We start from the raw sequence: 72,089 nt of genomic DNA, 5'->3' as shown, positions 1-72,089 counted from the left end.
CCGTGGTTTAAAAAAAAAGACTTATTGGGTCCCTTAAGACATTGAGGCACTAAGCTATAGCTCATACCTAAATCACGCGATGATTAAAAATACACATACGGACATACACACAAATAAATAGGCTTTATATATATATATATATATATATATATATATATATATATATATATATATATATATATATATATATATATATATATATATATATTTATATTTATATTTATATTTATATTTATATTTATATATATATATATATATATATATATATATATATATATATATATATATATATATATATATATATATATATATACATCTATACTGAGTGTGTGCTTGCAGATGTAGGCTACATGTGTGCATGTGTTACTTGCAATAAAAAAAGAAATACCTATGCATTCAAAATAATCCATAAATTGAGTCGGCAAAATTCGAAATAGATTGTACATTTTTAATAGCGTATTACCCAATGTAGCCACACCAGAATTTCTTCCAGGCATCTTTTTGGGGGGGTGGGGCGAAGTCCCGAACCCCCCCCCCCCTCGAAGAAAATCTACCGCCCCCCGAACGAAATGAAATTTATATAGAACATTTTATACTTTTAACAGTGTGTCCCCCCCGAAAAAATTCTTCCCCTCCCCCCCCCCCCCGAAAATTTCAAGTGCCCCCCTTCCCCACCCACCCACAGGAGAAAAAAGTCTGGAAGAAACACTGAGCCACACTACCTGGTGCTGAAATGGTTCAATCTTATTTAAACAATTGATTTAAAATTCAATTTTAGTAATGACTTGAGTTGTTTTTGCTTAAAGAATAAACCGGGAGTGATCTCCCCTAAACTTTCTCGAATATTCTTATATAAAACAACAGGGGATGGGAACTCGGGATATAGTTATGATTTTTAATCCATTTTAAATACATAAACTTTTTAAAATAAAATAGAATCTCATAGAAAAAAGTATTGCACACCAAGTGAACGCCTAATAAAGATGTTCATAATGGTGCGCAATATTATTAGTACTTTATAAATTTAGATGCGTTTTTGAGAAATCGGAAATAGCGTAAATTAGTACTTCTGTACTGTTTTTGTCCAGGGGGTTTATGTCGGGGGGTTTATGTCCAGGGGGTTTTTGACCGGGAGCCCTTCCCGTCAACGGAAATTAACTCAAAATTTAACAGAAGGTAGAGAATTAGATCTTTTACTTACATGTGAAATTTCATTTATCTATCTGAAATAGTACTCAAGTTATAGGCTTTTGAAAATTTCAAAGTAGAAAAAGTACCACTTCCGGTTATCGGAAATCGCTCAAAAGTTGATACGGATCTACGATTTTGATGAAATACTTACATATGAAATTTCATCAACCTAGCTGTAACGGTACTCAAGTAATCGTGTTTACACACACACAGACACACACACACAGACACACAGACATACGGACAAGGTTGCAAAATTATGTTTTTCCGTATCAGTGAGGTGTAAAACGTCGAGATTTGTAAAAATCTCGATTTTTTTTGCACGATTACAATACTTTCTCTATACTACGTATATACGAGAAAGTAAAAAGTAAACATTTTGTTGACAAATACAAACGTATTTTTACTTTCTCGTATATACGATAAATAACGTAGGGGGAGGGGGGTCCGTAATTTTGTGAAGATGTATGATGAGGGGGAGGGGAGGGGTCAGTTGGTGCGACGTCACACATTTGAAATTATAAAAAAGCAATGTTAGAAAACGAAATTTAGACGTTTTTTTGAGTTTTAGAATACTGTTTTAGTAAATTGTAATAGGATAGGAATTGTTTAAAATACTCTATTTTGACAGAGATTAGACAAGATTTAAGAAAAATATCGATGTTTTAAAAAAATTCAACTGCAATTTTGAAGGGGGTTGTAGGCTGAAGTGTGACGTCATTTTAGGGGGGGTCTGGCTTTTTGTGACGACGTGTTACGGAAGGGAGGGGGGGGGTAAAGATCGTCCAAAAAAAGCGTGACGTCATTTATGGATGACCCCATTATCTGAAAAGTGGAACTAGTATCTGGTGCATTGGCATTGTTAAATGTTCACAATTCTTGTCTCCAGATCCTAAAAGTGACATTTGTCACTTTTCACCCCTCCTCCCCTACATTGAATGTAAAAATATGGCGCCTTATTAAGCACTCGACGCTACCCGCAACCCCCCCCCCCCCTCCCTACCTCACTAAAAATATAGGCCTACACATAGATGCTACATGATGTGCTGAGACCCTATATTATTTCCCGCCAATGAATTTAATCTATAAGTAAATTTTAAAATTTAATTTAAAACACAGTACACGCTAAGAAAATTTAAAACATTTGTAACCAATGTTGTGGGTTTATTCGCGTTTCTTATAGTGTTCCTTTTACAATCTGTTTGTTTGTTTGTGGGTTTGTGGCAAATCTTGTGACTCAATTTGAGCATCTTCTAATGCAGCAATTTTGTCCAAACTCTCCAGATACGTTTCACTTCGATCACAATTAATTTAATTAGTTGTTTAATTAGTCATTAAAATTAATTAAAATGTTACGGCACTAAGGGGGGACAACAAAAAAATCACTCCATAGTTTACTAGCATTCATTAACAGAAGAGGAGATAGCAACCTCGAAGCAATCACCCTAGCAGTCTAGTGAGCTGTAGTTCACGAGAATGTTGACAATCTTATAGCCGGTCGATCTAGTGAAGGCCATTAGTATTAGGGTCAGGTAATCAAGCTTTTAAACTATTTGAAACTAAGCTAAATTAATAGCATGCTGTCGTCTCTAAAATTTGTTCATGGAGCAGATAATTGTCTTTCAGATATTACGTGCAACTAATGGTGTTTTAATGCAAACATTTGTCGACTTCATACATGAGGAAACAACTAAAAGATAGAAAATAATGCAACTATAAAAAAAAAACCTTTAAAGCGAAAAGCATTTAAATGAACTTAAAATAAGAGAATAAAACTAATTTACCTTGTTTTATACAAGGTTTGGCCGCTCATGAGATCTTTTACATAATTTAGCGACAAAAGCTATTATTAAACAAAGCAAATTAGTTTTATATTCTTATTTTCAGTGCGTTTAAAAGCTCGTTGCTTTAAAGATTTTTAGCGCAATTTCCATTCTGGAGAATTGCGTTTATTAACCCGTCATTTCTGGATGGATGGATGGATGGATGAATGTATGGATGTGTGTCCGCAGCTTTAAGTCGTATCTCCTCCTCAACGAAGCAATATCGATGACTAGTTACAAATACAATTAAGTTAAGCAAGTTACGAGGATGAACATAGGCCATAAAAATTCCGGGTTTCTTTCATGGATTTCCCTGAAAAGCCAAAAAACCTCGAAAAAAATGCAGTTTTTGGCCCATATCTCGGCAACCAGACCACTTAGCGACTTGAAACATGTACCAATCGATTCCTGCCATAATTTAGAACAATATTGCCGAAGAAAGTTTTCAAAAATATCCTTTCGTTTGGTCACAAAAAAAATTTTGAATTAATTAAAATTTGGACCGAATTAGTAGGCATTTTATGCAACCACACCACACGCATCATCACGTTCAATAGCTGCGCCATCACGTTCAATGGCTATGACATCACGTTCGGTAGCTAGGCGCGCAATGGTTTTTAGTCATGTTACTCTATTGTAAATAAAACATGTAAAATACTGAAAAAAATAATAATAAAAAACGTTTTAATAACTAACCAATGGTTTTACTAACCCTGCTCTTGATTTACGCTACGACAAAGCTATTTTTAGATAACATAAGGAAATTGCGCTAAAATTGTCACTAGACTTTTTTTAATTACTTGTTTATATTTATATTTATTTGTGTTTTATATCTATTAATTTAACTCTTTAATTGTATTTATTATCAGAACTAGTATTGTCAAATCCGTGGCACTGTGATATACGTTGTGTTCTCCTGCATTATTATATTAGACTGGAAAAAACGACAATTTCCTGTTCATGTTTTGATGCGCTGCATTTATGTGTTATGTAAGTCGTGTGGTGTCGTTGTTCAGATGTATGCCTTTCTGAAGAGTTGGTTGAAGAATACAATCTCGGTATAGCATTATTGATGCGAGTAGTTAAAATAAGATAATATTTCTATAAAAAATATGAATACAAATAAAATTTCACATATTGTTTCTTTGATTAATTTATTAGTACATTATTTTCAGTTGTGTGATTATCCAAATCAAGCTCATTCAATTTTGTTTGTCTTGACGCAGGCTGCTTCGCATTTTTGTTTGCTGGAAAACCTATTCTCATTTTTGCCACAGCCGCCGTAGGTAAATTTCTTGCACTCTCTGGATTCCTTGTCATAATAATAAGCCACAAATCTGGCTAAACAGATTCCTCCGTCCGGTGGAAGCGAGCAGATAGGGTCTAGAAATTTTTGAAGTGTGATTAATATGTTAAAATAATACTCACGTGCATTTTGTATCATACATACAACCGAACTACAACAACAAAAACAAGAGAAACAATAATAGCTACAGCTTCAGAACATGCAAGTCTATTCCGGCGCCAACGCTCATACACACACACACTAACACCAGCTCCTACACCCGCTCATTTCCACTCACACCCACACACGTAACCCCACACTCACCCACACTCCAACATTACCACACACACACCAACACCAGCTCCTACACCCGCTCATTTCCACTCACACTCACACACGTAACCCCACACCGATCCACACCCTTAACATTACCACACATACACATTACCACACATACACACATACACACGCATACATAAACAAATACATGTACTCCTATACTTACATGCACACGTACACGTGTATACATACGTACACATGACATAGAAACAGACACATACCGATGGGGTCACAGAAAAACTCGCACTCCTTCCTGTTTCTGAAATTATTTTCATTCCCTCCACAGCCGCCGTAATAAAATTTTTCGCAGCGGCCCGATTCCATATCATAGTAGTATCTGGGTAGTCTTGCCCTACACGGCCCTACAATCTTTAGTAGATGACAAATGTAACCTGTGGGAGATCACATAAAACAGAATTATTGGCGGTGTTCTAGGGGGTACGGGGTGTAGATGGCTGGAATAACCCCTTCTCCCAATATATAGAACAGTGTGGTGGGCGGCTTGAACCCTTGAACCCCACCCACCTTGAGTTGGAGGTAATCACGCCTAACATTACAAATAAGTACGAAGAAGAGGAGGAAATGCTCTAAGTCGCATCAAACGAACGCGGGATTCAAATAAAATCACTCGACTTACTTTTCTCTGGAATAGAATTTTTGACCAGCATTGCCATAAGGCAGAGAACAAAAAGTTTAGGAGACATTTGATCTGGCAACTGCTGGAATATTTCTGGCTAGAGTCTGGGGTCTGATGTGTTGATGATGTATTGATGAATTCCTCAACTGGACTTGGTCTTGTGACGTGTTGAAATGCAAGTGTTTATATAGTGGGCGAGTGGTGGGCGATCAGCGGTGTGACTTTGTCATTATCAGATTAAGTAAGTCATTATCAGAGGCGTGACTAATTTAGTCATTATCAGAGGTGTGACTAGCTAGGTTAGCCGATGGGCTAAACTCTATAAATGGACTCTCCTTGTGCTAAAGTTTCTGAATGGACTCTACGAGTTTTGTTACCCGTTTTAACGATAACTAGTTTCTGTCCATAACGATAACTAGTTTCTGTCTATAACGATAACTAGTTTCTGTCTATAACGATAACTAGTTTCTGTCTATAACGATAACTAGTTTCTGTCTATAACGATAACTAGTTTCTGTCTATAACGATAACTAGTTTCTGTCTATAACGATAACTAGTTTCTGTCTATAACGATAACTAGTTTCTGTCTATAACGATAACTAGTTTCTGTCTAAAACGATAACTAGTTTCTGTCTATAACGATAACTAGTTTCTGTCTATAACGATAACTAGTTTCTGTCTATAACAGTAACTAGTTTCTGTCTATAGTTTGATGCTTTCTTTAACCGATAAATACATAATCTAATACGAACACATATCAATACTGTTTAACGTCTCAAATACTCAGTTTTCACTTAATTTGCCTGTTATAGCCAATTTTTTTTTTATTTAATGGTTTGGTCCTCAGTTATGAAGATCTTTACAGTTGGAACAAGACATTCTTGTCGTTATATGAACAGTTTGAGAATGTATGTGTTATAATCTATTTCAGACTAATAGACTGCTATGTCTGAAAGAAAACGTTATTTGAACAGTTTGAGAATGTATGTGTTATAATCTCTATCGGACGGATAGACTGCTATGTCTGAAATAAAACGTTATTTGAACAGTTTGAGAATGTACGTGTTATTATATTTATCAGGCCAATAGACGTCTATGTCAGGAAACAAACTTTGTTTTCATTGGGGTTAAAAGAATTTAAAAAAAAAAACTGGCTTTATTGAGCGTGATTAAATGATGATGTTTTTGTGACATTTAGTTAAACATTGGCTAAGTGACATTTAGATTAAAAAAATTGTTGGATGACATTTTGGTTAACAATGACTAGTGGACAGTGAATTAGACAATGGCTATGTGACTGTTCTGTTAACAACAGCTAGATGATATTTATTTAGACAAAGTCTAGGTGACATTAAGGTAAGCAATGACTAGGTAATATTTTGTTAAAAAAAATTGTCAGTTGACATTTTTGTTAACAATGACTAGTTGACACCTAGATAAACATTGGTTAAAGGACATTTCCGTTAACAGTGGCTGGATGACATTTAGGTTAGGTAGACTTTTTTGGTTTTCGTTTAGGCAGACATACATATTGACTGGTGATACATCTAATTAGCCCTAACATCTGTGACATCTATATACTACTAAAAGTCAAGTTTGTTTACATGTTTGAATATTTATTTTTTTGTTTTTTTGTTTGTTTGTTTGTTTGCCTGATCAAGTATCCTGATATGTTCTCCTCTATCTGGAGAGCTGTAAAATAGTATGTAGGTAGAGAATAATTTTTTAATGCAGACAGACTGTTAATCACAAATTTATTTAAAGACGTTAATTAATTTATTGATTTATTCATTGTTAAATTAACCGTAGTTTTTAAAAAATGTTAATACTTTGAATAAACTTTGTGGGGATAGTGACGTCCCTTGATAGTGACGTCAGAGTTTTTGTTGACTCTTTAGTACAATAAAATGGCGGCGTCTATCGAAGAAAATTGTGTTCCCATTCCAAAGTTTAACGCGTTCTAAATCTAATTTTCTGTCGGTCATAACTTTAACAATACGTCCGTTTGCTGTATTTATTACGTTCCAACACTTATATCAATTTTCAACTGTCTTTTTTCATTTAGTTTTACAATAAATTTCTCTAGATCTAAAGATCAGCTGTCGAAGGAAATTTATGAATCTAGCCTAGATCTAGATCACTAAACTCAATGTAAATTCTAAATCTAGACTTAATGTAAATTCTACATCTAGAATCTATTTCAGGCCTTAATACATCTAGAATCTATTTCAGGCCTAAATTATTTTATATAAATCTTTGTTTGGCTAATTTAAGATAAAATTTAATTTGAAAGTTACTACTTCTAGACTAGACGCTCGAAATCAAGTTGCATCAAAGTATAGTATAAAAATTCATTTGTGACGTCACGAGTAAATAGCTAAGTTTGTAGCGTAGTTCGCTCTCATGCGAGTGGTACAGGTTCTAGACCAATATGTCAATGATATTTTTTTTTTCAATTTTTTTTTTTAGATGTTAATGATAAAGTTGCCTATCTGAACTTGGCAGGATACAGGGCAGGTGAAGTAGAGTTCATCTGTTTCTTTGTCCTAACCATATGAAAGGATAGTGTGGTCAGAGACATGCTCGGCTGGAATCGTTTTTTAAACGATAAAAACATGTTGTCTGAGACTTGGCGGGACACTGGGCAGGTGAAGTAGAGTTGAGTAGGTCACATGTGACGTCAGTATATGAAGGGATAGTCCGAAATCGGTGTTTTCGGTGTTTTTAAAAGATAAGAAACATATTTTTGAATGTGGGCTCTGTTTTTGTGTGACGATAAGTGACACTGCAGTAGCGTAGCGAGGAGGTGGGGGGGGGGGGGGGGGGGGGGGGGGGGGGTGGGGGCGGGGGGGGGGGGGGGGGGGGGGGGGGGAGGCGGGGGGGGGGGGGGGGGAAGGGGAGGCGGGGGGGGGGAGGGGAGGGGCGGGGGGGACGTATGTTGGGGCGCCAAAATGGTTTGGAAAAAATAAATTGAAAGGTTGAGGGGGGTTCAAATCGAAAGTTTGAGTGGGGGGGGGGGGGGGGGGAGGGGATGCACATCAAAAGTTTGAGGGGGGGGGGTTGAAAATCGAAATCTTGGGGGGGGGGGGGGTTAAAATCGAAAAGTTTGTCCCCGGGCGCCGGGAAGGCTCGCTATGCCTCTGAGTGACAGACGTGATGTTTTTTGATGGATGACCCCCGAAACCCACAGTTATCCAAGGGATGACGGGTATTCTAGTACAATTTAATATCCGACTCGTCGACTTTTAAAATGAAGTTAATTTGTGTTTTACATGCCATACATGTAGGCATGGTGGAGTTGTGTTTTTGCCTTATGCCCCGACATATAGGCATGGTGGAGTTGTGTTGCTGCCTTATGCCCCACATGTAGGCATGTTAAAGTTGTGTTTTTGCCTTATGCCCCGACACATAGGCATGGTGGAGTTGTGTTGCTGCCTCATGCCCCACATGTAGGCATGTTAAAGTTGTGTTTTTGCCTTATGCCCCGACACTTTGGCATTTTGGAGTTGTGTTGCTGCCTTATGCCCCACATGTAGGCATGGTGGAGTTGTGTTGCGTCTTATGCCCCACATGTAGGCATGTTAAAGTTGTGTTTTTGCCTTATGCCCCGACACTTTGGCATTTTGGAGTTTGTGTTGCTGCCTTATGCTCCACATGTAGGCATGGTGGAGTTGTGTTGCGTCTTATGCCCCACATGTAGGCATGGTGAAGTTGTGTTGCTGCCTTATGCCCCACATGAAGGTATGGTGGAGTTGTGGATTAAGTAAGTAATTGTGTCTAATAAATTGTATCTAAAATGTGTTATCTCAGATAATATTCCTGAGATATTGCGTCTGATGTTATTTATCTGAGATAATTTTCATGAGATATTTTGCTTAACATAACTTTCTGAGACGTTTTGCTGGATAAATTGTATCTCAGATACTCTGTTTGAGATCTTTTCCTAAAGAAAATTTTGTTTTCAACTTGTTTATTTATTTATATATTTATTTGATGCTTTCGCAATTGACCAGACTAACCTTTTAAAACAAGCTTAACAAAAAAATTGTATTGGGACCCGAGACAAGTTTGCTGACTTGAATTTTGTTTGTCATGAGGGGAGGGGTGTCACCTGGCGGGGGCACAGGCAATTTTCTGTCACTTGTGAGTTACTGGCTTGAGAAATTTGGTTCAGGGAGAAGTACTGGGGGTGGGGGGAAACAGCACTGGAGTAGTTAATCCAACTAGTACTGGGGGTGGGGAATACGGGCCTGTGGTAGTTAGTCGAAATAGTACGGGGGGTGGGGTATGCGGGCCTGATTTAGCTAATCCAACTAGTAATGGGGGTGATGTATGCGGGCCTGATTTAGTTAATCCAACTAGTACTGGGGGTGGGGTATGCGGGCCTGATTAAGTTAATCAAACTAGTACTGGGGGTGGGGGATAAGGGTCTGATTTAGTTAATCCAAATAGTACTGGGGGTGGGGGATAAGGGCCTGATTTAGTTAATCCAAATAGTACTGGGGGTGGAGGATAAGGGTCTGATTTAGTTAATCCAACTAGTACTGGGGGTGGGGGATAAGGGTCAGATTTAGTTAATCAAACTAGTACTGGGGGTGGGGGATAAGGGCCTGATTTAGTTAATCCAAATAGTACGGGGGGTGGGGTATGCGGGCCTGATTTAGCTAATCCAACTAGTAATGGGGGTGATGTATGCGGGCCTGATTTAGTTAATCCAACTAGTACTGGGGGTGGGGTATGCGGGCCTGATTTAGTTAATAAAACTAGTACTGGGGCGGGGGATAAGGGCCTGATTTAGTTAATCCAAATAGTACTGGGGGTGGGGGATAAGGGCCTGATTTAGTTAATCCAAATAGTACTGGGGGTGGGGGATAAGGGCCTGATTTAGTTAATCCAAATAGTACTGGGGGTGGAGGATAAGGGTCTGATTTAGTTAATCCAACTAGTACTGGGGGTGGGGGGATAAGGGTCTGATTTAGTTAATCAAACTAGTACTGGGGGTGGGGGATAAGGGCCTGATTTAGTTAATCCAAATAGTACTGGGTGTGGGGGATAAGGGCCTGATTTAGTTAATCCAACCAGTACTGGGAGTGGGGGATAAGGGTCTGATTTAGTTAATCCAACTAGTACTGGGGGTGGGGGATAAGGGTCTGATTTAGTTAATCAAACTAGTACTGGGGGTGGGGAATAAGGGCCTGATTTAGTTAATCCAAATAGTACTGGGGGTGGGGTATGCGGGCCTGATTTAGTTAATAAAACTAGTACTGGGGCGGGGGATAAGGGCCTGATTTAGTTAATCCAAATAGTACTGGGGGTGGGGGATAAGGGCCTGATTTAGTTAATCCAAATAGTACTGGGGGTGGGGGATAAGGGCCTGATTTAGTTAATCCAAATAGTACTGGGGGTGGAGGATAAGGGTCTGATTTAGTTAATCCAAATAGTACTGGGGGTGGAGGATAAGGGTCTGATTTAGTTAATCCAACTAGTACTGGGGGGTGGGGGATAAGGGTCTGATTTAGTTAATCCAACCAGTACTTGGAGTGGGGGATAAGGGTCTGATTTAGTTAATCCAACTAGTACTGGGGGTGGGGGGATAAGGGTCTGATTTAGTTAATCCAACCAGTACTTGGAGTGGGGGATAAGGGTCTGATTTAGTTAATCCAAATAGTACTGGGGGTGGGTAATAAGGACCTGATTTAGTTAATCCAACTAGTACTGGGGGTGGGGGATAAGGGCCTGATTTAGTTAATCCAACTAGTACTGGGGGTGGGTGATACGGGCCTGGGGTAGTTAATCTAACTAGTACTGGGGTGGGGGATACGGGCCTGGGTTAGTTAATCCAACTAGTACTGGGGGTGGGGATACGGGCTTGATGTAGTTAATCAAAGTATCTAATGGGAAAGTATAAACTCATGATGCAGATCAGTGGCGTAGCGAGGGTCGAGTGTCACCAGGTGCGGCACTTAATGGTGTCACGCCCCAGAGGCGTAGCGACCCTTCCAGGGAACAAACTTTCAATTTTCAATTTGCACCCCCCTCTCAGACTTTTGATTTGCAAACCCCCCCCCCCCACCCCCCACCCCCCCCCCCCCCCCCTCAAACTTTCGATTTACTCCTCTTAAAACACTATTTAACAATTGAATTAATCACTTAATTAAGTGGGAATTATCATTTTTCTCTATATATATATTTTTTGTTACTTGGTGTCACCCCCTTAAATTGTGTCACCTGGTGCGGTCCGCCCCCTGCCCCCCCCTCGCTACGCCTCTGATGCAGATACACACACACATATTCCACCTAGCAAACTCATATACGGACACATGCACAAAAAGAAAAAAAAACAACACGTAGAAATAAAATCCCAAAGTACACACACACATGCAGATTCAACAAAATAAAAACCGTTTGCAGTCAACTTTATACTAGCAAATATTAAACTAGGACATGATTTAAATTTGAATACGTAAAAGCAATTTTCATGGTGGGGGCGCCATGTAGGTACCGATATTATATGTCGGTGCCAAAATTTGCAGCTTAAAACAAATTATTTGTCGACAAAAAATTAAACTAAATATAAATGTTTAAAAAAAAATGTTCGATGACAAAATGGCCGACATGGTTTAAAAAAAGACTTATTGGGTCCCTCAAGACATTGAGGCACTAAGCTATAGCTCATGCCTAAATCACGCGATGATTAAAAATACACATACGGACATACACACAAATAAATAGGCTTTATATATATATAGATATATATATATATATATATATATATATATATATATATATATATATATATATATATTATATATATATATATATATTTATATTTATATTTATATTTATATTTATATTTATATTTATATTTATATTTATATGTATATATATATATATATATATATATATATATATATATATATATATATATATATATATATATATATACATCTATACTGAGTGTGTGCTTGCAGATGTAGGCTACATGTGTGCATGTGTTACTTGCAATAAAAAAAGAAATACCTATGCATTCAAAATAATCCATAAATTGAGTCGGCAAAATTCGAAATAGATTGTACATTTTTAATAGCGTATTACCCAATGTAGCCACACCAGAATTTCTTTTCCAGGCATCTTTTTGGGGGGGTGGGGCGAAGTCCCGACCCCCCCCCCCCCCCACCCCCCCCCCCCCCCCCCCCCCCCCCCGTCGAAGAAAATCTACCGCCCCCCCGAACGAAATGAAATTTATATAGAACATTTTATACTTTTAACGGTGTGTCCCCCCCCCGAAAAAATTCTTCCCCCCCCCCCGAAAATTTCAAGTGCCCCCCTTCCCCACCCACCCACAGGAGAAAAAAGTCTGGAAGAAACACTGAGCCACACTACCTGGTGCTGAAATGGTTCAATCTTATTTAAACAATTGATTTAAAATTCAATTTTAGTAATGACTTGAGTTGTTTTTGCTTAAAGAATAAACCGGGAGTGATCTCCCCTAAACTTTCTCGAATATTCTTATATAAAACAACAGGGGATGGGAACTCGGGATATAGTTATGATTTTTAATCCATTTTAAATACATAAACTTTTTAAAATAAAATAGAATCTCATAGAAAAAAGTATTGCACACCAAGTGAACGCCAAATAAAGATGTTCATAATGGTGCGCAATATTATTAGTACTTTATAAATTTAGATGCGTTTTTGAGAAATCGGAAATAGCGTAAATTAGTACTTCCCGTCAACGGAAATTACTCAAAATTAAACAGAAGGTAGAGAATTAGATCTTTTACTTACATGTGAAATTTCATTTATCTATCTGAAATAGTACTCAAGTTATAGGCTTTTGAAAAATTCAAAGTAGAAAAAGTACCACTTCCGGTTATCGGAAATCGCTCAAAAGTTGACACGGATCTACGATTTTGATGAAATACTTACATATGAAATTTCATCAACCTAGCTGTAACGGTACTCAAGTAATCGTGTTTACACACACACAGACACACACACACACAGACACACAGACATACGGACAAGATTGCAAAATTATGTTTTTCCGTATCAGTGAGGTGTAAAACGTCGAGATTTGTAAAAATCTCGATTTTTTTTTTGCACGATTACAATACTTTCTCTATACTACGTATATACGAGAAAGTAAAATGTAAACATTTTGTTGACAAATACAAACGTATTTTTACTTTCTCGTATATACGATAAATAACGTAGGGGGAGGGGGGTCCGTAATTGTGTGAAGATGTATGATGAGGTGGAGGGGAGGGGTCAGTTGGTGCGACGTCACACATTTGAAATTATAAAAAAGCAATGTTAGAAAACGAAATTTAGACGTTTTTTTGCGTTTTAGAATACTGTTTTAGTAAATTGTAATAGGATAGGAATTGTTTAAAATACTCTATTTTGACAGAGATTAGACAAGATTTAAGAAAAATATCGATGTTTTAAAAAAATTCAACTGCAATTTTGAAGGGGGTTGTAGGCTGAAGTGTGACGTCATTTTAGGGGGGGGGGTCTGGCTTTTTGTGACGACGTGTTACGGAAGGGAGGGGGGGGGGGTAAAGATCGTCCAAAAAAAGCGTGACGTCATTTATGGATGACCCCATTATCTGAAAAGTGGAACTAGTATCTGGTGCATTGGCATTGTTAAATGTTCACAATTCTTGTCTCCAGATCCTAAAAGTGACATTTGTCACTTTTCACCCCTCCTCCCCTACATTGAATGTACAAATATGGCGCCTTATTAAGCACTCGACGCTACCCGCAACCCCCCCCCCCTCCCTACCTCACTAAAAATATAGGCCTACACATAGATGCTACATGATGTGCTGAGACCCTATATTATTTCCTGCCAATGAATTTAATCTATAAGTAAATTTTAAAATTTAATTTAAAACACAGTACACGCTAAGAAAATTTAAAACATTTGTAACCAATGTTGTGGGTTTATTCGTGTTTCTTATAGTGTTCCTTTTACAATCTGTTTGTTTGTTTGTGGGTTTGTGGCAAATCTTGTGACTCAATTTGAGCATCTTCTAATGCAGCAATTTTGTCCAAACTCTCCAGATACGTTTCACTTCGATCACAATTAATTTAATTAGTTGTTTAATTAGTCATTAAAATTAATTAAAATGTTACGGCACTAAGGGGGGACAACAAAAAAATCACTCCATAGTTTACTAGCATTCATTAACAGAAGAGGAGATAGCAACCTCGAAGCAATCACCCTAGCAGTCTAGTGAGCTGTAGTTCACGAGAATGTTGACAATCTTATAGCCGGTCGATCTAGTGAAGGCTATTAGTATTAGGGTCAGGTAATCAAGCTTTTAAACTATTTGAAACTAAGCTAAATTAATAGCATGCTGTCGTCTCTAAAATTTGTTCATGGAGCAGATAATTGTCTTTCGGATATTACGTGCAACTAATGGTGTTTTAATGCAAACATTTGTCGACTTCATACATGAGGAAACAACTAAAAGATAGAAAATAATGCAACTATAAAAAAAAAAAACCTTTAAAGCGAAAAGCATTTAAATGAACTTAAAATAAGAGAATAAAACTAATTTACCTTGTTTTATACAAGGTTTGGCCGCTCATGAGATCTTTTACATAATTTAGCGACAAAAGCTATTATTAAACAAAGCAAATTAGTTTTATATTCTTATTTTCAGTGCGTTTAAAAGCTCGTTGCTTTAAAGATTTTTAGCGCAATTTCCATTCTGGAGAATTGCGTTTATTAACCCGTCATTTCTGGATGGATGGATGGATGGATGAATGTATGGATGTGTGTCCGCAGCTTTAAGTCGTATCTCCTCCTCAACGAAGCAATATCGATGACTAGTTACAAAAACAATTATGTTAAGCAAATTACGAGGATGAACATAGGCCATAAAAATTCCGGGTTTCTTTCATAAATTTCCCGGAAAAGCCAAAAAACCTCGAAACAAATGCAGTTTTTGGCCCATATCTCGGCAACCAGACCACTTAGCGACTTGAAACATGTACCAATCGATTCCTGCCATAATTTAGAACAATATTGCTGAAGAAAGTTTTCAAAAATATCCTTTCGTTTGGTCACAAAAAATTTTTTGAATTAATTAAAATTTGGACCGAATTAGTAGGCATTTTATGCAACCACACCACACGCGTCATCAAGTTCAATAGCTGCGCCATCACGTTCAATGGCTATGACATCACGTTCGGTAGCTAGGCGCGCAATGGTTTTTAGTCATGTTACTCTATTGTAAATAAAACATGTAAAATACTGAAAAAAAAAAATAAAAAACGTTTTAATAACTAACCAATGGTTTTACTAACCCTGCTCTTGATTTACGCTACGACAAAGCTATTTTTAGATAACATAAGGAAATTGCGCTAAAATTGTCACTAGACTTTTTTTAATTACTTGTTTATATTTATATTTATTTGTGTTTTATATCTATTAATTTAACTCTTTAATTGTATTTATTATCAGAACTAGTATTGTCAAATCCGTGGCACTGTGATATACGTTGTGTTCTCCTGCATTATTATATTAGACTGGAAAAAAACGACAATTTCCTGTTCATGTTTTGATGCGCTGCATTTATGTGTTATGTAAGTCGTGTGGTGTCGTTGTTCAGATGTATGCCTGTCTGAAGAGTTGGTTGAAGAATACAATCTCGGTATAGCATTATTGATGCAAGTAGTTAAAATAAGATAATATTTCTATAAAAAATATGAATACAAATAAAATTTCACATATTGTTTCTTTGATTAATGTATTAGTACATTATTTTCAGTTGTGTGATTATCCAAATCAAGCTCATTCAATTTTGTTTGTCTTGACGCAGGCTGCTTCGCATTTTTGTTTGCTGGAAAACCTTTTCTCATTTCCGCCACAGCCGCCGTAGGTAAATTTCTTGCACTCTCTGGATTCCTCGTCATAATAATAAGCCACAAATCTGGCTAAACAGATTCCTCCGTCCGGTGGAAGCGAGCAGATAGGGTCTAGAAATTTTTGAAGTGTGATTAATATGTTAAAATAATACTCACGTGCATTTTGTATCATACATACAACCGAACTACAACAACAAAAACAAGAGAAACAATAATAGCTACAGCTTCAGAACATGCAAGTCTATTCCGGCGCCAACGCTCATACACACACACACTAACACCAGCTCCTACACCCGCTCATTTCCACTCACACCCACACACGTAACCCCACACTCACCCACACTCCAACATTACCACACACACACCAACACCAGCTCCTACACCCGCTCATTTCCACTCACACCCACACACGTAACCCCACACCCATCCACACCCTTAACATTACCACACATACACATTACCACACATACACACATACACACGCATACATATACACATACATGTACACCTACACGTACATGCACACGTACACGTGTATACGCATAAACGCACGCAGACATGACGTAGAAACAGACACATACCGATGGGGTCACAGACAAACTCGCACTCCTTCCTGTTTCTGAAATTATTTCCATTCCCTCCACAGCCGCCGTAATAAAATTTTTCGCAGCGGCCCGATTCCATATCATAGTAGTATCTGGGTAGTCTTGCCCTACACGGCCCTACAATCTTTAGTAGATGACAAATGTAACCTGTGGGAGATCACATAAAACAGAATTATTGGCGGTGTTCTAGGGGGTACGGGGTGTAGATGGCTGGAATTACCCCTTCTCCCAATATATAGAACAGTGTGGTGGGCGGCTTGAACCCTTGAACCACACCCACCTTGAGTTGGAGGTAATCACGCCTAACATTACAAATAAGTACGAAGAAGAGGAGGAAATGCTCTAAGTCGCATCCAACGAACGCGGGATTCAAATAAAATCGCTCGACTTACTTTTCTCTGGAATAGAATTTTTGACCAGCATTGCCATAAGGCAGAGAACAAAAAGTTTAGGAGACATTTGATCTGGCAACTGCTGGAATATTTCTGGCTAGAGTCTGGGGTCTGATGTGTTGATGATGTATTGATGAATTCCTCAACTGGACTTGGTCTTGTGACGTGTTGAAATGCAAGTGTTTATATAGTGGGCGAGTGGTGGGCGATCAGCGGTGTGACTTTGTCATTATCAGATTAAGTAAGTCATTATCAGAGGCGTGACTAAGTTAGTCATTATCAGAGGTGTGACTAGCTAGGTTAGCTTTCGGCTGAACTGTCTAAATGGACTCTACGAGTTTTGTTACCCGTTTTAACGATAACTAGTTTCTGTCTATAACGATAACTAGTTTCTGTCTTTAACGATAAATAGTTTCTGTCTATAACGATAACTAGTTTCTGTCTATAACGATTATTTGTTTCTGTCTATAACGATAACTAGTTTCTGTCTATAACGATAACTAGTTTCTGTCTATAACGGTAACTAGTTCCTGTCTATAACGATAACTAGTTTCTGTCTATAACAGTAACTAGTTTCTGTCTATAGTTTGATGCTTTCTTTAACCGATCAATACATAATCTAATACGAACACATATCAATACTGTTTAACGTCTCAAATACTCAGTTTTCACTTAATATGCCTGTTATAGCCAATTTTTTAGTTTTTTTTTTTATTTAATGGTTTGGTCCTCAGTTATGAAGATCTTTACAGTCGGAACAAGACATTCGTGTCGTTATTTGCACAGTTTGAGAATGTATGTGTTATAATCTTTAGCAGACCAATAGACTGCTATGTCTGAATGAAAACGTTATTTGAACAGTTTGAGAATGTACGTGTTATTATATTTAGCAGGCCAATAGACTGCTATGTCTAAATGAAAATGTTATTTGAACAGCTTGAGAATGTACGTGTTATTATATTTATCAGACCAATAGACTGCTATGTCTAAATGAAAATGTTATTTGAACAGCTTGAGAATGTACGTGTTATTATATTTATCAGGCCAATAGACTTCTATGTCAGGAAACAAAATTTGTTTTCATTGAGGTTAAAAGAATTAAAAAAAATAAACTGGCTTTATTGAGCGTGATTAAATGATGATGTTTCTGTGACATTTAGTTACACATTGGCTAAGTGACATTTAGTTTAAAAAATTGTTGGATGACATTTTGGTTAACAATGACTAGTGGACAGTGAAGTAGACAATGGCTATGTGACTGTTTTGTTAACAACAGCTAGATCACATTTATTCAGACAAAGGCTGGGTGACATTAAGGTAAGCAATGACTAGGCAATATTTTGTTAAAAAATTGTTAGTTGACATTTTTGTTATGACTAGTTGACACGTAGATAAACATTGGTTATAGGACATTTCCGTTAACAGTGGCTGAATGACATTTAGGTTAGGTAGACATTTTTGGTTTTCATTTAGGCAGACACACACCTTAACTGGTGATACATCTAATTAGCCCCAACATCTGAGACATACAATTTAATATCCGACTCGTCGACTTTTAAATGAAGTTAATTTGTTTTTTACATGCCCCACATGTATGCATGGTAGAGTTGTGTTGCTGCCTTATGCCCCGACACATAGGCATGCTGGAGTTGTGTTGCTGCCTTATGCCCCACATGTAGGCATGGAAGAGTTGTGTTGCTGCCTTATGCCCCACATGTAGGCATGGTGGAGTTGTCTTGCTGCCTTATGCCCCGACACATAGGCATGCTGGAGTTGTGTTGCTGCCTTATGCCCCACATGTAGGCATGGTGGAGTTGTTTTGCTGCCTTAAGCCCCACATGTAGGTATGGTAGAGTTGTGGATTAATATAGTAAGTAATTGTATCTAATAAATTGTATCTGAAATATTTCATCTCAGATAATATTCCTGAGATATTGCGTCTGATGTTATTTATCTGAGATAATTTTCATGAGATATTTTGCTTCACATAACTTTCTGAGACGTTTTGCTGGATAAATTGCATCTCAGATACTCTATTTGGGATCTTTTCCTAAAGAAAATTTTGTTTTCAACTTGTTTATTTATTTATATATTTAATTGATGCTTTCGCAATTGACCAGACTAACCTTTTAAAACAAGCTTAACAAAAAAATTGTATTGGCACCCGAGACAAGTTTGCTGACTTGAATTTTGTTTGTCATGAGGGGAGGGGTGTCACCTGGCGGGGCAGAGGCAATTTTCGGTCACTTGTGAGTTACTGGCTTGAGAAATTTGGTTCAGGGAGAAGTACTGGGGGTGGGAGAAACAGCACTGGAGTAGTTAATCCAAATAGTACTGGGGGTGGGGTATGCGGGCCTGATTTAGTTAATCCATCTAGTACTGGGGGTGGGGTATGCGGGCCTGATTTAGTTAATCCATCTAGTACTGGGGGTGGGGTATGCGGGCCTGATTTAGTTAATCCATCTAGTACTGGGGGTGGGGTATGCGGGCCTGATTTTGTTAATCCAACTAGTACTGGGGGTGGGTGATACGGGCCTGATTTAGTTAATCCAACTAGTACTGGGGGTGGGGGATAAGGGCCTGATTTTGTTAATCCAACCAGTACTGGGGGTGGGGGATACGGGCCTGGGGTAGTTAATCCAACCAGTACTGGGGGTGGGGTGTTTATGGGCTTGGATTAGTTAATTCAACTAGTACTTGGGGTTGGGGATACGGGCTTGATGTAGTTAATCAAAGTATTTAATTGGAAAGTATAAACTCATGATGCAGATCAGTGGCGTAGCGAGGTCGAGTGTCACCAGGTGCGGCACTTAATGGTGTCACGCCCCAGAGGCGTAGCGAACCTTCCCGGGAACAAACTTTCAATTTTCAATTTGCAACCCCCCTCCCTCAGACTTTCGACTTGCAGCCCAGCCCCCCCCCCCCCACCCCTCAAACTTTCGATTAAACACTTGAATTAATCACTTAATTAAGTGGAATTATCATTTTTCTCTATATATTTTACTATTTTTTTGACTTGGTGTCACCCCCTTAAATGGTGTCACCAGGTGCGGTCCGCCCCCCGTCCCCCCCTAGCTACGCCTCTGATGCAGATACACACACATTCCACCTAGCATACTCATATACGCACACATGCACAAAAAGAAAAAAACAACACGTAGAAATAAAATCCCAAAGTACACACACACACACACATGCAGATTCAACAAAAAAAACGTTTGCAGTCGTTGCTTAAAAGATTTTCATAATTATTTTATTTGTATTTTATATCTATTAATTTAACTCTCTAATTTTGTTTATTATCAGACCTAGTATTGTCAAATCCATGGCACTGTGATATACGTTGTGTTGTCCTGCATTATTATATTAGACTGAAAAAAACGACAATTTCCTGTTCATGTTTTGATGCGCTGCATTAATGTGTTGTGTAAGTCGCGTGGTATCGTTGTTCAGATGTATGCCTCTCTGAAGAGTTGTTTGAAGAATAAAATCTCGGTATAGCAATATGCAAGGGACTAGTCTAGTTTATGGAAGGCTACCTGGTGGTTTTGATGCCTATTTTTAAAATTAATTGATGCATTTTTAAAGTAGTTAAAATAAGATAATATTTCTATAAAAATATGAATACAATAAAATTTCACATATTGTTTCTTTGATTAATTTATTAGTACATTAGTTTCAGTTGTGTGATTTTCCAAATCAAGCTCAATCAAATTTTGTTTGTCCTGACGCAGAATTCTTCGCATTCTTGTTTGCTGTCAAACCTATTCTCATTTCCGTCACAGCCGCCGTAGATAAATTGCTTGCACTTTCTGGATTCCTCGTCATAGTAATAAGCCTCAAAACTGGCTTCACATTCTCCTTCGTCCGGTGGAAGCGAGCAGATAGGGTCTAGAAATTTTTGAAGTGTGATCAATATGTTAAAATAATACTCACGTGCATTTTGTATCATACATACAACCGAACTACAACAACAAAAACAAGAGAAACAATAACAACTACAGCTTCAGAACATGCAAGTCTATTCCCACGCCAACGCTCACACACACACACCAACACCAGCTCCTACAACCGCTCATTTCCACTCACACTCACACACGTAACCCCACATCCACTCACACCCTCAACATTACCACACACACACACCAACATAAGCTCCTACACCCGTTCATTTCCACTCTCATCCACACACGTAACCCCACACCCACCCACACCCCCAACATTACCACACATACACATTACCACACATACACACATACACACGCATACATATACACATACATGTACTCCTACACGTACATGCACACGTACACGTGTATACGCATGAACACACGCACACATGACATAGACAGAGACCTACCGATGGATTCACAGACAAACTCGCACTGCTTCCTGTTTCTGAAATTATTTCCATTCCCTCCACAGCCGCCGTAATGAAATTTTTCGCAGCGGCCCGATTCCATATTATAGTAGTATCTGGGTAGTTTTGCCCTACACGGCCCTACAATCTTTTGTAGATGACAAGTGTAACCTGTGGGAGATCACATTAAACAGAATTGTTGGCGGTGTATAACTTGCTAGAACGCCCCCTCAAGTAATATAAAACAATGGTGTTGTAGGGGGACGGGGTGTAAATGGCTAGAATTCCCCCTTCTCTCAATATATAGAATAGTGTTGTGGGCGGTGTATAATTAGCTAGAGCCTCCCCTCCCCCTAACTAATACAGAAAAGTATTGTGGTTGCTGTGGAACCAGCTGTAATCACGCCTAACATTACAAATGAGTACGAAGAAGAGGAAGAAATGCTCTAAGTCGCATCCAACGAACGCGGGATTCAAATAAAATCGCTCGACTTACTGTTCTCTGGAATAGAATTTTTGACCAGCATTGCCATAAGGCAGAGAATAAAAAGTTTAGGAGACATTTGATCTGGCAACTGCTGGAATATTTCTGGCTAGAGTCTGGGGTCTGATGTGTTGATGATGTATTGATGAATTCCTCAACTGGACTTGGTCTTGTGACGTGTTGAAATGCAAGTGTTTATATAGTGGGCGAGTGGTGGGCGATCAGTGGTGTGACTTTGTCATTATCAGATTAAGTAAGTCATTATCAGAGGCGTGACTAAGTTAGTCATTATCAGAGGTGTGACTAGCTAGGTTAGCTTTCGGCTAAACTGTCTAAATGGACTCTCCTTGTGCTAAACTGTCTGAATGGACTCTACGAGTTTTGTTACCCGTTTTAACGATAACTAGTTTCTGTCTATAACGATAACTAGTTTCTGTCTATAACGATAACTAGTTTCTGTCTATAACGATAACTAGTTTCTGTCTATAACGATAACTAGTTTCTGTCTATAACGATAACTAGTTTCTGTGTATAACGATAACTAGTTTCTGTCTATAACGATAACTAGTTTCTGTCTATAACGATAACTAGTTTCTGTCTATAACGATAACTAGTTTCTGTCTATAACGATAAATAGTTTCTGTCTATAACGATAACTAGTTTCTGTCTATAACGATAACTAGTTTCTGTCTATAACAGTAACTAGTTTCTGTCTATAGTTTGATGCTTTCTTTAACCGATAAATACATAATCTAATACGAACACATATCAATACTGTTTAACGTCTCAAATACTCAGTTTTCACTTAATTTGCCTGTTATAGCCAATTTTTTTTTATTTAATGGTTTGGTCCTCAGTTATGAAGATCTTTACAGTCGGAACAAGACATTCTTGTCGTTATTTGAACAGTTTGAGAATGTATGTGTTATAATCTTTATCAGACCAATAGACTGCTATGTCTGAAAGAAAACGTTATTTGAACAGTTTGAGAATGTAGGTGTTATAATCTTTATCAGACCAATAGACTGCTATGTCTGAAAGAAAACGTTATTTGAACAGTTTGAGAATGTATGTGTTATAATCTTTATCAGACCAATAGACTGCTATGTATGAAAGAAAACGTTATTTGAACAGTTTGAGAATGTATGTGTTATAATCTTTATCAGACCAATAGACTGCTATGTCTGAAAGAAAACGTTATTTGAACAGTTTGAGAATGTATGTGTTATAATCTCTATCAGACCAATAGACTGCTATGTCTAAATGAAAATGTTATTTGAACAGTTTGAGAATGTATGTGTTATAATCTTTATCAGACCAATAGACTGCTATGTCTAAATGAAAATGTTATTTGAACAGTTTGAGAATGTAGGCCTACGTGTTATTATATTTATCAGACCAATAGACTGCTATGTCAGGAAACAAACTTTGTTTTTATTGGGGTTAAAAGAATTAAAAATAAATAAACTAGCTTTATTGAGCGTGATTAAAAGATGATGTTTTTGTGACATTTAGTTAAACATTGGCTAAGTGACATTTAGTTTAAAAAATTGTTGGATGACATTTTGGTTAACAATGACTAGTGGACAGTGAAGTAGACAATGGCTATATGACTGTTTTGTTAACAACAGCTAGATCACATTTATTCAGACAAAGGCTGGGTGACATTAAGGTAAGCAATGACTAGGCAATATTTTGTTAAAAAAATTGTTAGTTGACATTTTTGTTATGACTAGTTGACACCTAGATAAACATTGGTTATAGGACATTTCCGTTAACAGTGGCTGAATGACATTTAGGTTAGGTAGACATTTTTGGTTTTCATTTAGGCAGACACACACCTTAACTGGTGATACATCTAATTAGCCCCACCATCTGTGACATACAATTTAATATCCGACTCGTCGACTTTTAAATGAAGTCAATTTGTTTTTTACATGCCCCACATGTAGGCATGGTGGAGTTGTGTTTTTGCCTTATGCTCCACATGTAGGCATGGTGGAGTTGTGTTGCTGCATTATGCCCCGACACATAGGCATGGTGGAGTTGTGTTGCTGCCTTATGCCCCACATGTAGGCATGGTGGAGTTATGTTTTTGCCTTATGCCCCGACACATGAGCATGCTTGAGTTGTGTTGCTGCCTTATGCCCCACATGTAGGCATGCTGGAGTTGTGTTGCTGCCTTATGCCCCCCATGTAGGCATGGTGGAGTTATGTTTTTGCCTTATGCCCCACATGTAGGCATGCTGGAGTTGTGTTGCTGCCTTAGGCCCCACATGTAGGCATGTTGGAGTTGTGTTGCTGCCTTATGCCCCGACACATAGGCATGGTGGATTTGTGTTGCTGCCTTATGCCCCAACACATAGGCATGGTGGAGTTGTGTTGCTGCCTTATGCCTCGACACATAGGCATGCTGGAGTTGTGTTTTTGCCTTATGCCCCACATGTAGGCATGGTGGAGTTGTGTTGCTGCCTTATGCCCCACATGTTGGTATGCTGGAGTTGTGTTGCTGCCTTATGCCCCACATGTAGGCATGGAAGAGTTGTGTTGCTGCCTTATGCCCCGACACATGGGCATGCTGGAGTTGTGTTGCTGCCTTATGCCCCGACACATAGGCATGGTGGAGTTGTGTTGCTGCCTTATGCCCCACATGTAGGCATGGTGGAGTTGTGTTGCTGCCTTATGCCCCACATGTAGGCATGGAAGAGTTGTGTTGCTGCCTTATGCCCCGACACATTGCCATGCTGGAGTTGTGTTGCTGCCTTATGCCCCACATGTAGGCATGGTGGAGTTGTGTTGCTGCCTTATGCCCCGACACATAGGCATGCTGGAGTTGTGTTGCTGCCTTATGCCCCACATGTAGGCATGCTGGAGTTGTGTTGCTGCCTTATGCCTCGACACATATGCTTGTGGAGTTGTGTTGCTGCCTTATGCCCCACATGTAGGCATTTTGGAGTTGTGTTGCTGCCTTATATCCCACATGTAGGCATGGTGTAGTAGTGTTGCTGCCTTATGCCCCGACACATAGGCATGGTGGAGTTGTGTTGCTGCCTTATGCCCCTACAAAAGGCATGGTGGAGTTGTGTTGTTGCATTATGCCCCACATGTAGGCATGGTGGAGTTGTGTTGCTACCTTATGCCCCGACACATAGGCATGCTGGAGTTGTGTTGCTGCCTTATGCCCCGACACATAGGCATGATGGAGTTATGTTGCTGCCTTATGCCCCACATGTAGGCATGGTGGAGTTTTGTTGCTGCCTTATGCCCCACATGTAGGCATGGTGGAGTTGTGTTGCTACCTTATGCCCCACATGTAGGCATTTTGGAGTTGTGTTGCTGCCTTATGCCCCACATGTAGGCATTTTGGAGTTGTGTTGCTGCCTTATGCCCCACATGTAGGCATGGTGGAGTTGTGTTGCTGCCTTATGCCCCGACACATAGGCATGGTGGAGTTGTGTTGTTGCATTATGCCCCACATGTAGGCATGGTGGAGTTGTGTTGCTACCTTATGCCCCACATGTAGGCATGGTGTAGTTGTCTTGCTGCCTTATGCCCCACATGTAGGCATGGTGGAGTTGTGTTGCTGCCTAATGCCCCGTTTTTGCTGGATAAATTGCATCTCAGATACTCTGTTTGAGATCGTTTTCCTAAAGAAAATTTTGTTTTCAACTTGTTTATTTATTTATATATTTATTTGATGCTTTCGCAATTGACCAGACTAACCTTTTAAAACAAGCTTAACAAAAAAATTGTATTGGGACCCGAGACAAGTTTGCTGACTTGAATTTTGTTTGTCATGAGGGGAGGGGTGTCACCTGGCGGGGCCGAAGCAATTTTCTGTCACTTGTGAGTTACTGGCTTGAGAAATTTAGTCAGGGAGAAGTACTGGGGGTGGGGGAAACAGCACTGGAGTAGTTAATCCAAATAGTACTGGGGGTGGGGTATGCGGGTCCGATTTTGTTAATCCAACTAGTACTGGGGGTGGGTAATACGGGCCTGATTTAGTTAATCCAACTAGTACTAGGGGTGGGGGATACGGGCCTGATTTAGTTAATCCAACTAGTCCTGGGGGTGGGGGATAAGGGCCTGATTTAGTTAATCCAACTAGTACTGGGTGTGGGGGATAAGGGCCTGATTTAGTTAATCCAACCAGTACTGGGAGTGGGGGATAAGGGCCTGATTTAGTTAATTTAGTTAATCCAACTAGTAATGGGGGTGGGGGATACGGGCCTGAATTAGTTAATCCATCTAGTACTGGGGGTGGGGAGTAAAGGGCCTGATTTTGTTAATCCAACTAGTACTGGGGGTGGGTGATACGGGCCTGATTAAGTTAATCCAACTAGTACTGGGGGTAGGGGATAAGGGCCTGATTTAGTTAATCCAACCAGTACTGGGGGTGGGGGATACGAGCCTGGGGTAGTTAATCCAACTAGTACTGGGGGCGGGGTGTATATGGGCTTGGGTTAGTTAATCCAACTAGTACTGGGGGTGGGGGATACGGGCTTGATGTAGTTAATCAAAGTATTTAATTGGAAAGTATAAACTCATGATGCAGATGAGTGGCGTAGCGAGGTCGAGTGTCACCATGTGCGGCACTTAATGGTGTCACGCCCCAGAGGCGTAGCGACCCTTCCCGGGAACAAACTTTCAATTTTCAATTTGCACCCCCCCCCCTCCCTCAGACTTTCGACTTGCAACTCCCCCCCCCCCCCTCAAACTTTCGATTTGCACCTCTTAAAACACTATTTAATACTTGAATTAATCACTTAATTAAGTGGAATTATCATTTTTCTATATATATTTTACTATTTTTTGACTTGGTGTCACCCCCTTAAATGGTGTCACCTGGTGCGGTCCGCCCCCCCCGTCTCCCCCCTCGCTACGCCTCTGATGCAGATACACACACACACACACACACATTCCACCTAGCATACTCATATACACACACATGGTTTTGATGCCTATTTTTAAAACTAATTGATGCATTTTAAAGTAGTTAAAATAAGATAATATTTCTATAACAAATATGAATACAAATAAAATTTCACATATTGTCTCTTTGATTAATTTATTAGTACATTATTTTCAGTTGTGTGATTTTCCAAGTCAAGCTCATTCAATTTTTGTTTGTCTTGACGCAGGCTGCTTCGAGGTGGCGACCCCTTTTATAAAAACTAAATGACTCGCGACCCACATACTATTTTAAACAATAAAATTAAGGTAACTATTGAACAACGAAATAAGTTTTTCACGTATAAATTTTTAAAAATTATATGTGAAAAAGGATTTAATGGTAATGATGAGATTCCATGCTATTTCGTTTATTATTTACTAGCCTCGAAATTCGCGGTTAACGCCAACCTCATGTCATTCTCAATATTGAATTAATTTTTTTTTTGACAATTGTCGATATCCAGATAATGGATTACGTGATAATCTAGTTCAGAGGCGTAGCGACCCGTCTTGGCGCCCGGGGACAAACTTTTCGATTTGCACCCCCCCCCCCCTTCAAGATTTCGATTTGCACCCCCCTCAACCACACAATAGGCCATCTCTACACAATAGGCTGGCCATCTCTACACAATAGGCTGGCCATCTCTACACCATAGGCTGGCCATCTCTACACAATAGGCTGGCCATCTCTACACAATAGGCTGGCCATCTCTACCCCATAGGCTGGCCATCTCTACACAATAGGCCATCTCTACACAATAGGCTGGCCATCTCCACACAATAGGCTGGCCATCTCTACACAATAGGCTGGCCATCTCTACACAATAGGCTGGCCATCTCTACACAATAGGCTGGCCATCTCCACACAATAGGCTGGCCATCTCTACACAATAGGCTGGCCATCTCCACACAATAGGCTGGCCATCTCCACACAATAGGCTGGCCATCTCCACACAATAGGCTGGCCATCTCCACACATTAGGCTGGCCATCTCCACACAATAGGCCATCTCCACACAATAGGCTGGCCATCTCTACACAATAGGCCATCTCTACACAATAGGCCGGCCATCTCTACACAATAGGCTGGCCATCTCTACACAATAGGCTGGCCATCTCTACACAATAGGCCATCTCCACACAATAGGCCGGCCATCTCTACACAATAGGCTGGACATCTCTACACAATAGGCTGGCCATCTCTACACAATAGGCTGGCCATCTCTACACAATAGGCTGGCCATCTCTACACAATAGGCCATCTCTACACAATAGGCTGGACATCTCTACACAATAGGCTGGACATCTCCACACAATAGGCTGGCCATCTCTACACAATAGGCTGGCCATCTCTACACAATAGGCTGGCCATCTCCACACAATAGGCTGGCCATCTCTACACAATAGGCTGGCCATCTCCACACAATAGGCTGGCCATCTCTACACAATAGGCTGGCCATCTCTACACAATAGGCTGGCCATCTCCACACAATAGGCTGGCCATCTCCACACAATAGGCTGGCCATCTCTACACAATAGGCTGGCCATCTCTACACAATAGGCTGGCCATCTCTACACAATAGGCTGGCCATCTCTACACAATAGGCTGACCATCTCTACACAATAGGCTGGCCATCTCTACACAATAGGCCGGCCATCTCTACACAATAGGCTGGCCATCTCCACACAATAGGCTGGCCATCTCCACACAATAGGCTGGCCATCTCCACACAATAGGCCGGCCATCTCTACACAATAGGCTGGCCATCTCTACACAATAGGCCGGCCATCTCTACACAATAGGCCGGCCATCTCTACACAATAGGCTGGCCATCTCTACACAATAGGCTGGCCATCTCTACACAATAGGCCGGCCATTTCTACACAATAGGCTGGCCATCTCCACACAATAGGCTGGCCATCTCCACACAATAGGCTGGCCATCTCCACACAATAGGCTGGCCATCTCTACACAATAGGCCGGCCATCTCTACACAATAGGCCGGCCATCTCTACACAATAGGCCATCTCCACACAATAGGCTGGCCATCTCTACACAATAGGCCATCTCCACACAATAGGCCATCTCTACACAATAGGCTGGCCATCTCCACACAATAGGCCATCTCCACACAATAGGCTGGCCATCTCCACACAATAGGCTGGCCATCTCTACACAATAGGCTGGCCATCTCTACACAATAGGCTGGCCATCTCTACACAATAGGCTGGCCATCTCCACACAATAGGCTGGCCATCTCTAAAAAATAGGTTTAAAACGAGGCAGGGGCTGTACGCGTTGCCCTTGCGGCAGAGGCGTAGCGAAGTGGGGGGGAGGGGTGGGTGGGTACATATTTCCACGTTCGCCCACCCTAGGGGTGCCAAAATGGGTTGGAAAAAGTTAAAAGCACATTTTAGCTGCAGTTTTGGATTATAAACATAAAAAATATTTGGGGGGGGGGGGGGGGGGCGGGGCGCCAAAATGAAAGTTTGTCCCCGGGCGCTGGGAAGGCTCGCTACGCGTCTGCCTTGCAGTAGTGTTACGGGGGCTTCCGAGAGCGCCCCGCTATGTATTTAACGTCTGAGCGGTCTCTGAAGTGTGTTCTACATCACTATTACGGAGAGTGATTGGCGTACAGCGTAATAAGGCGGTAGTGTGGGCAAACCGTGCCCCGACAAGCTTTAGAAAACAAGGTCACACATCCAAGAATTTAAGATTGGTAACGCATTGATGATACCCTCTTAAAATAGTTCGTCAGACATTATTGTAAGATCGCAGCAACACGCGGGACAGGCATGCTAGTACAAATATTAGGACAGCTAGTTAGAGTGAAGCCGACGCTACTTTCTCACGAAAGTCCGCCCTGCTCCCCCCCCCCCTCCGTAGTGTTATGTACACGTCGTTATGAAGTGTTTAGCTGAAACTAAAAATGGGAGACATGCCGTAATAATGTCAACATTAATAAACTTCTAAAATAATAAGAATTAATTATCAGACTTGTTCAACTTGTATCATAAGAACCACACGACGCATAGCTACAACACAACATGACCGTTGCAGATTGGACACATCAATGTCCTTAATATCACATGCATGTGTTCAGTAGACTGGGCCATCAGATTAAAACTGTCGGCATTTACCAATTAGATCTCTCAATATATCTACTACCCGGTGAATGCTGTCTAGCGTTGTTGAAATATGTAACCCGTTGAAATATAATTTATTCCGCGGTAGGTGTCGGGTTGGATTTCCAATTTAATATCTAGGTTTGGCAGAGGCGTAGCGACCCTACCCGGCGCCCGGGGACAAACTTTTCGATTTGCACCCCCTCCCCCTCTCAAGATTTCGATTTGCTTCCCCCCTCAAGATTTCGATTTGCACCCCCCCCCTCATACTTTCAATTTGCACCCACCTCAAACTTTCAATTTATTTTTCCAACCCATTTCGGCGCCCCCTAAGGTTGGCGCCCGGGGACATATGCCCCCCCCCCCCCGCCGCCCCCCCCCCTCGCTGATGTTTGGATTCTGCTTTAATTCAGTGTGTAATAGAAGACATGCTGTATTTTATCTTCTAGACATTTTAATACCATTAGTTAGTCGTTGTTTCTATCTAGACTACCAAAAACCTTTCCAAAATAAATGAATAATGCATAGATGGTGCTTTTGCATTCATTGTTTTGTTCTAGTATTTGTCGCAAGGTAAATTTGTGATCAATGCATGATTTGCCTTTCCTAAACCCAGCTTGTTCGTTCCGCATTTTTTTCATCTGCAGCTCTGGAGATCCTGTCTAGAATGATCATGAAAAGTATTTTCTGGTGAGCGGTAAGAGTGTGATGCCTCGCCATTTTCAAAGATTTTTCTTCCCATTTTTCGACAGTTTGACTATTAGACCAGTTTTCTATTCATCTGGGGGGTTTTCTGTTGTTTCAGACTTATTGAAAAATTTTACAGATGAATCTTGGTGTCTCTGTGGTTTGTGCTCTAAACATTTCAGCAGTTATATAATCTACACCTGGTGCCTTTCATGAATTCAGTTTTTGTCAATTTTTGTATAACTGCCGTCACTTTTGATTTTGTATAGGTCCAGTATTGATATCCAGTTCTGTTTGGCTTGGTGGTCTGTTTAGTAATTATGTAAACTATTCCTTCCATCTATCGACTTTTTCCTTTTCACATATCCTGCCCGGTTTTTTTCCTATTAAGTGTCCATTGTTTGCATTGTTTCCATTGTTTAGATTGTTAAATGTGTTTGCTACTTATTTACGTATGTTGTAGACGGTCTTCGTGTCATTTGTGAGGCTTGCTTTTTCTGCTTTCTGTGATAGAGTGTCATGGTAATTGCGAATGTCCTGCCCTGATGAGTTTTGTTTTAATTTATGTGTCCTTTGCTTTGTATTATTTTTCTATTTCCTCCTTTAATCTATGTGAGCTAGTGTTTTCTACCGCATTTTCCCTAGTTACAGGTTTGAGTATTTTGATACTAGACAGGAAAGCTACATACTTTCACTGATTGGGTCCCAGACCAGCAATGCCTCAAAAGCTTGTTTGTTTACCATCACAGTTTCCTCTGCTTGTTGATATTTTTCTTCTGTAGACCCAATTATTTCTCCTGTCCAGTCATCTAACAGCACGTGGCTTTTTCCTTGTCCTGTCAGCCGTGTTTCTTGTAGCGCTGGTATGTCTATATTGTATCTTTTCATTTCGTTAGCTGCCTCTTCTTGTTGTCCTAGTTAATGGAATGCTCTTGCGTTCAAACTACCTATTTTTATATTTGTTTTGGGGTGTAGTAGACCCGTTTTTCGTGTCTGGGATTTAGTTGTCACATCTGAATCCGTCATATTCTGAGAAACTGCTGATATTTCACCGGTTTTAAAAGTTGTATTGCTTCCTGTTCTGGTTTCTGTAGCGGGTTTGTTTTTACGATATAAAGTTGCTGGCCTTATGTTCCAACCCACAGGGTGCTAGCTATTGTCTGACTCCTACCCACGCAGATTTTCCCAGCTTGGTTGACATAACTCTGGGGGTCATGCCAGGAGTTTACAGTGCTGCTGGTATAGCTCATGGAGTTATGCCAGTTTAGCCAACATCTACACATCAACATAAAGATCTACATGAACCTCTACACCTCCCTCTGAACATCTATATAAACCTCTACACCTTACTCTAAATATCTATATGAACCTCTAACCCCACCATACAAGTATATATGAACCTCTACACCTCACTCTAAAGATCTAACTGAACATCTAACTCCACCATACAAGTCTATATGAACCTCTACAGCACACTCTAAAGATCTATATGAACCTCTAACCCCACCATACAAGTCTATATGAACCTCTACACCTTACTATAAAGAGCAATATATGAACATCTACATTCACCATACCCCCTGCACAGTTTTTGTCTGATCTCTCTCCTCATGTGGCCTATGGACCATATTAATATATCCAAAATACGGTCAACACGTGACACGAACTGTGTTTTCTACCAGGCTTTATATAGTGCTGAGCGATGACTCAACGACACCAGACAACAGATCCGGACCTGGACTTTGGTCTGTTTGGTGGATCCACGTCAGCCTGCAAGTCTCACCGTCAGGTACACAAGTTTTGTTGTACATCCAGGTACGCAGGTGAAGTAGATTGTATACTTTTGTCTAATTTGATAAATGTCTAATTTTTGTAATGTGTATATGTTTACTTTAGTCACGTCTCATCAAAGTCTAGATTTATGTAATCTAATTTTATTAAATTTTTTCATGTTTGATAACTGTCTAGTTTCCATGATCTAAAAATATTTTGTTCTGTGTAAAAATATCTAGTTACGCCTGAACTGTAAAAAGTTCTAGTTTTTGTTCTTCATTTTTGATAAATGTCTAGTTTTGTCTCATCTTAAAAATATCTCTTCTTCTTCTTCTTCGTTCTTAATTTTTATTGTTGGAAGGGATCGAGCCTTCTGACAGAGGGTTTGAACTCGAGACTTTTCGAATTTATCAACCTTGAGCTTTTTGCCGACTCGACCACGCCTCCATCAACTAGATAAGCGCCATTGAGGCCATTGACTCCGATTTCAGCCTGCTTTTCTTTTTGGATTTGCTTCCATAGCCTTTGTCCAACCAAGAACAACCTACAAGGCAGCAGTTGTTTGATTTTGGAGTTGTCTCTCCTAGAAGAGTGGCTGTCTCAGCTAACGAGCCTCATCTGCTCGAGGGTTCGAACTCGAGACTTTTTGGTTTAGCAACCGACTCGGCCACGCCGACCTAGATAGTTTTATTTTATTAAGAAGATTGTTTCACAAATTAGAACCAGAGTAGGCGAAGCTATGTTTTTGGAAAAAAAAGAGATGTAGGCCTATATGGGATGGATAAACTAAGACGAGGATTTAATTTTGTGTTAGGAACAGTTCATTTTGCTATCTGTTATATGGCTGTGATGCGCTATACAGTGACTTGTAGATATCCTGGCAACTCACTCAATAACATATACACAAATTGGCAAAAACAAGTGGCGGAACTAGAAAAAAAGGGCCGCCCCGCAAAAAAAAAACATTTGCCCCCCCCCCTATATATATATATATATATATATATATATATATATATATATATATATATATATATATATATATATATATATACATATATATATATATAAATCAAAGTGCTTGGGTGCCCGATAGGGCACTTACGGGCGCTGCAGCAGCTTCAAATTTGGTAGGCTCCTGCCTTGGAGCAATAGAACACGGGGACCTGTGCCGTTTGGCCACAAAGTACACGATGAAGGGGTCAAAAAGATATTTAAGAAATTAAGAGAATTAAATGATTCCTTTAAAAACCCGGCTGCTCAATGGTATTTCTGTTGTTTTTTAAAGTAATTTGTATTACTTTTGGCCGATAAAGTTGTATACATTGCATAGCGTACGTCCCGATAAGTAGATCTATAGATCTAAATCGAATTTGAATACAATTGTTAATTTCTTTATATTCTAAAATCGAAAGATAACGCCATTAGTTTTGTGTTCTTTCTTTAGTGAAAATATTTGTGACATTGTTTATTACGTTCTTGTCACAACTATAAACAATTTCCGTTCGCAAAATTAAAACTGTTTTTCTACATTTGAATATGCCTCATTTTTATTTTTTCTTCTTTAAATACATTTTTTTGTACATTTAAAACATCTACCATATTATTTTCAACAAAAGTCTTTATCAAGGTCTCCGTATATCGCTGAAGATACCGATATCATAGCCTGTGAAAATATTTTGCGGACAGAGAGAAAGAGAGAGAGAAAGTTGTGCACATGGGTTTTTATATATTAATTAAGATTATAAATCTTCAATTAATTCATGTACTAATAATATAAAAATAGTCTTACTTTCCTTGTTTTATGAATAAGATTTGTCAAACTAATTAATAATATGCTATTAAATTAACATCCGCTGACTAGCGTGTGATAAAATGTGAAAAGTAGTGAATGTACAGCTAGGAAGTTTGATTGTAAGAGAAAGAGGACTCACAGTGGTTTAAAAACAAAGGGAAAAAGAATATACAAAAGCGTGGGATGGTGTCTATAGAATAAAGATAATCCAGCCCCAGCTACAATATTCTACAGTATTCTTTTTACAAAACAACCATCAAGTAAAAAAATGAAAAAAAAAAGGTTTTTTTTTTTAACTATAACAAATTTTTATTATGGTCGGCTGTGGGCCACTAAATGGCGTCCCCCCCCCACCCCCCCCCCCCCCCCGCGTTGCGGGGTCTGGCGGCACTGTAGTTCCGCCCCTGGCAAAAACTATACGTATGGGCAATAAATAACAAATGCACCACAGCCATCAAGGAACCACCACTGGGCCAGTAGCCACAGGACCAATAACTGGAATATTGAGTTAAATTCCCTATTAGTAAAATGATTTCTTAGAGTTACGTTCTCCTGTCTCATCGAGTTCGTCTTAGCCAAAAAATAGATTGATCTATCGTCATTAGTAAGGTTTCGAAAGTTAACTGGACTTACACGATTGCGTGTCTTGTCTCATAGTTTCAGTTACAAACATCAAAGAAGAGCTGAAAACTTTTGAGTCACGTACAGACAACTTTGGAGTCACCAACAGACAACTTTGAGGTCACCAAAGACAACTTTGGAGTCAGCTACACACAACTTTAGAGTCAGCTACAGACAACTTTGGAGTCACCAACAGACAAGTTTGGAGTCAGCATGAGACTGAAGCTGTGGACATCACCTGGACTTCTGGTCTTGGTCCTCTTATTGCTGACGTCACGTGCGGCTGGGAGTCCCTACCAGGTGAGGTCAAAAGTGTTTTTATTTAATTTTTACTATTGTGTTTTCTTTCGAATGATAACTTTGTTTGACTAATTATCTTTAGTATTATAAATTTATATTTCTTTAAAATTATATGAAGCATTCATCATCACAAACATAATCACCATCATCCTCCCCATCGTCATCACAGTCATAATCACCACCATCATCACCATCATCACCATCACCATTATCATCACCATCGTCATCACCATCATAATCACCACCATCATCGCCATCACCACCATTATCACCATCACCACCATCATCATCACCATCACCACCATTATCACCATCACCAATCACCAATTACTCCTTATTCTTATAAGACGATCAGATTTGATACACTTTGGAGGCGAAGTTAGTCTTCATGTGCTTTGATATTTTTTTCCTCTGTTTTATCTTAATGAGTTTTTAAAAGAAATCTAATAGCGTTACCAGACATTACATTTTTTGTATTATAAGTTAATTTAAAAACTTCCCCTGAACCTATCGCACCTAAATTTATTTTCTGAAGTTGACAGTTTCATTTTGTTCATAAAATTAATGGGTCGTTTTTACTTTCTCGTATACAGAGTATAGATGAAGTATTGTATTCCTGCACAAAAATCACATGAAATTTTGACCGTTTCCACCGTTTTACTTGACACTACTTCATCATATATAGGGTATAGGGGACTTATTTAAATTCTAAATCCAGATTTATCAAAATTAAGTGTAATCGTGTCGGAAAAACTGGATTTGCAATTCTGTACGTACGTCTGTGTGTATGTATGTCTGTGAACACGATAACTTTAATACCTTTACAACTAGGTTGATGAAATTTCATATACGTATTATTAAAATTTGTAGTTCTGTTCTTTTCAGCAATTTCCGATATCCGGAAGTGGAACTTATTCTACTTTCGATTTTTCAAAGCCTATAAGTTGAGAACTCTTTAAGATATATGAAAAGAATTTCATATATAAATAAAAGATCTAATTTGCTGCCTTCTGTAAAATTTCTGATTTCTCAAAAAGGAAGCAATTTAATCGTGCAAGAAAAAAAACACGAGATTTTTACAGATCTCGACGTTTTACACCTCCCTGAGTCGGAAAAACATAGTTTTGCAATTTTGTTTGTATGTCTGTGTGTGTGTGTTGTGTGTGTGTGTATCTGTATGTCTGTGAACACGATATATTGAGTACAGTTGCAGCTAGGATGATGAAATGTCATATATATATATATATATATATATATATATATATATATATATATATATATATGTGTGTGTGTGTGTATTATATCAAATTTGTAGTTCTGTATCTACTTTTCAGTGATTTCCGATATCCGGAAGTGGAACTTATTCTACTTTCAATTTTTAAAAGCCTATAACGTGACTACTGTTTCATATAGATAAATGAAATTTCACAGAAAAGTAAAAAAAATCTAAAAGTCAGCATTCTGTCAAATTTTGATTAATTTCCTTTGACCGAAAGTAGTAATTTACTATATTTCCGATTTCTCAAAAACAAAAATATAAATAATATTCCGCACTATCATACACATTTTGCTTGGCGTTCACTTGGTGCGCAATTATTTTTTCTACAAGATTGTATTCTATTTTTTAAAGTTTAAGTAATTAAAAATGGATTAAAATTAATGTCTATATCCCGAGTTGCTATTCCCTATAGTGTTATATAAGAATATTCGAGAAAGTTTAGGGGAGATCACTCCCGGTTTATTTTTTTTTATTTTGCTTCTACTTTCAGACAAACGGGTTGAAGCAACACGAGAAAGGTAACTATTAAACTGCTATACTTTTGACGGCACTTTCAATGCTGCAAGCTGTCACTTTTTTTCACTAGATATTTACTATCCGCGAATGTTTGGAGTTGTGTATGTATTACAAAGCCAGGCCACGGCAATGTTTCCGTGTAACAACTATAAACATTGAATGACGGGATAGTTCAAATACACAAAGCGTCATGACAAAACAATTAAAAAAAAACAATTAGTGTCTCCTTTGTGTTTAGTCATTCTATGTCTCAATATTTTAATCTAGAACTGCCATCATCATTAAAGGGGTCGGCCAAAGGGGTTGCTAAAACGAAAAGTCTCGAGTTCGAAACATCGGAGAGATTAGGCTCGATAGCTGGGGACAGCAACTCTTTTAGTAACTCAAAAATCAAACAACATTAGGCTCGATAGCTGGGGACAGCAACTCTTTTAGTAACTCAAAAATCAAACAACATTAGGCTCGATAGCTGGGGACAGCAACCCTTTTAGCAACTCCAAAATCAAACAACATTAAGCTCGATAGCTGGCGACAGCAACCCTTTTAGCAACTCCAAAATCAAACAACATTAAGCTCGATAGCTGGGGACAGCAACCCTTATAGCAACTCCAAAATGAAACAACATTAGGCTCGATAGCTGGGGACAGCAACCCTTTTAGCAACTCCAAAATCAAACAACATTAAGCTCGATAGCTGGCGACAGCAACCCTTTTAGCAACTCCAAAATCAAACAACATTAAGCTCGATAGCTGGGGACAGCAACCCTTATAGCAACTCCAAAATGAAACAACATTAGGCTCGATAGCTGGGGACAGCAACCCTTTTAGCAACTCCAAAATCAAACAACATTAGGCTCGATAGCTGGGGACAGCAACTCATTTAGCAACTCCAAAATCAAACAACATTAGGCTCGATAGCTGGGGACAGCAACTCTTTTTGCAACTCAAAAATCAAACAACATTAGGCTCGATAGCTGGGGACAGCAACCCTTTTAGCAACTCCAAAATCAAACAACATTAGGCTCGATAGCTGGGGACAGCAACTCTTTTAGCAACTCAAAAATCAAACAGCTGCTGTCCTGTAGTTTGTTCTTGTTTAGACAAAGGCTATGGACGCAAATCCAAAAAGAAAAGCAGGCTGAAATTGGAGTCAATGGCCTAAATGGCGCATAACAAAATGACACGTATACTTAACTGTCTTGGAGGGAATCTCTTCCAACAAAAAGATTTTGAACGAAGAAGATCATCATAAAAAAGTGATATCTTAGTAAGTAATGTGACTTATGATACCCTACCTTTTGTTTAAATACATATACAACATTTCAGATGTGCGTTATAGTACCCAACCTTTTTTAAAATACATATACAACATTTGAGATCTGCGTTATTGTACCCAACCTTTTTTTAAATACATGTACAACATTTCAGATGTGCGTTATAGTACCCAAACTTTTTTTAAATACATGTACATTTCAGATGTGTGTTATAGTACCCAACCTTTTTTTTAAATACATGTACAACATTACAGATGTGAGTTATACTTGTGGTACCCGACCTTTATTCTCGGACAAAGACCTCAGTGGCACGGGCTCTCTAGAGAAATCTACAAAAATATTAGGAGGTCACGACGCTGAGCATGGATCGAATCCCTGGCAAGCCAACCTGTTGATAGATGACTTATGATACCCTACCTTTTGTTTAAATACATATACAACATTTCAGATGTGCGTTATAGTACCCAACCTTTTTTAAAATACATATACAACATTTCAGATCTGCGTTATTGTACCCAACCTTTTTTTAAATACATGTACAACATTTCAGATGTGCGTTATAGTACCCAAACTTTTTTTTAAATACATGTACATTTCAGATGTGTGTTATAGTACCCAACCTTTTTTTTAAATACATGTACAACATTACAGATGTGAGTTATACTTGTGGTACCCGACCTTTATTCTCGGACAAAGACCTCAGTGGCACGGGCTCTCTAGAGAAATCTACAAAAATATTAGGAGGTCACGACGCTGAGCATGGATCGAATCCCTGGCAAGCCAACCTGTTGATAGATGGAAAACATGCGTGTGGAGGGACTATTTTAAGTGAGCACTGGATACTGACCGCCGCCCACTGTTGTCTGTAAGTTTGATTGCGACATTGACTAGCCAGAACCAAATTTAAAGTTTTCAAGACGGCAACAGAACCGCAGATATTGACAACGATATTATTAATATATTATTTAGAGTTTAACAGTCACAAGAAAATTGTATATTGTGGCCTTTAATTATCTGTGTAGACTTTGCCTGCTCTACGAATTTGTGTGTAGGTCAAATAAAATCACTTCTGTTGTAAACAGTGGCATCGCTAGTGTGACCTACTGAGGTCTTTTTTGCTTTATTTATATTTAGTCCCCTGAGTTATGTGATTGACCTTGGGAGAATTGTTAGTTCACCGGTACGCATCGGTCAACTGAACTCCGTCACGTCATGTGAATGGATTGTTTACTCCCTAGCAGACCCTGGACCAATGATCTTGCGACCGTGAGGATCCTTAACAGATCTTCAACCAATAGTCGTAAGACATTTGAGTGATTTCCCCTAATACTGAGCTGTATTTAATCTGGTACATTTCATGTTTAGGGGCAGCCAGATTGACCTTTGGATACGAGAGAGATGTTGCCGTATGTTTGGGCGCCATTTTTCAGTAGAGTAGTTTTGTGGAATGTTTTATCACCTTTGTATAAGGTATTGTGTGACAAGTTGTAGTATTACTGATATTTTGTTCTGGTGTACAATTGCACCCTTTGTCACATCGGTGATAGGTTGACCTTTTATTTGGTTTTCTATTGTTGTAGAGGCAATATGTCTCTTATTGATATTTGTGGTATTTATAATGCCATTCAGTTGTGTCAAGTAATGTTCTTTAATGGTGTTTAATATACTAAGCCACAGCTGTGATATATTGTGATTTTCTTTAACTGTAAGTTGGAGTTTTGAGTTTATTGATTGTACTCTTTAAGTCTGTACATTTTGTACAAACCCAGTGTCATAGTCTTGTACACTTATTAAATGGGTATTGACAGTTTTAAGTCGTGTTGAGTCTCTTCGATTTGTCGTGTTTTACCCTTAGACAGCATTAACGAGCTCACGGCAAGTTGTTGGGATTCCATTAGTATGACTTCTGTCAGTGCCATCCCAAACGAACCTGGGGTGTCCGCTCCCTCCGCGGCTGTCGGAGAGCGGTCATTACACTAGGTCTGTGTGTGTGTGTGCGTGAATGGTTCACATAGGCCTATAACCTAAATAGATGCCACATACGCGTACATGTATGTTTATAAGCTTTAATCACTACAGACTTAATGGTAACGATGTTTATCTATAGTCTGCTAATACTACAGTTGTATGTAGCATTGCTTTTTACAAAGTTAGCACGTTTACATCTTGGTATCACCCCTACCCCTTTGTTATGACAGTAGATTTGTACTTAAAAGAATATTTAACTTTAATTAATTATTAATTGAATTGGCAAAAAGTCATATTCTTCAGTAAATTTCTCAATTTTGTTTTGCACTCCCTCCCCTCGCCCCGCCCTCGCTACGCCTCTGATTTTAAATAGAGAAAGTAAAGGGAAATCACTCCCGCTTTATGTTTGCTTCATTTTTTATTATTCCAGCAATAAGAGCAAATATGACGTAGTTGTTGGTGACCGTGATCAAACCATAGACGAAGAGGAAGACGAAAAGTTTCAAGTAGAACAGATCATAATACACAGAAATTATTTCAAGCACCAAAGTAACTTGAACATTATTTTTCTGCTAGTTAAACCTTCCGCAAGGGTTAGGGTTAGGCTTAGGCTTAGGGTTAGGCTTAGGGTTAGGGTTAGGGTTAGGGTTAGGGTTAGGGTTAGGGTTAGGGTTAGGGTTAGGGTTAGGCTTAGGGTTAGGGTTAGGGTTAGGGTTAGGGTTAGGGTTAGGGTTAGGGTTAGGGTTAGGGTTAGGGTTAGGGTTAGGGTTAGGGTTAGGCTTAGGGTTAGGGTTAGGGTTAGGGTTAGGGTTAGGGTTAGGGTTAGGGTTAGGGTTAGGGTTAGGGTTAGGGTTAGGGTTAGGGTTAGGGTTAGGGTTAGGGTTAGGGTTAGGGCAAGGGTTAGGGTTAGGGTTAGGGAACCCCAAGGTTCGAGTTTCTCACGAAGTTAACTAAGCTACAATGGATTGGTCAGTAGAGTAGATGGAGTAAAGTTTAACTATGGTCATGGCAGTTTAACATAAGGTGTTGTAACTAACCACGGTTAAAGTGATAACCTTTACATCGACTGGGTCTGATATGATTGTAATTAGCTCATGTTTACACTGTGTCCAATATGGTGGTAACTAGCTCATATTTACATCGACTGGGTCCAATATGATGGTAATTAGCTCATGTTTACAATTTCTTGGTCCAATATGGTGGTAATTAGCTCATGTTTACAATATCTGAGTCCATTATGATGGTAATTATGTCGAGTCTGCTTGTAGACTGAAATGAGTAATATCGTAAACTTACATTCGCGTACTAAAATGCGAACTCAAAGATCGCAGCAGTTAAAAAATATACTATTAAACACATTTTCCCTTCTCTGTTAGCCAAACGGAAGTTAGAATTGAAGAACGACATCGCCTTGATAAAACTCAAGTTGAAGAATGGCCGTGGGATCCAGTTCAACAACTACGTCCAGCCTGCCTGTCTGCCTGATGCTGACACTGTCTACAACACTGGCCAACAATATACAATATCTGGATGGGGACGAATAAATAAGGTCACAAGTAAGCTCCCCTTTTAGGGATATTGTTAGTTATGGTTAGAATTAGAGTTATAACGAGTATAAAGTTTATTGGACGACTTTAAAAAAAAATGGAAATCAAAATCGATATATTGTTTCCCCTTGCACACAACACTCTACTTCAATGTGTTCATTATTTCTTTTCTTGTCCTACTTTACTGGTAGATAGGTTTGCCTGTCGCCCCTCCTGGGACATAGACCGCTGACAAGAGCTTTCGATGCGCCTCTGTCCTGGCCTAGTCTCTCCAACTGTCCTTGGTCTTCTTGGTGTACCACCCGGCTTCATAAATTCTCCACCGGGAGATCCATTTTTCCCCTGGTCCGAGCTGTCTGTATTTCTCTTTGTCTGCGTTTCTGTAGCGAGTTGTTTTTTACGATATAAGGTTGCTGACCTTATGCTCAACCCCCAACCTGGAGGACCAGGGTGCTAGCTTTCGTCTGATCCCTACCCGCGCAGACCTTCCCAGCTTGGTTGAACCTGCCAGGAGTTAACACTCCCGCTGGTATAGCTCTGTAGGTCGACGGGGTACACAAGATGCCAAGCCACGGCAAGGCCCTAGCACCAAACAACAGCCTACTTTACTACCTCAAGTTAAAGAAAAACTAGTTTAGCCAAGTATCGTATAAAATTAGTTACTACTTTTCTTTCACATCAGTCGTTTGATGCTCCGTGCAGGTAAACTCTACTGCCCTCCTTTTGTTATTTACTTGTCCTAATTTAAGATGGCATTACTATGACTGCCCTAGATGGTCTCATTACTGACAGATTGACTATTTTAACACGATATACATTGTTAAAAAGTAAAGTGAAGTTCCATTTCAAACCTGACGGTCTATATTGCAAGTGAAGTAGAGTTCACTTGTTTCTGTGACCTCGGCATATGAAGAGATAGTGTGGTCAGCACTATGCCCAGCCGCCTTTACTTTCCCTAACGTGTGTCAGGTACCCATCCGAGTTGGGAGTATTCAGACCTATTAAACGCTTTCTACTTGCTGTGGTTACAAGGACCAAGAATTCTGCAGGAAGCCAGGGTGTCACTCAGCCCCAGGAAGGTGTGTAAGCGATCCAACTACGACAGTCAGAGCATGATCTGTGTCAGGGGGTCTATTTTTACCTGCAGTGGCGACAGTGGTGGGCCGCTTGTTGCTAATACCAAAGGTCAGTTTGATTTGATTAGTTTTGCTAATTGGCGTCTGGTTGTCAATACCAAAGGTTAATTGGATTTGATTAGTGTGGCTAATGAACGTGTGGTTGCATAGAACAACGACCTGAGAAGGGGGGGGGGGTGCTATAATGGGTAAATGTGGGGATGGAGTTTCGCGCTCTCTCCCCATAGTTTAATTTCTCCCTTGTTTAAGTATGTAGAAAAAATTAAAAGCGATTATCAGTCAGTAAATATATAAAATAATAGTACCGGCGTGGTCGGGTCAATAAAGCGCATGGTTGCTAAACCGAAACGTCCCGAGTTTGAACCCCGGGTAGATGAGGCCCATTATCTGTGACATCAACCTATCTAGGAGAGACAACACCAAAATCAAACAAACCGCTGCTCTACAGTTTCTTCTTGGTGTACAAATAAAGGAAAAAAAGGCCGAAATCAACAGCCTATATGGCGCATAACAAGTTGAAACGTAAGACTTAAATGTGTTGGAAGAAATCACGTTCAACATTCTACTTAATTAAGAACGAATAAAAATAAACCGGGAGTGATCTCCCCTAAACTTTCTCGAATATTCATATATAAAACAACAGGGGATGGGAACTCGGGATATAGTTATGATTTTTAATCCATTTTAAATGCTTAAACTTTTTAAAACAGAATAGAATCTCATAGTAAAAAGAATTGCGCACCAAGCGAACGCTAAAAACGGAATGTGCATAATAGTGCAGACTATTATTAGCACATTATAAATTTCCATGCGTTTTTGAGAAATCAGAAATAGCGTAAATTACTACTTTTGGTCAACGGAAATTACTCAAAATTTGATAGAAAGTAGAGGATTAGATCTTTTACTTACGTGTAAAATTTCATTTATCTATCTGAAATAGTACTTAAGTTATAGGCTTTTGAAAAATTCAAAGCAGAAAAAGTACCACTTCCGGTTATCGGGAATCGCTCAAAAGTTGATAAGGATCTACGATTTTGATAAAATACTTATATATGAAATTTCATCAACCTAGCTGTAACGGTACTCAAGTTATCGTGTTTATACACACACACACAGACAGACACACACACACACACACAGACATACGGACGAGATTGCAAAATTATGTTTCTCCGTACCAGTAAGGTGTAAAACGTCGAGATGTGTAAAAATCTCGATTTTTTAAGACTTTCTTTATAGGGCCTACTTCGTATATACGAGAAAGTAAAAATAATACATAATAATTAAATACCTGCTGTAAAAATAGTCTACGTGAACAAAACAGCTTTCTTATTATTTAACCCCGTCAATAGGCTCTGCCGTTAGGATGGTAATATTTTTTTTAGATATATCTAGAAAAACTTCTATTATGTTTTTTTTTCTTAAACCTAAGTGTTGCGAAGTGAGTTTTGGTACAGGGTCGACGCTGAACGTGACGAACAATAGATGACGACGATCCAAAAAGAGAACACTGTACGACGCCACGATGTTTCTATATTTTATTACATATAATAAACAGCTACATCAACAGCAGACACAGGACGAAGACTTCCTAACACAACCTCACATGACGACGACAAGACGCAGACTGACTTTCAACTATCTTCCTAACAACGAAAACATTCCCTCTTACGTCACATCCTTATTTATTCATGCATTCATAATCTTTTATTAATATCGCTACACACATACTCTCAAACCATCCACAACTATATTAACTCTATTCAACTACACACATACTCTCAAACCATCCACAACTATATTAACTCTATTCAACTACACACATACTCTCAAGCCATCCACAACTATATTAACTCTATTCAACTACACACATACTCTCAAACTCATTCCATACATTTAGGTCCATTCACAACATACCCCTCTCCTTTCTTCAGCTGAAAATACATACCAGAACTATCAAACTATTTTCAGCTTCAACTTCATAAGACATGCATCCATACAATATGCTACATATATACATGCAATATGCAACAAAGACAATGTTCTGTGGTCCATGGTTCTTCATCACCGTCGTCAGTCAACCTGAACACACAAATCTTTTGGTCCCAACCAACACCTTGTCCACCCACATCTTTTGGTTTCTTGTCTCTGGACATCAACACAAGCTAAAAGAAAAATAATCCAGGACCAGCATGTTCCCAAATCTTAAAATCCATGTTTAATATATAAGTACCCCTGTTGAGCACCTCTTCCTGTTATTACAATATGATATTACAACCAAATAGCAAAGTACATGGTTTCTAAAATGTGAAAATTAAATCGCAACTATTAATTAAAATCAATCCGATTTGGCTATATATCATATAACTCAATAGATTCCCAAGCATCATAAAACTACTATCCAACAATCAGGAAATCAACAGTCCAAGCAAATACCAACACTCCATATTTAAACCAATTAAACCTAAAGATATTATAGTTAATCTATACAATGGAGTACACCAATGAACTAAATTAGAACCATCAACACTTCCAATAAGCCAGTACAATATCACATAGAGGAGTATTTCCCGTGAACCCCCAAACACAACAACCAGGTACTCGGCACAACCTCGAGATACCAAAAAATAACGCGGACTGCATCCTCAGTCTCGCAAAACAAAATCATTATCTAGCGAAGATCAATTATCTCCAAAAAAAAAAAAACAACAACACTAAGCTAATGGGTTCATTATCCAACCAAGAAAATCAAACCTCTTAGGATATAATAATTTAGCACATTGTACCTAAAATACCACCATATTGCTATATCTCTAGTATAGAAATATAATATCTAATGGAGGACAATTTTCCATGACCCCGGGACAAACAAAATATCTCGGCAAACCATCGAGATCCAAATAACCATAATCACTATCCATCATATAACTAAGTTACGTATCAACCAGACAGCATCCAGCATGAATGGGTGACAATAAAATCAACTACTCTACACGGGAAACAGGAAAAATACTGGGCCCAACAACCAAATCAGAAAATATATCCTCAATTGATATCATATGTAATACACCAAAGAGTCCCTAAACCTAACACTAACAAAGTAACAAATTACTTATAGTCAATACATATTACAACCATGCACATAAGGGGAACCTAACGCTATATATTTCAATAACGCCCTCTCTAAGGCGCTTCCCTAAATGAGAATGGTTAATTGTAATTAACATAAGGCAAGTTAATTATACATTTAAATTTAAAGTATAGTAAACAGTATAACTACCACCAAAATTATATACATAATGACAAAATACAGTACTCTATCTCCATGATGGTATTTGGAGAGAGTAAAACCATATAGATCTACCAATATTAATTAACAGGTATTGTTGAAACTAATCATTAGTGAACCAGTAACTGGTTGTTATTATCTTACACTATAATTCACCAGATCTAGACCGACTTTTATATAGATGGTAGATAGTGTCTAGTTGTCCTAATTATTACAAGATTTGCTTCTAAATATTATATAAAACTAGATTCTAAATTACAGGGCAAATGAAATTTTACACAATTAGTGTGAACTATGACACTGGTAACTGGATTCTAGATCTACATCAATGATGTTGGGGAAAAAATTTATATCCAGTAGGGCCTAAACAAATATTACTAAAAATGAACAACAAAAAAATTGTATTAGATCTTAGTATCTAAAAAAAATGGAAGAGGTGTACTCAACTTAAACAATCCCAGACGTCAGGTCTTCATGACAACTCCAGATCCCACACTCCATAGGCCACATCAGATTCAGGCGATGACTTGTAGTACACATGCTGGTATAGTCCAAGTCAGTCACACACACTGGATTGGTGACGCAGATTGACGTCGACTTGTACTTCGAGAATCCAGGCAGATAATATAGTTCTTGTAGTTCGGGAATTCATCTCGACCAATACTGGGTTGAACAAACGAAGAAAATTCTCGTCTGCACTGTCGACAAAGTCAACCACAAAGAAATTTGACATGATGAAGGTCAGGGACGTCATCAAAACATGTAGGCCAAACAATTCAGCCGATCACGACGATGTGGGTTAGACGAGGGTGATGACGTAAACTCTTCCGACGAACAGTTGACGATGTAGGAAGAAACCCGAAAATTAATCATCAGTCATAAAGAAAATCTGCATAAACGACGAAAACAGCACGGCCATTGTAGAGGGTCGGGGACGAGTGGCGATGACGTCATAATAAACAACTGTGGACATCAAATAAATGCCAGCCTTTGGACTACTGCTCAGCACGAACCAAAGATGAAAACGGCCACATCCGTAGTTCTAACCTTGACGGGAATCAATGGGCGATGAGAGACCCGATATAGTCGCTGGATATCGACGTCACATCCTTATTTATTCATGCATTCATAATCTTTTATTAATATCGCTACACACATACTCTCAAACCATCCACAACTATATTAACTCTATTCAACTACACACATACTCTCAAACCATCCACAACTATATTAACTCTATTCAACTACACACATACTCTCAAGCCATCCACAACTATATTAACTCTATTCAACTACACACATACTCTCAAACTCATTCCATACATTTAGGTCCATTCACAATGTCTTACATCGTATTACTGATTGTACTTTCTATTTTCTACATAGGTTTCTACGAGCAGTATTTCTTCTAGAATTTTTTCTCCGGGGGGGGGGGGGGGCACTTGAAATTTTCGGGGGGGGGGGGGCGGTAGACTTTCTTCGGCGGGGGGGGGGGGGGGCGGACACTGTTAAAATTATATATTTTCTAAATAAATTATATAAATTTCATTTCGTTCGGGGGGGGGGGAGGGGCGGTAAAAAAATTTCGGGGGGGGGGGGGCTTCGTCCCCCCCGAAGAGATGCCTGGAAGAAACTCTGTCTACGAGGTGTTGGGACTGACATCGTATTACTGATTGTACTATCTATTTCATTGAATACATAGGTTTCTACGAGGTGTTGGGAATTGCATCGTATGGAAGTAACAACGACTGTAAGATCCCTCGTACCGCCTTCTTCACCAAGGTTGTCAGGTTTCTCGCCTGGATTCTTTCGAGGATCAGAATATATGGGAAAAATAAAGCCGAGAGAACTCTACCGCCACGTCCTCGGTTCATTAGATGAACCTTCACAGTGTTAAAAATAAAGTTATATTTAAAAAAAAAATTGATTCCATATTTTATAGATAAACGTCCATTCAACTAATTTCGTAAAAATAGCAGCCTCTCCATTCTACGACAAATGTCATTGAGGTTTTTATTCGGAGAAAAGTTATGCCTATAGAAACTGGATTCTAAATAAATTAAATAAATCAAAATAGCTCTCATAGTTTGTTTATATTTAAAACAGTGTACGTTACTTTGTTTCATCCTATATAGATTTAGTTTGTATAAGACTGTGGATTTTGTATAGGTTGCTAAATATAGACATAGACATGAACATAGACATGAACATAGACTTGGTCATCGACATAGACATTGACATGGCCATGGACACGTAGACATAGACCCCTTCTCAGCCACCCCTTAGATTTATTTATGAGTGGAAGCCCAACAAATTTTCCACACAGATAATTTTGCGTCTTCTAATTCAAATAACGAATGGTTGTAAACATGCATTTGATTGACAAAGTAAATTTTCAAAGCCAATGGAAACAAGTAGTAATGTATAACATCCTAATCACGCTACCAAACCCCGCTACCAAACCCCGTTTCCAAACCAAGCTTCCACCCATCCGTCCAACCATCCAACCAACCATCCTTACTACCACCTTTCCAACCACGCTAGCAACCACCTTGAGGAAACACATTGAGTGACTTGTGCAGAGGCGTGACTAAGGTAGTCGTTATTAGAAGCGTGACTAAGGTAGTCGTTATCAGAGGCGTGAAACAATTTAATGATTGTTCCCCTTTACAATAAATTTATTTTCAATTTTAAACTGGATAACCTATGTACAGAAATATTTTTTATTAATTAATTATTACTAATTTCTTTAAGATTTAAATAAAAAAGACTATAAAATGTTGACAAAAATTGTAATCATTGTTGCAGTTACAAAGCTAGGCGTTGAAATATCACTTTCTGTTAATATTGCTATTTCAGTTACAAAACTAATAATTTAATATCTAATTTCACATAAAAATGAGAGAAATGCAACTGGAATTTTGGAATAAAATGGCGGCGTCTATCGAAGAACATTGTGTTCCCATTCAAAAGTTTAACGCGTTCTAAATCTAATTTTCTGTCGGTCATAACTTTAACAATACGTCCGTTTGCTGTATTTATTACGTTCCAACACTTATATCAATTTTAAACTGTCTTTTTTCATTTAGTTTTACAATAAATTTCTCTAGATCTAAAGATCAGCTGTCGAAGGAAAGTTATGAATCTAGCCTAGATCTAGATCTAGCCTAGATCTAGGTCACTAGACTTAATGTAAATTCTAGATCTAGACTTAATGTAAATTCTACATCTAGAATCTATTTCAGGCCTTAATACATCTAGAATCTATTTCAGGCCTTAATTATTTTATATAAATCTTTGTTTGGCTAATTTAAGATAAATTTTAATTTGAAAGTTACTAGATTCTACTACTAGACTTAGATCTAGATCTATGCGCGGAGACTCAAAAGTATAGTATAAATGTTCATTTGTGACGTCACGAGTAAATAGCTAAGTTTGTAGCGTAGTCCGCTCTCATGCGGGTGGTACAGGTACTAGACCAATATGTCAATGATATTTGTTTTCAATTTTTTTGTTTTTTAGATGTGAATGATAAAGTTGCCTATCTGAACTTGGCAGGATACAGGGCAGGTGAAGTAGAGTTCATCTGTTTCTTTGTCCTAAGCATATGAAAGGATAGTGTGGTCAGAGACATGCTCGGCTGGAATCGTTTTTTAAACGATAAAAACATGTTGTCTGAGACTTGGCGGGACACTGGGCAGGTGAAGTAGAGTTGAGTAGGTCACATGTGACGTCAGTATATGAAGGGATAGTCCGAAATCGGTGTTTTCGGTGTTTTTAAAAGATAAGAAACATATTTTTGAATGTGGGGTCTGTTTTTGTGACGATAAGTGACACTGCAGTAGCGTAGCGAGGAGGGGGGGCGGGAGGGGAGGCGGGGGGAGGGGAGGCGGGGGGGGGAAGGGGAGGCGGGGGGAGGTGGAGGGGGGGGGCGGGGGGACATATTTGGGGCGCCAAAATGGTTTGGAAAAATAAATTGAAAGGTTGAGGGGGGTTCAAATCGAAAGTTTGAGTGGGGGAGGGGGGGGGTGCACATCAAAAGTTTGAGGGGGGGGGGGGGTTGAAAATCGAAATCTTGGGGGGGGGGGTTAAAATCGAAAAGTTTGTCCCCGGGCGCCGGGAAGGCTCGCTATGCCTCTGAGTGACAGACGTGATGTTTTTTGATGGATGACCCCCGAAACCCACATTTATCCAACGGATGACGGGTATTCTAGTTATGTTTAAAAGGTGCATGTTTTCAGGAAAAATGGCAACCAAAATATATACGTTTTTATTAAGCTAAACAACATAACATTAGCTCACACTGATAAACCGGCTAAAATAATTCAGTAAAATAACGTATATTCATTGTTGTTTCTGTTGTTCATTGAATCTAATGTTTGTTTGTTTTTGGCGCAGAAATTTTTTTTTCCCTATGGTGCACTCTTGTACTAAATTTATTAAAATCCCATTAAACTTTACCTGAAGGCTATTTTTGCTTTACAGCTAAGTACCATATGCGCGTTTAAAAATGTAGTCACTAGTCTTCGAACTGCATGTTTTAATTTTGAATATTTCTCTTAATTTTATTACCCGCTCTAACTGAAGTTGTCCTTATACATTCAAATCAAAGAGCTAATTTTTTTCTACATAAGTAATTGTTATAAATGAAATTTCTACACATTGCTGACTTTATGATATCTGGTTAGAGACAAATATATTAATACTAAACTAAACGTCACTAAACCCGGCGCTGTTTGTAAACATTGAGAGTGAACCACAGCTCACCTACCATGTAGGGGTGGGGGTGGTAGGGAGCGCGCTTGCAGCTTGTTTTCTAGCGTCTCCCAGGAGAGAATTATATATATAGATACAAACCTGTAAACTTTGAGAGATTTCAGTATCTATATATATAATACTCATATGGGAGACGCTAGAAAACAAGCTGTAAACGCGCTCCCTGTAAATGTTTACAAACAGAGCCGGGTTTAGTGACGACTATTAGGGGCAGATAATTTAGTTTGAAACGATTTTAAACGTAGGGGGGAGGGTAACTAAGTGGAGTTTACTTTAATGGAGGGGGGGGGGGATTATCGTCCTTAACGAGCTACTTACAGTGTTTTAAAGAAATATTTTCAGTGGCAGCGTTGGTAGTGTCGAATTCACAAATAATGAATAACTGAAAAGTAGAAAAAAACAACAAATAAATAGCGGCGTATGACATGCCGCGGTTCGGCTTGTTATTATATATTTATCTGAAACTCCATAAACCTTTAAACGTTTCTATACCACTATTCTGACTACCCTATAAAGTAAGCTTTTTCAATTCAAAATCAATAACTACTGTGTATTATGAAAATCATATATATATATATATATATATATATATATATATATATATATATATATATAGTACACAAATATATAACTATATATTGGGGTAGGGTGGGGGCCCCAAATCGGCGCTCACCCAGTGTATCGAAATGGGTTGTAACGCCTCTGATTTCATTCTCGACAACGTCAAGTCGTTCACTCTACCAAGTGTCCATTTCTTTGATCGCTATTATTGTGTCATGTGACAGCGCCATCTAAATGGGACCAGCTCTACAGCTCCATGTGACCAGCTCTACAGCTCCATGTGACCAGCTCTACAGCTCCATGTGACCAGCTCCATGTGACCAGCTCTACAGCTCCATGTGACCAGCTCCATGTGACCAGCTCTACAGCTCCATGTGACCAGCTCCATGTGACCAGCTCTACAGCTCCATGTGACCAGCTCTACAGCTCCATGTGACCAGCTCTACAGCTTCATGTGACCAGCTCTACAGCTCCATGTGACCAGCTCTACAGCTCCATGTGACCAGCTCTACAGCTCCATGTGACCAGCTCTACAGCTCCATGTGACCAGCTCCATGTGACCAGCTCTACAGCTCCATGTGACCAGCTCTACAGCTCCATGTGACCAGCTCCATGTGACCAGCTCTACAGCTCCATGTGACCAGCTCCATGTGACCAGCTCTACAGCTCCATGTGACCAACTCTACAGCTCCATGTGACCAGCTCTACAGCTCCATGTGACCAGCTCTACAGCTCCATGTGACCAGCTCTACAGCTCCATGTGACCAGCTCTACAGCTCCATGTGACCAGCTCCATGTGACCAGCTCTACAGCTCCATGTGACCAGCTCTACAGCTCCATGTGACCAGCTCCATGTGACCAGCTCTACAGCTCCATGTGACCAGCTCCATGTGACCAGCTCCATGTGACCAGCTCTACAGCTCCATGTGACCAGCTCTACAGCTCCATGTGACCAGCTCTACAGCTCCATGTGACCAGCTCCATGTGACCAGCTCTACAGCTCCATGTGACCAGCTCTACAGCTCCATGTGACCAGCTCTACAGCTCCATGTGACCAGCTCTACAGCTTCATGTGACCAGCTCTACAGCTCCGAGCTACAGCTAAGAGCCCCTCATCACATCCAGAAGATGACGTCACCACCACACAGTATATCAAAAAGACGTCACGCAGTGCCGTCAAACCAATATTACAACATTGTTATAAAATGTTTTCTGAATCTACAAGGGGGTGGGGGGGGGGCAATTAAAAATCTGGCAACATTAATTAATCCCTTTAAATGAATAAATATTAATTAGCCAGACGAATTAGCTGTTGTCAGATAATCCACAGGACGTGCTGCCACTACACAACATGACCACTACAGATTCGATCTATCAATGGATCTAACACCACATGCATGTGTTCAGCTGACTGGCTTATCAAATATGACACTGCATGCAGTTCATGACTGTCGCAGTTTGCGTTCGTCAATGTATCTGACACCATGTGGAGATATCCATTGGATCATCAGATTTTATCCTGTCTACACCAGCGTCTAAATATATTTAGCACCGCGGTAAATATGTTAATTAGATTGGACCATTTATAGCACCGCGGTAAATATGTTAATTAGATTGGACCATCAGATTTTATCCTGTCTACACCAGCGTCTAAATATATTTAGCACCGCGGTAAATATGTTAATTAGATTGGACCATCAGATTTTATCCTGTCTACACCAGAGTCTACACTCACCAATTCCATCTGTCAATATATCTAGCACCGCGGTAATGTGTTAATTTGATTGGACCATCAGATTTTACACAGTCAACGCCAGTGTCTACACCCACCAATTCGATCTGTCAATATATCTTGTACCCCGTCAACATGTTAATTTAGCTAATCCTAATGTGTCTAGCGCTGTTGAAAGTTGTTAAAAGTTTGGATACACTTTGATACACGGTATATTTCGGGTTTGAGCAGGTTTGACTCCCAAAGACAACACCACATGACAACAACACCACATGACAACAACACCACATGACAACAACATCACATGACAACAACATCACAAGACAACAACATCACATGACAACAACATCACATGACAACATCACATGACAATACCAGATGACAACATTAGAAGACAACAACATCACATGACAACAACATCACATGACGACAACATCATATGACAACATCACATGACAACAGCAGATGACAACACTAGAAGACAACAACATCACATCACAACATCACATTACAACACCAAATGACAACACTAGAAGACAACAACATCACATTACAACAACATCACATGACAACAACATCACACGACAACAACATCACATGACAACAACATCACATGACAACAACATCACATGACAACAACATCACATGACAACAACATCACATGACAACAACATCATATGACAACATCACATGACAACACCAGATGACAACATTAGAAGACAACAACATCACATGACAACAACATCACATGACAACAACATCACATGACAACACCAGATGACAACATTAGAAGACAACAACATCACATTACAACAACATCACATGACAACAACATCACATAACAACAACACCACATGACAACAACATCACATTACAACAACATCACATGACAACAACATCACATTACAACAACATCACATGACAACAACATCACATGACAACAACATCACATGACAACAACATCACATGACAACATCACATGACAACAACATCACATGACAACAACATCACATTACAACAACATCACATGACAACAACATCACATGACAACAACATCATATGACAACATCACATGACAACACCAGATGACAACATTAGAAGACAACAACATCACATGACAACAACATCACATGACAACAACATCATATGACAACATCACATGACAACAGCAGATGACAACACTAGAAGACAACAACATCACATCACAACATCACATTACAACACCAAATGACAACACTAGAAGACAACAACATCACATGACAACAACATCACATGACAACAACATCACACGACAACAACATCACATGACAACATCACATTACAACACCAAATGACAACACTAGAAGACAACAACATCACATGACAACAACATCACATGACAACATCACATGACAACAACATCACATGACAACATCGCATTGCAACACCAGATGACAACACTAGAAGACAACAACAGCACATAACAACACAACGTGACAATAAAACCACACGACAACACCACTTTACACTGTAAGAATAAAAAAATCTTCCAGATTTGATAAAAAATATGTGCGTTTCTTTCTTAATTAGACTTTCATCCGATAGATTTGGCTGAAAGCTAGAAAATTATTGTCTAAGCGTTGTACTTTGTAAAGGCTGTACAATATAAAATCCATGCTTGTTAAAAATAAAATTGTAATATAATACTTTGAATTGGCCTGGAAAAAAACAATGGGGAGAAACTTTGTATCAGTCAAATGTGTATGAATATTCGATTTTAAAATCAATCTATAAGTTTAAAATGTCAGTATGTCATTTATGGGACGGCGTGGCCTAGCGGTAGAGCGCTACACTGCTACTAGAGATCAAACCCGGGTTCAAATCAGTACAAGGTCCCTGAGTCAAATCAGCTCTAATAAATACCAAAATAAAGAGGCTGAGCATAGTGTTGACCACGCTACATTTTTGTTTGCAAAAATCACAGAAACAGGTAAACTCTACTTCACTTACCCAATGAACCGTCATTTTCCAGAAGGAAACTTTACTTTTATGACCTTAATTGTGCGGCTCAAGTTATTTGATAGATTGATAAGATACAGACAACAAAGATATATATGAGCATTTACACCCCCCTCCTGCTGGTGTTTTTTTTTGTCAGAACACACATACGTGTGGTCTAGGGCCATATCCATATACGGTTTGTCTGAATATGAGCTCAATGGGCGGGGCTAAGTATGGCCGTCTCCATATATGGTTACCACGTGACACAAATTGTGTAGCTGGCCAGGCTTTAAATAGTGCTGAGAGATAGCTCAGCTACAGACAACTTTGAAGTCAGCTACAGACAACTTTGGAGTCAGCTACAGACAACTTTGGAGTCAGCATGAGACTGAAGCTGTGGACATCACCTGGACTTCTGGTCTTGGTCCTCTTATTGCTGGCGTCACGTGCGGCTGGGAGTCCCTACCAGGTGAGGTCAATTGTTTTTCGCAGGTACAGACAAAAGTCTAGTTCTGCAGAGTCCGAAAAACTTCTAGGTTTTTCTATACTTATAATGTATCCTGTTTTAAAATAGTTTATCAATGTCTAGTATAACCTAGTGTAAAACATTTCTTTTTACTTTCTCGTATATACGAAGTATAGAGAAAGTCTTGTAATCGTGCAAAAAAAAAAAATCGAGATTTTTGAAAATCTCAACGTTTTACATCTCACTGATACGGAAAAACATAATTTTGCAATCTTGTCCGTATGTCTGTGTGTGTGTGTGTGTCCATGTGTAAACACGATAACTTGAGTACCGTTACAGCTAGGTTGATGAAATTTCATATATAAGTATTTTATCAAAATCGTAGATCCGTATCAACTTTTGAGCGATTTCCGATAACCGGAAGTGGTACTTTTTCTACTTTGAATTTTTCAAAAGCCTATAACTTGAGTACTATTTCAGATAGATTAATGCAATTTCAAATGTAAGTAAAAGATCTAATTCTCTACCATCTGTAAAATTTTGAGTAATTTCGGTTGACCGGAAGTACTAATTTACGCTACTTCCGATTTCTCAAAAAACTAATGTAAATTTTTAAAGTACTAATAATATTGCGCACTATTATGCACTTTTTATTTGGCGTTCACTTGGTGTGCAATCTTTCGTCTACGAGATTTTATTCTATTTTTTAAACTTTAAGTATTTAAAATGGATTAAAAATCATGTCTATAGTCCGAGTTCCCATCCCCTGTTATTTTATATAAGAATATTCGAGAAAGTTTAGGGGAGATCACTCCCGGTTTATTTAGTCTATAGTCTAGGGTTAAAATAAGTCTTGGTATGACTTAAATGTCTAGTTTTGGGATTATGCACGCTATAGAGTGCCAAAAAAATCGAGTACCTAGGTGAATTTAGGGCGAACTTAACCTAACGCAAAGCCTAACCATAAATCTCATCGTAAATCTCACCATAATTAGAATAATCCGAAATCTAAACTCTAATCAAATTAAGTACCGGTAGGTCTATGTTATTAAAATAATACTCTAAATTTGCTTAGGACAACTCGTCACTGATTCCAATAAATGGTAACTAAAAACAAAATGTACATTTCTTTACAAATTATCACAAATTAAAGTTGGCTATATTTTACTTTAATCTAGCCTACGTCTTGTAGTCTATCATTTTGATCAAAAACATTGTTTTATGATTTAAAATAACTTAATAATAGCTTTTTATTTATTTGTGTTTTCCCGATTTAATCAAAATATTTACAATTGGTTTGAAAAAAACTAGCTGGTAGCCTACATGAGAAAATGAGAAGTTGGTGACCAGCTTACGAGCACTTTTTGAAATCCATAGTTAGGTCGGTAAAGTCCATTTTGGTATTTGTGCTTGTGGTTGATGCACAGGCTGTCAATGTCCTAGGGTAATAAATGGCACACAGTACTAACGTGAAGTAAACGTCCTTAGTTCGTACTTGAAAAACGTTCGTAACTTGAACGTATAACGTGATTTCTATCTCTTCTAAATCGGATTTATTAATTATTTTCAGCAAAGAGGATTTTCCCGATGGATTGAATGTAAGTTTTTATATTATCCCATTTCACAGATGGTCTTATAACGTGGTTAGGTGTACATTTATCATGTAGGGTTTTAACTGTTAATTACTAAGTTTGTGTAGCTTTGCATCATGGCGGTTGTAACTACTTCTAACAGTAGGCCTACAACTAAATATCATCGTTATGCATCGTTTTGTATTACCCTGACCTACTGTTATACTGAAAAATATGCCAACAGTATTATCATCTCCCTCAACCAACATCATTCATCAATGTTGTCCCTGTGTTTCAACCACCATCATTCATCAATGTTGTCCCTGTGTTTCAACCTACATCATTCATCAATGTTGTCTGAACCAACATCATTCATCAATGTTGTCCTGTGTCTCAACCAACATCATTCTTTAATGTTGTTACTGTGTTTCAACCAACATCATTCATCAATGTTGTCCCTGTGTTTCAACCAACATCACTCATCAATGTTGTCTGAACCAACATCATTCATCAATGTTGTCTGAACCAACATCATTCATCAATGTTGTCCCTGTGTCTCAACCAACATCATTCATCAATGTTGTCTGAACCAACATCATTAATCAATGTTGTCCCTGTGTTTCAACCAAAATCATTCATCAATGTTGTCCCCGTGTCTCAACCAACATCATTCATCAATGTTGTCTGAACCAACATCATTCATCAATGTTGTCTCTGTGTTTCAACCAACATCATTCATCAATGTTGTCTGAACCAACATCATTCATCAATGTTGTCTGAACCAACATCATTCATCAATTTTGTCTGAACCAACATCATTCATCAATGTTGCCTGAACCAATATCATTCATCAATGTTGTCTGAACCAACATCATTCATCAATGTTGCCTGAACCAACATCATTCATCAATGTTGTCTGAACCAACATCATTCATCAATGTTGTCTGAACCAACATCATTCATCAATGTTGTCTGAACCAACATCATTCATCAATGTTGTCTGAACCAACATCATTCATCAATGTTGTCTGAACCAACATCATTCATCAATGTTGTCTGAACCAACATCATTCATCAATGTTGTCTGAACCAACATCATTCATCAATGTTGTCTGAACCAACATCATTCATCAATGTTGCCTGAACCAACATCATTCATCAATGTTGTCTGAACCAACATCATTCATCAATGTTGTCTGAACCAACATCATTCATCAATGTTGTCCCTGTGTTTCAAACAACATCATTCATCAATGTTGTCTGAACCAACATCAGTCATCAATGTTGTCCCTGTGTTTCAAACAACATCATTCATCAATGTTGTCTGAACCAACATCACTCATCAATGTTGTCCCTGTGTCTCAAACAACCTTCCAGACGGACCGGTGACGTGTGGGACCCGACCTTTGTTCGATGGCACCAAAATCAGTCACCCCGACTCTCTGAGCAGATCTACTAAAATTGTTGGGGGTCACGACGCTGAGCGAGGATCGAATCCCTGGCAGGTCTTGCTGTCCTTGAGAAGAGTTAATAGTTCTCCTATATGTGGAGGAACTATTTTAAATGAATACTGGATTCTGACCGCCGCCCACTGTTACAGGTAAGTTTGAATTGGGTTTTTAATTAGTCAAAATACATCTTTTGATTACTATTGAGATCGATAGCACTCATACCTAACCCTAAGCCTAAAGTGTTTAATGCTATCGGAGTTTCTTGGAAGTCGAATATATCAAATACATAATTATTGGATCTTTAATTGAAATTACCTTAGATTATTACTTTGAATGTATGTTTTTGTTACTAATTTGTTTTTGAGAAATAAACATTTTATTCTAAAATAAGGACATTTTAAAGATTTAAGTGACACGCCATGTTTATTTATATAATATACTTACATCTATCAGTTTAAAAAAACAACTTTTTATTAATTTTTATATAATGTGTAATATACGCTCGTCTATTTCCATATGCAATCACTTTTCATCAATTTATATTGAGAAATATCCGCATTTGTTTCTTTATTTCTATGTATTTTTAAGGGGTGTAATCAGCTCTTACATAGTTGCTGGCGATCATAACCAATTGATTGATGAAAAGAATGATCAAAAGTTTGATGTCGAAAACGTTATAAAGCATGAAAAATACCAAAAGGGTAACTTCAAATCTAGTGTTTTACCGATTTTGTTATTATTATTTTTGGTATTGTCCCGTAAGAAAAATAAAAAGCAGGAGTGAAAATTCGGTCACTTCTACTTGACCGATACGATTCACATTTGACACGTGGGTCAAGACATGAAAACAATGCAATCTGAAATTAAATTTGACTTAATTGGATGCCTAATTAATTTTTATGAATTAATTAAAATTTGGACCGAATTAGTAGGCATATCTATCCAACCACGTTCAATAGGTGGGCAGTGGTTTTTAGTCATGAAACTCTATTGTAAAAACATGTAAAGTACTAAAAACAAATTCATAAAAAACGTTTTAATAACAAGCTTTTGTGTAATAATGCACTAAAAAGTAGAAAATAAATTATAAACTGCTATTTAAATAACTATAAAGAAAAGCGTGGTTCACTTTAGTATCTATTGGATACCTTTACTAACAGAGTTTCTTCCAGGCATCTAACCCCCCCGAAAAAATTTTACCGCCCCCCCCCCCCCCCCCGAACGAAATGAAATTTATATAATTTATATAGAAAATATATACTTTTAACAGTGTCCGCCCCCCCCCCTGAAGAAAGTTTACCGCCCCCCCCCCCCCCCCGAAGATTTCAAGTGCCCCCCCCCCCCCCCCCCGGAGAAAAAAGTCTGGAAGAAACACTGAAAATTACTAATGTTTAGGAAGAGACCCACGCTTTCTTTATAGTAATTTAAATAGTAGTCTATAATTTATTTTCTACTTTTTAGTGCATTAGTACATGAAAGCTTGTTATTAAAACGTTTTTTTTTAATGAATTTTTTTTTACTTTGTTGTATACAGAGTAGGCCTATACCGGAAGTCTTTTAATCATGCAAAAAATTTAAAAGACATTTGACAGTTTTCGCTATTTAACAATTCCCTACTTTTTTATACGCGGAATATAAAAGATGTATTTTAATCACGCAGAATAATCTAAATTAAGATTTTGACAAGTATTGAAGTTCTACAGCCTTCGAAGCCAAATAGACTTAGTTTTGAATTCCCGTTCGTCTGCCTTTGTGTATAAAACACAATAACTTGAGTACAGTTTTAGCTATTTATTAAACTAGACGACCCGGTTTCCCTTTGTAAAACGATCTGTCATCTGCACTTAAAATGCGAAAACTTTTTACACTGCGCTTACCCCATCAGTATAACACACTGGCGAAAATATACATGTTTTTTTTAAATAAGTGTTATTATAGTTCCACTCACTACCCTTTCTTTCCATATCACTTACGAATAGTATCAAATCACGTACAGTATATTATTAACCGTATTCCTGGTTACTATTTCACTATATTTTTGGATAATAGAATATTGAATTATTATTTTTCTAATTAATCATTAAATGAAAGTAATTTCAGATTTATTACATTATACTGAACAACCACATTTCATCCCACTCCAACACACCAACCAAACACACTACACTCCAATGACACACGTGGAAGGGGTGGCGGAGACTCTGGTTGACAGTTTAAATTTCCACACATTAACTCTAGCAACGTGGGAAGATGGCAAATAGGATCCAAATTTTGTTTAAATACTATTTACTTGTTTACATTGCCATTACAAAATAGATACAATATAATACAACAAAACATCAATGGTAAAGCCCCCCCCCCCCCCCAATTTATTTAAAGCCTTTAATAATTCAGTTTTAAAAAAGCTGCAATATATTTCGTTATAATTGTTTATTGTTTGGCCAACAATGGGGAACATGTCAAAAGTGTTTTCAAAATGGCAATACAAAATGTAAAATTGTTATTTACCAAGGTCGTACGTCGTTAACGTTTCCATTTTATATTATTTCATTTGAAAATATTTAATTTTTTTTTTTTTTTTTAAGTTATATTTGTTTATTTCAATTTTTATGATTCTATTTTTTTTTTAAATAGGTAATAACAAAACGTGTTGTAGCTATACCCTTATAAAATTAAATCTTGCTTATCAAAAAGATAACTGAAAGGGTCAAATAGATTTGGCATACAATAAAAAGAAAGTATCACTAACGCATTTTCATCTCTCCCAGCTAGTTACAATCATTTTGGTGAATAATAGTTCGTATTATTTTATATACTCTCCCACACCACTTGTTACGATCGACTTTGTGTTCAACTTCAAACACGATTCTAGGCACTGTTCAAACTATTATTTAACTTGTCATCTTCACCAAAACACTACACCACAAGACCCTAGCCACTACCAACAAGCCCTCGACCCTAGCCACTACCAACAAGCCCTCGACCCTAGCCTCTACCAACAAGCCCTCGACCCTAGCCTCTACCAACAAGCCCTCGACCCTAGCCGCTACCAACAAGCCCTCGACCCTAGCCGCTACCAACAAGCCCTCGACCCTAGCCTCTACCAACAAACCCTCGACCCTAGCCGCTACCAACAAGCCCTCGACCCTAGCCGCTACCAACAAGCCCTCGACCCTAGCCACTACCAACAAACCCTCGACCCTAGCCGCTACCAACAAGCCCTCGACCCTAGCCTCTACCAACAAGCCCTCGACCCTAGCCTCTACCAACAAGCCCTCGACCCTAGCCGCTACCAACAAGCCCTCGACCCTAGCCGCTACCAACAAGCCCTCGACCCTAGCCGCTACCAACAAGCCCTCGACCCTAGCCGCTACCAACAAGCCCTCGACCCTAGCCGCTACCAACAAGCCCTCGACCCTAGCCTCTACCAACAAGCCCTCGACCCTAGCCGCTACCAACAAGCCCTCGACCCTAGCCTCTACCAACAAGCCCTCGACCCTAGCCGCTACCAACAAGCCCTCGACCCTAGCCGCTACCAACAAGCCCTCGACCCTAGCCTCTACCAACAAGCCCTCGACCCCAGCCGCTACCAACAAGCCCTCGACCCTAGCCACTACCAACAAGCCCTCGACCCTAGCCTCTACCAACAAGCCCTCGACCCTAGCCGCTACCAACAAGCCCTCGACCCTAGCCACTACCAACAAGCCCTCGACCCTAGCCGCTACCAACAAGCCCTCGACCCTAGCCGCTACCAACAAGCCCTCGACCCTAGCCGCTACTAACAAACCCTAGCCGCTACCAACAAGCCCTCGACCCTAGCCACTACCAACAAACCCTCGACCCTAGCCGCTACCAACAAGCCCTCGACCCTAGCCTCTACCAACAAGCCCTCGAACCTAGCCGCTACTAACAAGCCCTCGACCCTAGCCGCTACCAACAAGCCCTCGACCCTAGCCGCTACTAACAAACCCTAGCCGCTACCAACAAGCCCTCGACCCTAGCCACTACCAACAAGCCCTCGACCCTAGCCGCTACCAACAAGCCATTGACCCTAGCCACTACCAACAAACCCTCGACCCTAGCCGCTACCAACAAGCCCTCGACCCTAGCCGCTACCAACAAGCCCTCGACCCCAGCCGCTACCAACAAGCCCTCGACCCTAGCCGCTACCAACAAGCCCTCGACCCTAGCCGCTACCAACAAGCCCTCGACCCCAGCCGCTACTAACAAGCCCTCGACCCTAGCCGCTACCAACAAGCCATTGACCCTAGCCGCTACCAACAAACCCTCGAACCTAGCCGCTACCAACCAAGCCCCCTTACAATCGTTCACTCCGGCTTTTATACCCGCAGTCGACCTTGGGATACCAATACATAAATTAAATTACTTAATTCGCCATTTTAGTTCTGTTGGGGAACAAGTAGATCTAGATATAGTGCAATCTACGCCAAACGAAAATTAACAATTTAAAAACAAAAGCAAGTATAAAAATATGAATAATAATTAAGTTTCTTTAGTAAACTATTTCAGGCATTAAATATTTCATATAAATGTTTGTTTCATAGCAATGGAATATGTTACAATACACAACGACGGGCAGCAGTAGGATTAAATTTTCTGTGCATATGCTAAGCGCATATATAAAATTATATTTCGCGTTTTAGGGGTTAAAACATTCCATTGCTTTAATGGTTGATCAGTAGATCTAGATAAATTTATTTTATTCACGAGTTAGATGATCTATGAACTGTATTCTATTGAAATTGATTATAGTGGTGGAAACTCATACATAAGTACGAAATCTTCTTTTGATTTCTAAAATAGATATGTTGAACACACCTACTATCCAAAAAAAAAAAAAACACGTTGTTTTTTTTCCCCTTAGCTACAAATAAGAATGACATCGCCTTAGTAAAAATCAAGCCGAAGAATGGCCGTGGGATCCAGTTCAATAACTACGTCCAGCCGGCCTGTCTGCCTGATGCCGACACTGAACTTAAACCTGATCAAAAGTTTACAATCTCTGGATGGGGACGAAGAAATCGAAACGAAGGTATGCGTCTGCAATAGGGATAGTGTTTGTGTAATAGATATAGTTATAATAAGAATAATTGTAATTGTAACTTCAAATATGACAGAAGATTATATGACCACACAATATATCTACCCTGAATTGTTAGGGCTACAATAATGAATATAGATAGTACTTGAAGCTTCATTTCATGGCGTAAATAAATAGGCCTATCCTGTTTCACATGGGCAGATGCGACTTAGGATTGCGATATTGCATCACTAGAGAAGAAAATGAACTCTTTCTTTCACCACAATCTACAAAAGCTGCCGCTAACTATATTTGCTTTCAATTGAACACATGTATATCTAACAGATTGTTTGTCAGACAGGGATAGATTATTTGTCGTTTTTACAGGCTTTTATTTAAGGGGCCACTCCACTGCAAAAACCAAACTAGCCCACAGCAGAGATAAGCAAGTAACAATATACTATTATTAATAGTTAGCAACTGTAAATAAAAATTCCACATTCTGAGGACCTAATTATGCATGGTTGCCATGGTAACGGCGGCCATCTTGAAAAAAACACATTTTTTACAAATCTAATGTTTCAATAATGTGAACAAATAATGATGGTTTTATTTCTGTTTATTTAACTAGAACCATTCTAGAGTGTACAGTAGCAGTTTGTTTTCATTAAAATGTAAAAGAATAATTTTTTTCAATTTTTATAAAAAATGTATCATTCAAAACAAGGCATACAAGTTATGAAATTTCTTAAAAATAAAAATGTACACAATGCACATCATTCTCACATGTATAGTTACACCATAACATGAATAATGAAAAAGTACACTAAGTTTCAAGACATTATCTCTGCAAACAGCTAAAACATTAGGGTTACAATAAGCAAAAATCTTGAAAAAAACAAGTTTTGAGAAAATTAACTTTTAAACATTTAAAGTGCCATAAAAAAAATTTATCAGCAATATCAGGAAGAAACTTTTAGTATTCAAAGTTCAACATAAGCAGTTGAAAAATAAACCATTGCCAACTATAGTTTGCACATTCTTCTGAAGTTTTACCACTTATAATCTTATAGTGGTTAAGTGTGCACAATTCGGCAGTTTACTTGCACTAAAAGTTAAACCTTTCTGATCAAGTATTGACATGTGTAGTTGCTATTGTCTTTTTCCCAGACTAACACAAGCTTGATATAGTACATTTTAGCATATTTGAACTATAGTTTAATACAAATTTGACAAATAATGTACTAATAATATTCACATACAACTTTAGCTTATGATGACATTCACAATTCTGCTCGAAGAGGGTGAGCTCAATAACTTGACATCATAAGTTATTTATAGTAGATGGGCACTTTGCTGCTGTATTGCTCTTAAGATCTAGTACAAACAGCATTTATCTTGCTAATAAAAACATAAGCAGCTTTAGTGTACTTACTTAGTCGTATCGCAGCAAAACTTTGCGCAACAGTTTGTAAAATGATGAGAGATTCATTGTTTTTATTTCAAATCCATTCACCAAGTAAACATCTGAATTTTGAGAAACTAACACCACATGGCTCTAATATTGACATCATGATGTAGGTGTATCTAAAGTCAGCTTCTTGTAAACCATGAGGTCAAATTTACATTTCATGACATAACATTTCCTTGCGGAAAGCCCCAAGTTTTATCCAGAATGCTTGCATAGTCCTAATTGTGGCATATCTTCTGGATATGTAGATGTCAGCGAGCAAATAATGTAAGGGACAGTTATATTTCTTGATTCTTGTTTGCAGTCAAAACTGATTTGGGTTCACACACAACCAGCTTTTTCTGCATTCATTGTAGGAATTGTTGGACTGTAAAATAAAAATAAAAGAACAACTTTTATTTAATTTTAAAAAGTTAATAATATACATAACTAGAATGACTAATATTAGCAGTAACTCATCCTATTGTAACAACCTAATAATGTCATAGTCAACAAAATTGTATTTTGAAAAACTAATCATAATGAATAGTCAATAGGGCTTATATTATTATACTGACCATAGATCAAAACACAAGGAATAAATCTAACCATAAATTTAGAAAACTGCTTATACTAAAATTTAACCAATATTTATATTTTAGTCAATACTCAGCAAACACAGATGTTAATTTCTAAATATACAACTACTATCAACTAGAATCTAGATCTAGACTATTCTAGACTAGATCTAGAAAATTCTAGATCTAGAATCTAGGTCTACTAGACTACTAGATTCGTGGGTCGTTATGACTGGGTTCTACAGTTTCATTTATTTAAAAATAGTAATTGACAAGCGTGTTTAACATTGGTAAAGAGTTAACTAAATTAATTCTTATAAAGGAATTAAGCTGTACTAGACAACATATTAGTAGATTTAGAAACTAATGTCAGCGCGTCAGTCAGTGAAGTCAGTGAAGTATCGCTGTGTGGTGGCATGGCGACTTCACTAGATCTAGATTTAGCGTCTAGATCTAGTTATTAAAAAAAAATTACCTTCAAATTTCTTTCGCTGAACAATGTACTCCTGTCATGGTATCTGTTATTTCGAGCAATAACTGCATTATTGAGACGTCATGTTGAAAACAAATGGTTTGTTATTGCAAAAATTGATGTGAAGACAATCACGTAGCCATGTTTGTTTGTTGACAAAAATCCGTCGAACTCGATCACTGCGCATGCGCAGAAAGGTCATTACTAAGGTACGGCTTGAGAATACAAATCGGACCAATGAAATCGCTTGATTTGCGAAATCTTTTATTGAAATATCACATTTGCAAGTAAAATAACTGTATTCGAATGTAGAGTATCGTTTACGGCTCAAACAGACGAAAAATAAAATACTTAAAAAAAACTTTTTAAAAAACCACGTTTTTCTTGTGGACTAAAAAGTAGAAAATAACTATTTACATACATTTGATGACAAAAAACGTGGGTACGTTCACCATCAAATTTCCCGACCCATCTGCCCGACCCACGTTTTTTGTCATCAAATGTATGTAAATAGTTATTTTCTACTTTTTAGTCCACAAGAAAAACGTGGTTTTTTAAAAAGTTTTTTTTAAGTATTTTATTTTCTCCTTTTTAGTCCGTTGCTACACATGAAAAACGTGGTTTTTAAAAAGTTTTTTATATAGTTTATTTTCTACTTTATCTAATCACTTGATTAAGTATGACTTGACTAAGTGTTTTTAAATACACGGACTAAAAAAATCTTGAGCGACCGATACGCTTTAAACAGAGAAAGGGTGTAATTTACGTTGCTGGCGTGGAGATCTACTCACGAATCACGTGATCAAATCTCCCATAAACAAACAAATAAACGCGAAGCTGAGTTAAAGAAAAACGTGTTTATGTGTATTTTAGCATGCCCAGCGTACCAACCGTGTCACCGTTAACAATGTGTTACTGTGTCCGTTCTCCTTTTTAGTCCGTTGCTACACATAAAAAACGTGGTTTTTTAAAAAGTTTTTTTTAAGTATTTTATTTTCTTCTTTTTAGTCCGTTGCTACACATGAAAAACGTGGTTTTTAAAAAAGTGTTTATAAATACACGGACTAAAAATCTTGAGCGACCAGGATTCGAACCTGGGTTGTCGCGGCCACAACGCGAAGTACTAACCACTATACGATCACGGCCAGCGCGCTCACATCGATTGGGGCCGAAGTAACTGCGTCAATAGGCCTCCAGTCTTGTCGGTATCTTTAGAAATCATGTCCTCAATTTTATGGTCCTTGGGGCGTAATTAAATTAAGCTAATTACGGTCACTAATTGCTAGTTTTTATGATTGCATCTGAAATTGTTAGGCGAAAGTAGCATGCATGCCAAATTTCAGGTCTCTAGAGCAATCAGAAGTGGGCTAATTTTCGATGTCAATTTTAACAACAAACATCCAAACAACCAAACAACCAAACAAACGCGAAGCTGAGTTAAGAAAAACGTTTTAAAATGATATATAATATACTATATTTTTCTTTTTAGTTGCTTTATAAAAATCAACTCAAAATTTCAGAAATTTGATTAAAAAGTTGACTTTTTAAGCAGAGGGTGGTGTCTTTAAAATTATAATTAAAATAGAAAAATGTATCGTACAAGTGTACTTGAAACTGTTTTCGATTCTAGGAATATGAAATTTATTAAAACATCTATTTCCTAAAAATATTTTTTTCCAAGTTTAATTAGCATTTTTTACATGTAGAGGCCTCGCTTCCTCTGTCGTCAGTCGTCAGTCTGTCGTCAGTCTAGGTCGAAACGCCAGAGCGAAAATTCGGACACTTCTACTTGACCGATACGGATCACAGTTGGCACGTGGGTCAAGACATGAAGACAATGCGATCTGAAATTAAATTTGACTTAATTGGATGCCTAATTAATTTTTATGAATTAATTAAAATTTGGACCGAATTAGTAGGCATATCTATCCAACCACGTTCAATAGGTGGGCAGTGGTTTTTAGTCATGAAACTCTATTGTAAAAGATTGTAAAGTACTAAAAACAAATTCATAAAAAACGTTTTAATAACAAGCTTTTATGTAATAATGCACTAAAAAGTAGAAAATAAATTATAAACTGCTATTTAAATAACTATAAAGAAAAGCGTGGTTCACTTTAGTATCTATTGGATACCTTTACTAATGTTTAGGAAGAGACCCACGCTTTCTTTATAGTTATTTAAATAGTAGTCTATAATTTATTTTCTACTTTTTAGTGCATTATCACATAAAAGCTTGTTATTAAAACGTTTTTTATGAAAAAATATTTTTTAATATTGTATAATGGAGATTCAGTTTCGTTGTCATCACGTCTTTAGTAGAAACGCCAAGTGTCCTACAAGAAACCCAAGTTGAACTCAGCAGCAACACAAAGATTTGCTGTCATAATACTTACGACCCGAGCACCATGTTATGCTCCCCAGCAGAGGAGCAAAACACTAGCAAGGGCGATAGCGGTGGACCTTTAGTTGCCTACATCAACGGTGAGTTTACATTTTTTTGCTCGAGAAAAACGTAAGTTTTTAAGGAATCCTAACATATAAAAAGCCCATGTGCGCACTTCTCTCTCTCTCTCTCTCTCTCTCTCTCTCTCTCTCTCTCTCTCTCTGTCCGCGTGTCCTTAGGCTATGTGATCAGTATCTTCAGAGATACACTGTGAACTAAGAGATTCGGACTTTTGTTGAAAATAATATGTTGGATGTTTTAATGTATAAATTAAATTTTATTTCAAGAAGGAAAATAAAAATAAAAGCATATATAAATGTACAAACACAAGTTTAATCATGCAACCGGGAAAAGTGTCTCCCTATATTAAACGGATAGTTAAATATAGGGAGAGCGATAGAGATCGGGACGAGGATAAGAATATGGATACGATAACGGATAAGGATAATAAAATTATAAGTATGATAAGCATGACTATAAGTATACGGGTAATGATGATGAGGACAAACATATGGATAAGGATGATAAAGATGATTCAAATAATAGTACTTATAAGGATAGGAATAAGGATAGGGATACTAATAGGTATTGGGATTGGAAAATGGATATGGATAAGGATAGTGGAAGGGATAGTTTTATGGATGGGGATAGAGGTACGGTTATGTTTATGTTTACGTTTATATTTATGGTTTAGATGATGGTTAGTTATGGTTATATGTATTTTCTCAAACGTCCATATTTGCATTTGACATTTAATTAAAAATGTATATATTTTCCGGGTAATTGCTGCTATTTTTTTAAAACTTAAAATCTCTCCTTTTATATAAATAAAAGTATGTGGGTTTGTTTGTGGAATTGTGGGTTTGTTTGTGGAATTGTGGGTTTGTTTGTGGAATTGTGGGTTTGTTTGTGGAATTGTGGGTTTGTTTGGGAATTGTGGGTTTGTTTGTGGAATTGTGGGTTTGTCCTTTATGCATTACTACACCTTTCCCCCTATCCATATGAAACTATGGGGAGTTGATGAGAATACTCCAAAATAGGTGTCTGTGAAAAACAATATTTCAATTTCGCATTTAAGTACTACTTTCGTTTATCAAAGGTCAATCAAAATTATAAAATAATCAAAGTATAAGATTGTATACTATTATAATACTATATATAAAAACATTACTCAAGTGATCGTGTACATACAGAAAAGGAGCGAAGTATCACCTTAGGCTAATAGTTGACTGAAAACTACAAACTAACTATAAACTGGATATAATACTTAATTTTTAAATTTCGTCGATCTAACTGAAGCGGCACTCAAGTTATTGTGTGTACACACAGACACACGCACACAGAAACACACACACACACACACACACACAGAGAAAGACACACACACACACACACTCACACAGGGACGGACAAGATAGGAAAAGTAATACTTTCTGGCGCCGCAGGTTGTAAAACGTCAAAATTTGTAAAAAAAATTCTCTATTTTTTATTTTTTTATTATTTTTTTTTGCACGAATGCAATACATCCCTTACATTCCGGATATGATACAGTAGGGAGTTGTAAAACATAAATGTTAATCATTCAGCACGATTACAATACTTTCTCTATTCTCTGTTTACGAGAAAGTAAAAATAGCTGATATATATTTCAGAGAATATTATCAAAATACTGTAAGTGCATTGATAGGAATGTGGTATTATGTTCTACTTCCAATTTTATTTTTAGGCGTTTACCAACTGTTTGGTGTAACGTCGTTTGGAAATTCGAGCTGTTCCAATCATCCGCATAGTTACCTCACTAAAGTTCAGGCCTACTTAGACTGGATTGATTCAACCATCCGCAACAACAGCAAGAATGATGAAGAGAAATTCCTACCGCCTCGCCCCTACGACTGATGTATCACGTGATGCTCAACAACATTCAAAGAACGAAAGCCACCATCGGCCCCATGTTAGGTTAAACAACTTTTGTTCATTTGTAAAAGTTAAGAACATTAGACCTATATTTACTGCAGGTTAATCAATTCTGAAAAATCAAATAAAAACTGTATTTCAAATTTTACAATACATACTATTAATTGATAACAAATTAATAAACAATAGCAAAGCAAGCGAAAAAATACTACTTTGTTTTGTATTTGTTAATTTTTACCTGATTACCTGTATATTTAGCCTGAAAAACAGGCTTGTTTTGATCCATCTCGAAGCACGACAAACAGAAGGACGACAACAGACAGACAGACAGACTTACTTACAGATTTCTGTGTTCTGTCAAAATTTGAGTTAATTTCCTTTGACCGGAAGTAGTAATTTACGCTATTTTCAATTTTTCAAAAAACGAAAATGAATTTACAAAGTACTAATAATATTTCGAACTATTATACACATATTGTTTGCCATTCTCTTGGTGCGCAATTCTTTTTTTTTCCTACGAGATTCTATGCTAATTTAAAAACGTTAAGAAATTAAAAATGGATTAAAAATCATGCCTATATCCCGCGTTGCCGTCACCCGTACTGTTATATAAGAACTAGCTGCATCCCGTGCTCCGCCACGGTAAATCATTTTTAAATGTACCAACTTTGGAACAGAACAAAACAAACAAAAACAACACAAACACAAAAAACACAACCACAAACACAACACAACCACAACACAACCACAACACAACCACAACACAAACACAACACAACACAACACAACCACAACACAACCACAACACAACCACAACACAACCACAACACAACCACAACACAAACACAACACAACACAACTACAACACAACCACAACAAAAACACAACCACAACAAAAACACAACCACAACACAACCAAAAAACAACCACAATACAACCACAACACAACCACAACACAACCAAAAAAAAAAAACAACACAACCACAACATTAGAATCACCACCAAACAACACGCTTTTTAGGCGTCCGCGCCCAAAGAGACCCTTTCCAACATTAAAAATTTAAGTCACATAAATAGATCCTACTCCATAACTTACAATAAAACAATGCGATGCAAATGAATGTACGGCAAGTGGTGTTTACTTTTATGGTTCTAAGAAAACACATTGGCAATGTAATTAGAATTACCACCGAAAATCACGCTTTTCCCAGGCGTCCGCGCCCAGAGAGAGTCTTTCCACCATTCTCTATATTATAATTATAAAATTTCACCATCTGTTAGCACCAAAAAACAAAAACAAAAAATAGTGATTTTGAGAAATCATAGACTAATTAGAAAATAATATAAATAATCTTAACATTTTTCTCTTTTAATTATGAACCTTAACATAGAC

At 38.3% G+C, this 72,089-nt stretch overlaps 4 protein-coding genes across 4 annotated transcripts in view; 2 read left to right on the top strand and 2 right to left on the bottom strand.

Moving 5' to 3' along the window:
• LOC131929556 (carboxypeptidase inhibitor SmCI) overlaps positions 1-5,459 on the bottom strand; it is a 19,322-nt gene extending 13,863 nt beyond the window's left edge. Inside the window, exons 1-3 of the mRNA XM_059285824.1 lie at positions 5,276-5,459; positions 4,860-5,030; positions 4,227-4,397 (exon numbers count right to left, since the gene is read on the bottom strand). Coding sequence (XP_059141807.1) covers positions 4,227-4,397; positions 4,860-5,030; positions 5,276-5,342 — 409 coding nt within the window. The 5' untranslated portion in view covers positions 5,343-5,459. The remainder of the gene's footprint in view (positions 1-4,226; positions 4,398-4,859; positions 5,031-5,275) is intronic.
• A 14,960-nt stretch (positions 5,460-20,419) lies between these two features.
• On the bottom strand, positions 20,420-22,199 carry LOC131929554 (kappaPI-actitoxin-Avd3e-like). Its single transcript, XM_059285822.1, has 3 exons — positions 22,012-22,199; positions 21,516-21,686; positions 20,420-21,046 (listed from the first exon to the last, which is right to left on the bottom strand). Exons 1-3 carry the CDS (start codon positions 22,076-22,078, stop codon positions 20,865-20,867), a joined length of 420 nt encoding a protein of 139 aa, XP_059141805.1. The 5' UTR covers positions 22,079-22,199; the 3' UTR covers positions 20,420-20,864.
• Positions 22,200-38,953: 16,754 nt separating this feature from the next.
• LOC131929555 (chymotrypsinogen B-like) lies at positions 38,954-48,287 on the top strand. Its single transcript, XM_059285823.1, has 5 exons — positions 38,954-39,183; positions 40,717-40,835; positions 41,663-41,842; positions 42,866-43,018; positions 47,961-48,287. Exons 1-5 carry the CDS (start codon positions 38,954-38,956, stop codon positions 48,137-48,139), a joined length of 861 nt encoding a protein of 286 aa, XP_059141806.1. The 3' UTR covers positions 48,140-48,287.
• A 7,402-nt stretch (positions 48,288-55,689) lies between these two features.
• LOC131929553 (chymotrypsinogen B-like) lies at positions 55,690-70,890 on the top strand. The gene is made up of 6 exons (XM_059285820.1): positions 55,690-55,843; positions 58,722-58,944; positions 59,384-59,496; positions 63,681-63,848; positions 68,656-68,820; positions 70,509-70,890. The coding sequence occupies exons 1-6, from the start codon at positions 55,690-55,692 to the stop codon at positions 70,676-70,678; spliced, it is 993 nt and encodes a 330-aa protein (XP_059141803.1). The 3' UTR covers positions 70,679-70,890.
• The last annotated feature ends 1,199 nt before the right edge of the window (positions 70,891-72,089 follow it).

Source organism: Physella acuta, unplaced genomic scaffold (genome assembly GCF_028476545.2).
Source record: "Physella acuta isolate Inbredline_101_S28 unplaced genomic scaffold, ASM2847654v3 ptg001649l, whole genome shotgun sequence".
Classification (NCBI taxonomy): domain Eukaryota; kingdom Metazoa; phylum Mollusca; class Gastropoda; family Physidae; genus Physella; species Physella acuta.
Note: the sequence above shows the minus strand (reverse complement) of the source record. Positions and strands in the feature narration are given on the sequence as shown.

Coding starts and splice junctions, on each gene's coding strand:
- LOC131929554 (XM_059285822.1), bottom strand. CDS start 22,078: ATGTCTCCTAAACTTTTTATTCTCTGCCTTATGGCAATGCTGGTCAAA. Junction 21,687..22,011: donor AAATTCTATTCCAGAGAACA/GTAAGTCGAGCG, acceptor GATCTCCCACAG/GTTACACTTGTCATCTACAA. Junction 21,047..21,515: donor GTTTGTCTGTGAATCCATCG/GTAGGTCTCTGT, acceptor AAAAATTTCTAG/ACCCTATCTGCTCGCTTCCA.
- LOC131929555 (XM_059285823.1), top strand. CDS start 38,954: ATGTACAACATTACAGATGTGAGTTATACTTGTGGTACCCGACCTTTA. Junction 41,843..42,865: donor ACGAATAAATAAGGTCACAA/GTAAGCTCCCCT, acceptor TGTGGTTACAAG/GACCAAGAATTCTGCAGGAA. Junction 43,019..47,960: donor GCTTGTTGCTAATACCAAAG/GTCAGTTTGATT, acceptor TTGAATACATAG/GTTTCTACGAGGTGTTGGGA.
- LOC131929553 (XM_059285820.1), top strand. CDS start 55,690: ATGAGACTGAAGCTGTGGACATCACCTGGACTTCTGGTCTTGGTCCTC. Junction 63,849..68,655: donor ACGAAGAAATCGAAACGAAG/GTATGCGTCTGC, acceptor TCACGTCTTTAG/TAGAAACGCCAAGTGTCCTA. Junction 68,821..70,508: donor TTTAGTTGCCTACATCAACG/GTGAGTTTACAT, acceptor TTTTATTTTTAG/GCGTTTACCAACTGTTTGGT.